Below are 65,797 nucleotides of genomic sequence, written 5' to 3' on the forward strand. Positions count from 1 at the left end.
GAGTTCGACGACATCAACCTTGTTGTGTAAAACCTCACTGACTTTGTTTGTAGAGAGACGTTTTCACATTTGCCTCCGTACACAGAGTTTTCTTGGAGCAGCATCTAGTGGACATAAGAGGAACTGCAGCAGAACGCCCCCCAGCTGAGGCGTGGTTGTCTAACTGAGCACAGGTATCAGCTGAGCTGCTGCAGGGTGAAGCTGACTTTCATACCTCGGTCTGGGTTACTTGCTCTTGGCAGCAGCAGCTGGAGCTGTTGGAGGTGAAACGTAAGCCACGATGCCGGGCTCAGGAATGCTCTCCTCTCTGGCTTTGTGCAGCAGTGGGTTTGCCTTCAGATTGTACCAGCCCCAGTGGATCAGCCCCAGACTCGTGCCCATCACAATCAAGACTTTGTAGCTCTTCCAGAACTCCCGCAGGCCCATGACTGACAGGCACTGAGCTGGGAAACACAAACAAGGATGCAATGTAGATACTAAAATCAATATGATTCAGAACAAAAGTTCAGACACCAAACTGATTAAATATAACTGCATTAAAAAGGCAGATAGTGATGATGATTTATTTACTTCTGTTGTTTAGTTTTGAACTAACTTTCGTGATCTTGATATAATCAACCACTTCACTGTGATCACAGACTGAATGGTTTTAGAGTTGAAACGAGTAGTTACTTAATCAAAACAATATATCAGCGACGATTTTGACATCTTAGAGCTAAATAATCATTTGAAAATGAATCTGAACTTTTTGTTTCCTTGCAGAAACACCAACATGTGTCTGTTTCCAGCTTCTTCAATATGACAATTTAGTGCTTTTCTCAGTTTTATATTCATACAAACTGAATATATCTCAGTTTTTGGACTGTTGGTTGGACAAAATAAGCAACGTGAAAGTGTCACCTTGGGTATTAGGAAAACTTGGACATTTGTCTACCCCATTTATATCAACGAGGATAGACTAAATAACAGAAACACCTCTTTTATTAGGTAATAGAGTTTAAAGAAGGCACACACTACATCGTCTGAAACAGTCTGAACTCAAACTGAACACGATACCCTTCATGAAGAGAAGGTGTATTACTGTTGGACAGACTGCTGGATTTAACTGCACTATGTTAGCTAGCTGTGCCTAATAAACCGGACACTACATGTATTACAACAGTACAAAGCAAAATAAAGGCCTGTGAGCAAGACAAAGAAACCATGGCGGCATAAACTAGTCAGCTGTCATTTGTTAATGCAACAACATGAAGAGGAACTGCTTCAACCAAACAATCATGTGTAATAACCTCAGCAGACTGTTATCTAACCTGCTAACTGTTCCATAAGCTAGCAAAGCTAGCAGTGACATGATACTAGCAGGCTGTTAGCCGCCAACCTTCAGGCTCGTTGGTCGTTTGTTTCCACCGCTGAGCAGCAGAAATCAAACTTTACTAACTATTAAAATCATAAACGAACCTGGTGTGATATGAATGAACCGCTCTCACCTTCAGATATCAGGTGTTTCTCCTGCGCCGACCATGATGTCCTGAACCGGAATTCAGGCGCCCGACCAGGATCCTGAACAACTTTATCAGTAGCGTTGAGGTTGAAATGAATAGTCTTTACAAAAATATATCATAAAATATGAAACATATTTAATAAAATATGAAACATATTTAATCCGATATATCATTTATTATACATTCTCATTTCAATAAAAGATCAATTCAAACTAAGCCTAAAATGCGTCCGTGGTTTTATAACGTTTTGCAGTCAGGCAACCATGTAGGCGCCTATATCAGTCACGTGACTCTCCTGGCAGTGGGTTTTGCCCTAAGTTTTGCCTTCTAGGCTGCGGGTACATTATATATTATATTATATACAGTCTTGCTCAAATATTTTAGATTATAGGCTCCCAGTCAAGCGTGTTAGAGACGGATGACAATAAAATAATTATAATTGTAATTATAAAATAAAGTAATGGTCGCAATCAAAGCAATAGATGTAAAAATGCTGGATCCAACGTTTCCCACAATGCAATTCCTTTTCCTGTGGTCATGTCTTAACGTTGGAGCTACTGTATTTCCCAGGTTCCATAAAATAGTGTTTGTGTCCACACCCAAGACACGATTATGTCTGGGAAAGCTCCGATAAATCCGACTTATGTACATATATGTATATAAATACACACACATACACAGTTATTGCATATATTTTATTTTGTATTTTTATATCTTTATTTGTACATACTGCTAATTTCTAAATTTGTATTACTTTTCTACTCTAGAATGGGAGCACCTGTTACTTCTGTAATTTCACCCCGGGGATCAATAAAGTATTTCTGATTCTGATCTGATTCTGATTGGAACAAAATCATATGGAAGTGTCTGAAAAGGCAAACAAATATGGATCCTTCAGGTAAAGTTAAATGTTCTATAAACACAAATGTGGATGAATTCTGGGAAACTGTAAAAACAACATGGATGTCTAATTAACTCAACAGATTTGTAAAACACTAAAGCAAAAGATATTTCAATAATCAACAACAAAAAATGATTAAAAACAATAACTTGATTTGATCTGGTTAAATATGTATGTGTAAATAAAGAAATGAAATGTCTCATCAACATGTTTCTTATATCGCTGGAACACTGACACTCTCCTTTATCCATTTATATACAGATATTTGCTGAAGATGTTCTGGAAATAATTAACATGAAAGAAATTTAACCTTTAATGATCAACGACATGAGTAAAGTAAAGTCAAATAAAAATAAAAATGTATTTTTACATTCTTGTGTGGAACCTGATTTAATTAAAATAGATACTGTATTTATTTGTGAAAGAAATATAAAGTAAAGAAAACCTTAAACTAACATCGATATACCTTTACCCAACAAATCTGAATGAAAACATATTTAAAAAGGTGTTTGAAGGTATTTCAAATCACAGACGTGCAGCACATTTAACGATAAAGAGAAGATGTTGTCTTATAATCATGAGTTAGTGTTTCTCTACACAGGAGGAGACGCTCCCTCCTCCAGTGAACACAGAGACACTGAGGAACCAGATGTCAATACCCAGAACCCCGGATAAAGAGTTTCAGTGAATGTGGTGTTGAAGGTGTGGAGGTGGATCAGGGTGTCAGAGGAGACTCTGTAGAAGGACAGAGTGCCAGCAGGACAGTCCACATACACTGATACTCTGTGAGAGGAGGAGGAGGAGGAGGAAGAAGGGGGGGGGACTGTTCTTCTGTTATTGTGCCAGACAGAGGAACTTCCATCATCAGAGCACAAAAGACTCCAGGACTGATTATTTCCTCCAAACCTGCAGTCATCACTCTTTCCTCTCCTTCTGATTCCTCTGTAAGTCACTGATATATAAACCAGTCCTCTCCAGTCCACCTCCCAGTAACAGCGACCAGTCAGACCATCTCTACACAGCAGCTGAAACCAGAAGTCAAACCTCTCTGGATGATCAGGATACGGCTGCTTCTCCGTCACTAACGTCACCTTCCTGTTGTTGTCAGACAGGTGGAGGTTTCTGTTGACTGTGTTTGTGTCCAGTGTGAGTTCACAGGCGTCTGATGGAGAGAACGAGACACGATACAGCAGCAGTTTATCCTCCAACACACCTGATGGCTTTATTTGTTGCTTTGTTAATTAGAGCCAAACTTCTCAAGGACTCATCTTTTTGGATCTTCTGTCCAACTGAGAGTTGAATGCAGATCCACGAGCTTTTGACTGAGACTACTTTAACATGTGCTGCCTTGTTTTCATGAATCAAAGTCAACACACACTTACACTTCCTCAGAGCAGGTTTCAGCCTCTGCTCTCCACCATGTTCCACCCTGGAGGAAGAAACAAAGTCAGGATGAACCTTCAGAAGCTTCCTCATCAATGATCTTCATCAACCGTCACTCACATCCACCATTAAGACAAAACAGCTGCGTTTATAAAACACATTTTAACAGAGCAACAGAGGAGGGATCCATCTTCTTCTTCATCTTATGCACATTCCCGAGTGCCTGAGCCTCTCTTCAGCTCCATGTTCAGCTCCTCTACAGCGCCAACAGTGTGTGACACTAGCTAACGTTAGCTTAGAAATGGAGTCCATTAATTCAATTCAATTCAATTCAATTCAATGTTATTTATATAGCGCCAAATCACAGCAAAAGTCATCTCATGACACTTTTCAAATAGAGCAGGTCTAGACCGACTCTTTATAATGTTATTACAGAGACCAACAGGTCCCACCATGAGAAGCACCTTGGAGACAGTGGCAAGGAAAAACTTCCTTTAAGAGGCAGAAACCTCGAGCAGAACCAGACTGTAGGTGGGGGGTCAGGGTCAGAGACAGAGACAGAGACAGAGAGAGAGAGTGAGAGAGACAGATAGGCAGACAGACAGCCAGGCAGAGATGTATAGCAGCACCAGCAGTAGCCATAGCAGCTATAATTATAATAATAATGGAAATATGACTGATATTAGTAGTTGCATCTGTAATAATAACTGAAATATGATCAATAATAGCAATAACAGCTTTAATAGTAACAGAACTACGACTAAACATAATAACTGTAGTGATGAGAGTCAGGCAGGCCCATGGCGGCAGCAGCCAGGCGTACCAGGACCACGATCCACAGGAACCTGCGAGATGACAAAGCACAAAGAAACTCCGGGGAAGAAATAAAGTTAATAACATGCATTGGACTGTGATGAATGTGCAAAGATGAAGAGGGAGAGGAGGAAAGCTCAGTGCATCATGGGAAGTCCCCCAGCAGTGTAGGCCTATAGCAGCATAACTAGGGGGCTGGTCCAGGCAGGCCTGAGCCAGCCCTTAACTATAAGCGTTACCAAAAAGCAAAGTTTTAAGCCTACTCTTAAAAGTAGAGAGTGTGTCTGCCTCCTGGACCCAAACTGGGAGCCGATTCCACAGGAGAGGAGCTTGATAGCTGAAGGCTCTGGCTCCTGTTCTGCTTTTGGAGACTCTAGGAACCACAAGCAACCCTGCATTCTGGGAGTGCAGTGCTCTAGTGGGGTAACAGGGTACTATGAGCTCTTTAAGATATGATGGTGCCTGACCAGTAAGAGCTTTGTAAGTCAGGAGAAGGATTTTAAACTCTATTCTAGATTTTACAGGGAGCCAGTGCAGCGAAGCTAACACAGGAGAAATATGATCTCTTTTCCTGGTTCCTGTCAGTACACGTGCTGCAGCATTCTGGATCAGCTGGAGAGTCCTCAGGGACTTATTGGGACAGCCTGATGATAAGGAACTGCAATAATCCAGCCTAGACGTGACAAATGCATGGACTAATTTTTCTGCATCTGTTTGAGACAGGATCTTCCTGATGTTTCAATGTTACGGAGGTGAAAGAAGGCAGTCCTTGAAGTTTGTTTTACGTGGGAGTTAAAGGACATGTCCTGATCAAAGACAACTCCGAGATTCCTCACGGTGGCGCTGGAGGCCAGGGCAATGCCATCTAGGGTAATAATATCCTTAGATACTGTGTTTCTGAGGAGTTCAGGGCCGAGAACAATAACTTCTGTCTTGTCTGAGTTCAACATCAGATGATTACAGGTCATCCAGGTCTTTATGTCCTTAAGGCATGCTTGAAGCTTGGCTAACTGATGAGGTTCTTCTGGCTTGATCGATAAATATAGCTGGGTATCATCCGCATAGCAATGAAAATGTATGGAGTGTTTTCTAATGATATGTCCTAAAGGAAGCATATATAAGGTGAATAGTATTGGTCCAAGCACAGAACCTTGTGGAACTCCATGACTGACTTTGGCGTACATGGAGGATTCATCGTTAACATGTACAAACTGAGATCGATCTGATAAATACGACTTAAACCAGCTTAGTGCGGTTCCTTTGATGCCAATTAAATGTTCCAGTCTCTGTAATAGGATATGATGGTCAATGGTGTCGAATGCAGCACTAAGATCTAACAAAACAAGTATAGAGACAAGTCCTCTGTCTGATGCAGTCAGAAGGTCATTTGTAACCTTCACCAGTGCTGTCTCTGTGCTATGATGAGCTCTGAAACCTGACTGAAAGTCCTCAAGCAACTTATTGTCATGTAGAAAGTCACACAGCTGGTTGGCGACTGCTTTCTCAAGAATCTTGGAGAGAAAGGGAAGGTTAGATATAGGTCTATAGTTGGCTAAAACCTCCGGATCAAGAGTGGGCTTTTTAAGAAGAGGTTTAATTACAGCTACTTTAAAGGACTGTGGTACGTAGCCTGTTAATAAAGACAGATTGATCATGTCTAGTAAAGAAGTGCTGACTAAAGGTAAAACCTCTTTGAGCAGCCAGGTTGGGATGGGGTCTAAGAGACAAGTTGATGGCTTAGATGAAGAGATGGTTTTAGTAATTTGGTGAAGGTCAATGGGAGAAAAGCAATCTAAACATACATCAGGTTTTACAGCTGTTTCTGAGGTTCCTGTGTTTGAAGGTAAGGTACCACCTGAAGACAGGAGGTGATCAATTCTGTCTCTAATAGTTTAGACTAGAATAGATAGACTTTTATCATTAAAGAAGCTCATGAAGTCATTACTGCTGAGGCTTATAGGAATACATGGCTCCATAGAGCTGTGACTCTCTGTCAGCCTGGCTACAGTGCTGAAGAGAAACCTGGGGTTGTTCTTGTTCTCTTCTATTAATGTTGAGTAATAGGCTGCTCTGGCTTTACAGAGGGCCTTCCTATAAGTTTTAAGACTATCTTGCCAAATTAAACGTGATTCCTCCAGTTTGGTGGAGCGCCATTTCCTTTCAAGCTTCTGTGCTGTTTGCTTTAATTTGCGGGTTTGGGTGTTATACCATGGAGCTGACTTTCTTTGTTTTATTACCTTCTTTTTTAGAGGGGCAATAGAGTCAACAAAAATCTGGCACCCACCAAAACACAGAGTCTAACATAAAGTCCACATACCTTGCTTGCGACGAATTGCTATCTAGCTAGGGTAGCAAAATACTGTCTTGAGTGGATAACGTCAGCTAATTCATCCAGACTCCAGGGCTGATCTGGCTGGTAAAATTACTTTATCAGCTAACATTACGAAGCAACCAACGTCAGATCCAGATGAGTTACAGCTAGCTGGCAATCTTAGCTACCAGAATAATATCTGAGTGGATCTGATGGCTGGCTTGTCAAATGATATCACCAGCTTATGTGAACCATGATACTAACTGATGTATTATGACAAACGTTGATTTTAGCCAACAATAAACGATGTAACAGAACATCAGCAAAAGGTGTATAACTAACGATTGCTTTCTACATGCCAAGAGCGATGCAAGGCAGGGGCGGACAACTAGCGATAACTTCTAGCATTGGCTGCTTCGTAATGTTAGCTGATGATGTAACTTGCAAACAGCAAGCTAGCTTGTATCAAGGAGCCAATGATCCAATTTAAATATAGGAACATTACTGATAGTAACGTTAGTCTAAATATGATTGTCATTTCATTAAATTCCATTATTGTCTGCTGCCACATTTTGTTATGACTTTAGTGGTTACAGGTGTTATACTCAGACTGGCAGACGCTGTACTGATGTGCTGTTTCCAAGCACAAGAATTAACTTTGACTTAATAAGTTTGCATTATGGTTCATAAACACTTGACTATATTTGACAAAAAGAATGTGTGTCGTAGGCGTCAATAAATGATCAGCACCAGATCCTGGTCTGATATAAGAGGTCAGTCTCTGAGGGGACAGGGACTCTCAGCACATCAGTTACTGTCTTCACTGTTATCAGCAGTGCTGCTGGTACAGACTGTGAACCAACAGTCCTCAGCTCGTCAGTGTGACAGAGAAACAGTGTGTGAGCTCTTGCTGTCTGTTCATACCTGAGAGTTTCCAGTCTCCAACGTGGATCCTCCAGTCCAGCAGACAGCAGCTTCACTCCTGTGTCTCCTGGATGATTGTAGCTCAGGTCCAGCTCTCTCAGATGGGAGGGGTTGGACTTCAGAGCTGAGGCCAGAGAACTACAGCCTTCCTCTGTGATCAGACAGCCTGATAGCCTGGAGACACACACACACACACACACACACACACACACACACACACACATTTCATTTTTTTTCATCATTTTTTTTCTTGTCAGTGTGAATTGACAAGAAAGATTCATCTCTGTGAGACCGAATCATAGAGTATCGTACAGAGTGTTGAAATGAAGGGGCTCCACCAACTCTTAAGGAAAATATTATGCTGTTTGCTGCTGGGTAGTATACAAGAGGGTTTATCAGAGTGTATTTAATGAAAACAGCTGCCTGTGGCTGCTGAAGGAGGCACTGATGAGAGCGGTGACTTTTACATCAAGCAACATTTAAATCTGTTCAACAGAAGATGAATCCTGACCTTAGAGTCTCCAGTCTACAGTGTGGACTCTCCAGTCCAGCAGAGAGCAGCTTCACTCCTGAATCCTGCAGGTCGTTGTTACTCAGGTCCAGCTCTCTCAGACTAGAGGACTGGGAGCTGAGAACTGAGGACAGAGCTTCACAGCTTCTCTCTGACAGATCACAGCCCCTCAGCCTGAAGGACAGTTAATGATAGAGACACTTGATACTGTTTTTGTGTTCTCAGAATCAGAATCAGAAATATGTTGATCCCCAGGGGAAAATTACACTCTACAATGTAAAATACATCACATTTATATGGTTGCCCTTATTGAGTTAATGTGTCAAATAACAAAGCATTACAGTCTCAGGTGCCAAGAACATTTTTTTGGAATATTGATAATAAAATTTGTATTGTGTTTGTTATTGGAAACTAACAGCAATTTATCAATCAAATGTCAAAAAAATACAATCCTATCTCTGAGATCAAATAAATTACACTGTAATTTGTTTTTGCATGGCTACTTTCATCTGTGGAGGTATAATAAAACTAAAGAAACAATTTGACCGATTTTTCAATTGATCAACGAATCAATTTATTGCCTAAATCAGTTGACTAAAACTTTCATTAGTTGAGAACCACTCTACACATGTAATGAGTAGTTAGTATTAGTGACTGCAGTTATCTGTGCACTTACAGAGCTTTGCTGGAGGCTTTGACCACTGGCAGCAGCCTCAGGAGAGCCTCCTCTGAAGCAGAGTATTTCTTCAGGTCAAACACGTCCAGATCTTCTTCTGATGACAGTAAGATGAAGACCAGAGCTGACCACTGAGCAGGAGACAGTTTATCTGTGGAGAGACTTCCTGAACTCAGAGACTGTTGGATCTCCTCCACTAGAGAACGATCATTCAGCTCATTCAGACAGTGGAACAGATTGATGTTTCTCTCTGGAGACAGATTCTCACTGATCTTCTTCTTGATGTACTCGACTGTTTTCCCATTAGTCTGTGAGCTTCTATTCTTTTTCAGTAGGTGTTGTAGGAGAGTCTGATTGGTCTGCAGTGAAAGACCCAGGAGGAAGCGGAGGAACAAGTCCAGGTGTCCATTCGGACTCTGTAAGGCCTTGTCAATAGCAAACCTGTGAACCTCTGTAATAGATTTTTTACTGAAAACCATTTGCACATGTTCGCCACAAGTCTGCCCCGGCTCAGACATAACATTCTTGTTTCTGTTCATGAGTGCTTTCTCTACATACAAAGCTGCTAAAAACTCCTGAACACTCAGATGGACAAAGCTAAACATCTTGTCTGCATCATTCCTCCTCCCACGTTCCTCTTTAAAGATCTCTGTGAACACTCCTGAGCACACCGAGGCTCCGCTGACATCAATGCCACTCTCTTTTAGATCTTTCTCGTAGAAGATTAGGTTGCCCTTTTCCAGCTGGTGAAAAGCCAGTTTTGCTAATGACTTAATGTACTGAATGCACTTTTTTAGGTTATTCCTCTGTTTATTCTGATCAATCTGAAACACCAGGAATTCTGTGTACATCTCAGTCAGGGTCTTGGGCAGCTGTCCTCCCTCTCTGGTCTTCAACACGTCCTCCAGAACTGTAGCAGTGATCCAGCAGAAGACCGGGATGTGGCACATGATGTGGAGGCTTCGTGAGGTCTTGATGTGGGAGATGATCCTGCTGGCCTGCTCCTCGTCTCTGAATCTCTTCCTGAAGTAGTCCACCTTCTGTGGGTCAGTGAACCCTCTGACCTCTGTCACCATGTCAACAAAATCAGAATGGATCTGACTGGCAGCTGCAGGTCTAGTGGTTATCCAGAGGCGAGCAGAGGGAAGCAGATTTCTCTTGATGAGGTTCGTCAGCAGCACATCCACTGAGGTGGACTCGGTGACATCAAAGTTTGCGTCCTGGTTTTTATTGGTGAAGCAGTCCAGTTGGAGTCGGCTCTCATCCAGTCCATCCAAAACAAACAGAAGTTTGAATTTACTTCTGTCATAGTTGGTGTTTCCTGATGACTGCAGAGTAGTAAAGATGTGATTAAGAGCTTCTACCTTTATGTCTCTGGTCTCCCGGATACATTCATGAATTAGTTCTGCCAAACAAAACTTTTCTGCCCTCCATAAGTTCAGCTGGCGGAACGTGAAGGGGAATACAAGATGCACATCATGGCTGGCTCTTCCTTCAGCCAAGTCCAACACAAACTTGCGGACAAGAAATGTTTTTCCAATTCCTGCGATTCCATTAGTCAGCACTGTTCTTATGGGTTTATATCTTCCGGAGGGGGGTTTGAACATATCACTGGGTTTAATTAGTTTCTCTGTTTCTGCTGGCTTCAGAACCGCTGCCTCAATCTGCCTGACCTCATGCTGTTTGTTGATATGTACGTCACCCCCAGCTGTGATGTAAAGCGCTGTGAAGATATCATCCAGACGCTGCTCATCCTTCTTCTGCGCCCACCCCTCCTGTGCACACATGAACTTATTCTGGAGGTTTGATTTAAGCAAGTGTTTGTAATATGAGATGTGTCGTGGCTCTGGTACTGGAACGATCTCATCTGAGTGACATCAATGGAAAGAACAACATAGATTAAGGCTGTTTGTCTACAGATGCCTCTTTTCTCGTGAGCATCAGTAAATGCATACTTTATTATATCTATAAAAGGTTTGTTTCTGAAGAGAAACTAAACTGCAGTCAGACAGAACTGTTGTGTTGCAGCAGTTCTGGAAGCCATCACTCATTTTGAATTTCTGAAGTTTTTCAGTAACACCTACTTGGTATTAAAAGTGGTGATCTTACTAAATCTGGTGCATCGCTTAAATGTAAGTAATATGTGTAAATCAATTAGCTTCTTATTAGTCAGCTACATAACAGTGTTATGTAATTGTTGACAATTCATGATTTATATCATTTACATCAAGGTTTTGTTCAGTACTTCCCAGCTGAAAATAACAATAATTCCTAGTAATATAATCAATCAATTAACATGACCTGGACCCAGAGGAACTGCAGAATATTGATGGAAGAATTGTCCAACTCAAAAGTCAATTCATTCATTTACGTTAATTTAAATCTTTTCTAAAATCTTCACTTGAGTGAAACTCCACAAAAAGGATCGAACAGCTTCCTGCAGCAAAATCAGCTCTCACAACAATCCCACTCTAGTTTATAGATGTAGAAAACAGCTCGCAATCACACACAAACAAATCCATAAAACATGTGTTTCTGTCTACAGCAGCTAGGAAAAAAATATTCAAGATCTTTGAAAAAGAAATGTAAGACTGTTTTTGTGAGGGAACTGAATTTAACACTGAAGTAAATTTTTTCAAACTAAAAAACTACACTTTGTCTTTCAGGGCGTCCATACGGACGAGACAACACAGCAGCTTTACCTTCACTCTGGGAGGAGGAAGGTCCTCTGTTCTCTGAAGTCGCTCCAACATCACTGACATCCACTGACACTGAGACAGAGAGATTATGAACTTTTAACCGTATCCACACTTAACCCTTAGATTAGTTAAAAGTCACAACGAACCCCTCAAAGCTGTGATCCTGCCACTGCTTAATGCTGAGACGGGTCCAACTATCTACATACAGATGTGGAAGACATGTGATTCTAAGTGAGGTTCCTGCACCTGGAGTTGGAACAGGATGAATCTCTCTTTAACGTACGTTTGGCAAGAAAACCATCACATGGAAACGGAGGCAAGCAAACCTTCAGCAAAGGATGAGTGGACCACAACTGTCAATGGAATAAACTGTGAAAAAATGTACCTTGACCTTAAGACTACTATATGATCAATATATGAAATACTGAAACATTGACTTATCTCCTAATTATGAGAAAAAGATCTTGTATTGTCACACTTAATTACAAGTATTGTGTTGCGGCTGTCAACCAACTCTTTATACCTGAAAACACGAGTAAAAAGTGCGACTGACCTTCTGGTCCTGAGCTGGAGTCTGACAGACTCTGCACCAGGTCGTTCCTGTTTATCTTCTCTAAAACCTTCTTGGTGACCTTCAGAGCTCCATGAAGTTCATAGGCGTTCACCATCAGATCCACCGTGTCCCGCCTTTCTGCCGTCTCCAACTTGGACACTTTGATGGTTTGGTAGCCTTCCAGGATGTCGGGCTGCTGCAGAAACCATCTGAAGTCCTTGAATTCCTCGTCTCTTAAATCCTTCAGAGTGTTCAGAAGGTCCTCTGCCGTCATCGGGGCTCCCTCCTAAAATCAGGCAGCGTTGTCAACCTGAAGGAAAACTGTAACACAAACGTAACAGGGCAGCAACAGGAGTTCTGATTGGCCGACACAGGAGCTGTTTGTAGTTTGTAGTATTTGTGTGCAGAGTCTGGTCAGTTAGAGCTCCTGCTGCTGCTCTGTGGGCTGGACTTAATGTCATTTCACTTCTTTCGATTAAAGAAAGCCACCTTTGAGTAAAAGCACCTCTAAGTGGAAACTGTAAATGTTAAAGCAGGATTAGCATGCTAACACTTGCTAATAAGCACTAAACAAAAGGACAGCAAAGGCTGATGGGAATGCCATTAGTTTTGCAGGTATTTTGGTCATAAAATTTTGGTCACTTTTTGGTCACTTGAATGAAGTGAAATGTTGACCTGAAGATGGCGCTAGATGAAAACTGAGGTGATGCTCAGTTTCTCTTCAAGTACACTGAATAAACAGCAAGAATCTTGATGGCTTCAGTGTCGAGACGCAGACCTGTTTACAGCGGCGTGACAGGAATTAAAGAAGCTCATGAGCTTCACATCACATTACAACTGTACAACGTTTTCTACATGATGAGCTGAAGCATAAGAAAAGAAAAACACAAGACTCTCACCTCTCTGAGATGGTTTGGAGAATATTATAACGTGCCAACAACATCGAAGTCCAGTTCCCCTGAACTCTGGCTTCTGCTTTTAAGTCAAGTAAGTGTAAAGGAAATGAAGAGTGAGGAAGTTCAGCTGTGTCTGTGCGTAGAAGTGAAGTTCCAACATCTGCTTTTTCAGGTTCCTCTTCTTCATGTTCCTACTACATCAACACAACGCCTATTGTTTTTTTGTGTTTGAACTTTTCTGGCCCAAGAGATGCAACCTGCACTTTTTTTTCTTTTAACAGCAGTTTGTTTGCCATTAACGTGCTTAACTCTGCTGAACCCTCTGGTGACTCCATCTTCATAAACCCATGTTGCTCAGCCAAAAATTGTTCAATCCTACAGAACTTTGTTTTAAATTGTAGTGGAGATCCCACATTTTACAAAGATACCAAATATTTCAGGCTGAATGTTTGCAAAATGTGTCAGAAATGATGCACAAGACATCTAGAATATTTCCATTTGAAGAGAAGATAGATAACATAACATGGCTGTTAAAAACATCTCGAGTCGTGGGATTTCATCTTTCACTCAGTTTAAACATCACAGAGCTTAAATGAAGAATTGGAACAAGATGATACACAATAGGCTTCATGCAAGAACCAAACAGAACGAGCGTTAAGAGAGTTTTGGTGAATCCAACTCGGAACACATGTACGTCAGAAAAACTAAAAAAGGCCCATTGTGTATGATTCGATCAGACAGAGTGTAGAAACATGAAAATAAAGAGTTTAACAGGCTGATTTGTGTTACTGTTTTATTGAAATAATTCATTATTTCATGTGAAAGACAACATAGATTTTAATACAGTAATATTGTAATCATACATTATAGGCGGGCGTGTTAGAGGCTGCCTCCGACACAAGACTCTCCGTCATGACGCGTTGACAGTTTGGATGTTTCAGATATGAATGCAGCAGCTCACATATACTGCAGATACATTCACATTTCACCATGTTTTCCTCCTTTGACATCAACAATGATTCATAAAGTAACCATGTGTTGTTAAAAACCACCGCAGTGCAATAAATACAATTTAAGTGAAATTAAAAATATGCTGTTGTGTGTCAATTCACTTGACTGTTAAAAAAAATATATTATAGTTATATAGTTACACCGTAGTGATCCTGATTTTCATCCACAAATAGAGTCTTATTCTTCCACTATAAAATTCAGCCTCCAAAGTTAAGTCAGCAGCCATGATTCTGTGTTCAGGTAGTCCATATCCAACATGCCCAATAAACATGATGTTTCTGCCTTTTGTTGGTTTCACAACATTTAACAACACACGTGTAATCGCAGCTCGACAGTAACATCATCATTTGACCTCAACCTCAGCTTGGGTCCAGAACGACTGGAGTTGTGTCTCGACACCACAGATTGAATCTACAAAGGACTTTCTGTACAAGCCAAGCACCAGCCTCCTCCACTGGAGCACACTTGTCGGTTGCTTTGGCGATGACTTCGACTCTACCTGCCCTCTGGTACACAAACTACACAGCTCAAGATCACGAGTGATCAGGAAGCTGCTGCTTCTAGATCCTTCATGTTCATGTGAAGGCTCACACAGACCAGTATCACAATTTGAACTGTGACCAACATCTACAACAGAGAAGATCAGTTGTGAGGACCCTCCTACACTCCTGGAGCTCAGCAGGTGATGCAGAAGCCTCCAGGTCACATGAGAACAGATGTAGGAGACATCTTGTGTCCAACACATCTGTATATTCACAGATGTGGAGTTTGCAGTGAAGAGAACAATGTAGAAAAAAACACACCAGACAGAAAATATTCAAAGCAGATTGTTTTTATATGTTGTAAAAATATATGTTGTCTGGAGGAGATCTTGTAGACTCAGTCTGGTCAGACTCCTGTTGGCAGCACCCAAAGCATGATGGGAAGTGTGGTATTAACAACTCTGAACTTGTGTGTGTGTGTTTGTCAGCAGTGTGAGTGTTTCTCTACACAGAAGGAGACTCTCCCTCCTCCAGTGAACACAGAGACACTGAGGAACCAGACCACCCAAACAATAACCCAAAGCCAGGATAAAGAGGTTCAGTGAATGTGGTGTTGAAGGTGTGGAGGTGGATCAGGGTGTCAGAGGAGACTCTATAGAAGGACAGAGTGCCAGCAGGACAGTCCACATACACTGATACTCTGTGAGAGGAGGAGGAGGAGGAGGAAGAAGGGGGGAGGACTGTTCTTCTGTTATTGTGCCAGACAGAGTAACTTCCATCATCAGAGCACCTCAGACTCCAGGACTGATTATTTCCTCCAAACCAGCAGTCATCACTGCCTCCTCTCCCTCCTCTCCTTCTGTAAATCACTGACATATAAACCCCTCCTCTCCAGTCCACCTCCCAGTAACAGCGACCAGTCAGACCATCTCTACACAGCAGCTGAGGCCAGAAGTCAAACCTCTCTGGATGATCAGGATACGGCTGCTTCTCCGTCACTAACGTCACCTTCCTGTTGTTGTCAGACAGGTGGAGGTTTCTGTTGACTGTGTTTGTGTCCAGTGTGAGTTCACAGGCGTCTGATGGAGAGAACGAGACACGATACAGCAGCAGTTTATCCTCCAACACACCTGATGGCTTTATTTGTTGCTTTGTTAATTAGAGCCAAACTTCTCAAGGACTCATCTTTTTGGATCTTCTGTCCAACTGAGAGTTGAATGCAGATCCACGAGCTTTTGACTGAGACTACTTTAACATGTGCTGCCTTGTTTTCATGAATCAAAGTCAACACACACTTACACTTCCTCAGAGCAGGTTTCAGCCTCTGCTCTCCACCATGTTCCACCCTGGAGGAAGAAACAAAGTCAGGATGAACCTTCAGAAGCTTCCTCATCAATGATCTTCATCAACCGTCACTCACATCCACCATCAAGACAAAACAGCTGCATTTATAAAACACATTTCATACACAGACTCAATTCAACATCAAATATTCGGAAGAAAACAACAATAAAATCCACACAATTCAACTTATATCCCTGGAACAGTGACACTCATATATCCATTCTTATACAGATATTTTCTGTGGAAGTATAAATAAATAAATATTTCATTACGTGACGTAACTCGAGTAACAGGTAAAGAATGTGTGTTGTAGGCGTCAAGAAATCAAATCAGCACCAGATCCTGGTCTGATATTAGTCTCAGAGGGGACAGGGACTCTCAGCACATCAGTTACTGTCTTCACTGTTGGTACAGACTGTGAACCAACAGTCCTCAGCTCGTCAGTGTGACAGAGAAACAGTGTGTGAGCTCTTGCTGTCTGTTCATACCTGAGAGTTTCCAGTCTCCAGCGCGGATCCTCCAGTCCAGCAGACAGCAGCTTCACTCCTGTGTCTCCTGGATGATTGTAGCTCAGGTCCAGCTCTCTCAGATGGGAGGGGTTGGACTTCAGAGCTGAGGCCAGAGAACTACAGCCTTCCTCTGTGATCAGACAGCCTGATAGCCTGGAGAGACACACACACACACACACACACACATACACACAAACACACACACACACACACACACACACACACACACACACACACACACACAGAGTGACATTTTCATCTATTCGTTCCCCGTCAGTGTGAATTCCCTGATTAAAATGAGCTAAATGTTAAATTTTATCATCAGTCCACTGCTTTACTGCTTTGAAACTTATTGTTACAGTCAAATGACACCAGAACCCATCGTCAACACCTTATGAAAGTTGATATTACTTGAATGTCTTAGCAAACAGCTGCTTCTGTGGCAAACTGCCATAACTAGCACAGCGGAGAAGAAGAGCAAATTGGGGAGGAAGAAATATTGGATTAAAAAGTTGGCGTCAACCCAGGCAAAAAAAGTCTGCATCCTGACCTTAGAGTCTCCAATGTACAGTGTGGACTCTCCAGTCCAGCAGAGAGCAGCTTCACTCCTGAATCCTGCAGGTCGTTGTTACTCAGGTCCAGCTCTCTCAGACTAGAGGACTGGGAGCTGAGAACTGAGGACAGAGCTTCACAGCTTCTCTCTGTCAGATCACAGCCCCTCAGCCTGAAGGACAGTTAATGATAGAGACACTTGATACTGTTTTTGTGTTCTCAGAATCACAATCAGAATCAGAAATATGTTGATCCCCAGGGGAAAATTACACAACTCTACAATGTAAAATACATCACATTTATATGGTTGCCCTTATTGAGTTGATGTGTCAAATAACAAAGCATTACAATCTCAGGTGCCAAGAACATTTTTTTGGAATATTGATAATAAAATTTGTATTGTGTTTGTTATTGGAAACTAACAGCAATTTATCAATCAAATGTCAAAAAAATACAATCCTATCTCTGAGATCAAATATATTACACTGTAATTTGTTTTTGCATGGCTACTTTCATCTGTGGAGGTATAATAAAACTAAAGAAACAATTTGACCGATTTTTCAATTGATCAACGAATCAATTTATTGCCTAAATCAACTTTCATTAGTTGAGAACAACTCTACACATGTAATGAGTAGTTAGTATTAGTGACTGCAGTTATCTGTGCACTTACAGAGCTTTGTTGGAGGCTTTGACCACTGGCAGCAGCCTCAGGAGAGCCTCCTCTGAAGCAGAGTATTTCTTCAGGTCAAACACGTCCAGATCTTCTTCTGATGACAGTAAGATGAAGACCAGAGCTGACCACTGAGCAGGAGACAGTTTATCTGTGGAGAGACTTCCTGAACTCAGAGACTGTTGGATCTCCTCCACTAGAGAACGATCATTCAGCTCATTCAGACAGTGGAACAGATTGATGTTTCTCTCTGGAGACAGATTCTCACTGATCTTCTTCTTGATGCACTCGATAACTTTCTGATTAGTCTGTGAGATCCTTCCTGTGTGTGTCACCAGACCTCGTAGGAGAGTCTGATTGGTCTGCAGAGAAAGACCCAGGAGGAAGCGGAGGAACAAGTCCAGGTGTCCATTTGGACTCTGTAAGGTCTTGTCCACAGCACTCTGGTAGAAATGTGTTGGTTCAGGTTTGTCTCTAAATAGTTTAGACCACATTGAGGTTGTTTGTTCTTCTGACAGCAGATTGACACCAGAGTTGATGAATGTCAGATGGACATGAAGAGCAGCCAGAAACTCCTGAACGCTCAGATGGACGAAGCTGAACACCTTGTCCTGGTACAGTCCTCTCTCCTCTTTAAAGATCTGTGTGAACACTCCTGAGTACACTGAGGCTGCTCTGATATCGATGCCACACTCTGTCAGGTCGGATTCATAGAAGATCAGGTTGCCTTTCTGCAGCTGCTCAAAAGCCAGTTTTCCCAGAGAGACAATCATCTTCCTGGTCTCTTTATTCCAGTGTGGATCTGTCTCTGCTCCTCCATCATACTTGATGTTCTTCACTTTGGACTGAACCACTAGGAAGTGGATGTACATCTCAGTCAGGGTCTTGGGCAGCTGTCCTCCCTCTCTGGTCTTCAACACGTCCTCCAGAACTGTAGCAGTGATCCAGCAGAAGACCGGGATGTGGCACATGATGTGGAGGCTTCGTGAGGTCTTGATGTGGGACATGATTCTGCTGGCCTGCTCCTCATCTCTGAACCTCTTCCTGAAGTACTCCTCCTTCTGTGGGTCAGTGAACCCTCTGACCTCTGTCACCATGTCAACACACTCAGGAGGGATCTGATTGGCTGCTGCAGGTCTTGTGGTTATCCAGAGGCGAGCAGAGGGAAGCAGTTTCCCCCTGATGAGGTTTGTCAGCAGCACATCCACTGAGGTGGACTCTGTAACATCAGTCAGGACCTCATTGTTGTGGAAGTCCAGAGGAAGTCGACACTCATCCAGACCGTCAAAGATGAACAAAACCTGGAACTCTTCAAACCTGCAGATTCCTGCCTCTTTGGTTTCAGTAAAGAAGAGATGAACAAGTTCCACCAAGCTGTACTTTTTCTCTTTCAGCACATTCAGCTCTCTGAAGGTGAATGGAAATGTGAAGTGTATGTCCTGGTTGGCTTTGTCTTCAGCCCAGTCCAGAGTGAACTTCTGTGTTAAGACTGATTTCCCAATGCCAGCCACTCCCTTTGTCATCACTGTTCTGATTGGTTCCTCTCTTCCAGGTGAAGGTTTAAAGATGTCTTCTTGTCTGATAGTTGTTTCAGGTCTGCCTGGTTTCCTGGATGCAGTTTCAATCTGTCTGACCTCGTGTTCATCATTGACCTCTCCAGTCCCTCCCTCTGTGATGTAGAGCTCTGTGTAGATCTGGTTCAGAAGGGTTGGGTTTCCTGCTTCAGAAATCCCCTCAAACACACACTGAAACTTCTTCTTCAGGTTAGATTTGATTCGATGTCGACAAACTGCAGCAAATGTTCCTGAATGAAAACACAACAAATAAGATCAGTGAGCTAAGTTAAGAGTTTAAAATCCAGCTCCAGCTCCTCCTGCTTCATTCTCCTCAGGAGGTGCAGTGTGATCTTTAGAAATGCTCTTCCTCTGCTCTTCCTCCTCACCATCCACCACCTCCTCATCCTCACTCTGCCTTTCTAAGTATTCTGGGTAATCTGGACTCAAAACCTTCTGGAACTTCTTCAGGTCGTTCTTCACAAAAGTGTTTTCCTCAACATGCTGGAAAAGAATAAAACTTTAATTTTAATTATGTTTTCATCTCATTTGCAGATGCAGTAAAAGTTGTTGTTGGACATTTACACACCATAAATACGGAGTCCAGGTCTGTTGGATGCTGCTGAACCGACTGACCACAGAGGACCTGTTGAACTCTGCAGGGAAAATATGTATGAAATTAAAGTAAAAATGAAAAAAAAAGTATGAAAATATCAACAGATACACACAGTTTTGACCATTAATTACAGCTCCCCCATCAGCACAAATGGGAAATGATTTGTGTCCATTTGTTAATGTGGTGGAGGGCTGTTCATTCCCCCATGACCCTGGGAGCTGTGTTGTTTGAGAAAATAGCTCCTAGTCGGGCCACACAGGAAAACTGGTTGAGATTGAGAGTGGTTCCCAGATTAGGGAGACCGGGACCCTCTCCTGGAGCCAGGTCTGGCTAAAAACAAAGGGATGACATAGGGTCACGGCCTTGTGGGTCCTCCACTAGCAAGGTTGGAGGTGAGGGCCAGTTGCATTGCCAAGTAAACTCTAGACTATGGCAGGGGCCTTGGCCTGCTGACACCTGATAGGAAAACTGGTTCTAAAGACTTGGAAGATCACCTTGAAGGAGCTGGATTTCCCACTGAGTAGCCATACTGAAGCAGCTGGTTGAGAGGGGTTAAGGGTCTTGTCTTAGGGCACCTCAGTGGTGGTACAGTAATGAGGGAGGGGCAAGGGGCTATTTCACTCTCCCCGTCCAGACCTTCCAGTCACAAGCCTGCTTCTCTAACCTTTAGGTCACCAGGCCCTGAAAGGAAAAAAAAAAATACTAATAGAAATATGATGTCTTGAAACTGAAACTAATTGAAACTGAAACTGTATTTTATCAGTTAAAAAATATATTTAACTGATCCTGGGATTTTTTTCTGGGCTTTGTTTGTCTGAATAGCTGCTTGTGTCACAGTTTGCTCCTCAGTTCCCTTCAGCCTCCAACTCAGTCTCACGACTCTCAGGCCGTCTTTCCTCTAGCTGTCCACCAGATGTCCTTGGACTTTCCCTACTTTCTTCATCACCCGACTGCCTCACCCATCCACACACCTGTTCCCATTTCTCATCAGCTATGCAGTCACCTGAGCTGCCTGAGATGCACCGAGCTACTGCGTCCTCTTCCTTGTGCACCTGGTCGTTAGATAAACCATTTCACTTCCTTTGTAACAGGTCAGATCGTTATATCAAGGTTGTGCACTTCGTACCTTGCTCTTTAGCTTTTGTATCCTGTTTTTCTGTTGTTCCTGAGAACTGTTACCTGCCTGTTTTGGACATTTGATTCTTGCCTGCTCCTTGTTGGATTTGTTTGCCTTCTCTGTTTTTTTGTTCTGCCTCTCCATCCCATAAGCCTTTGTGCCATTTATGTTAATAAATTCACTGAACTGCTTCAGCTCAGACTCAGGCGTCTGCATTTGGGTCCTATCCCCTGTGTTCCAGTTACCCTGCCAGACCCAGCTGTGACAGCTTGTTGCATTAGGCAGAATGGGATGCTTGTGGTATTGTTCAGGGACAGGTGAGGGAGGATGTTGCTGAATGTGGGGATGTAATCGCACATTTCGCAGTGAAGACGAAGAGAGGACGCTGCAGACACTGCAATAAAGGATACACCAACACGCTATGCAGCAAGTGTGATGTTCGTCTTTGCTTTTCAGAGGAAAAGAACTGTCTTTGGGCCCATCATTGCAAATGACCCCTTAGTAGTTCTGTATATTTGTTCAAAGATTGAGCACAAATACAGAACGTTACAAAATTTGAAAACCTCGTACGACAACAGTTGAAAGGTAGAAAAATGTTTGCTCATTTTTTTTTTTTCTATATTTGGGCTTTATAGGGTTAAACAGGGCTGTGGAGGCAAGTTGCCACAGTGGATGAGAATTGCCCTGAGATGTTGAGATGCTGAAATCTCTGGACTGTAGACCGGCAGACTTTAAAAAAAGGGACCAGATGATGTGCTCCAACTATCAGGGTATCACATTGCTCACCCTCCCCAGCAAACCTTGGGTGCTGGAAAGGAGACTCGGGTCAAACCTCAGACTCAAGAGGAACAATGTGGAAACCATCCTGGCCGTTGAACAGAGGACCAGCTGTTTACCACTGCAAGGATACTAGAGGGGTTAAGGGAGTTTAAAAACTTTTTCTATTATCAACTTATTTGTTAATGTATTGTCATCTCAAAAGAAAACAGAAAACTGTAGATTGCTCTCTTCATGTTGGGATTGATTCACTGCCCCAATTGAAGGAGTTCAAGTATCTGAGTCTTCTTCACAAGCGAGGGTAAGATGGAGTGTGAGCGATGCAAACACTGTACCAGACTGTTGATTTCTCGGTTGATGTGAATGGATGTATGGAATTAAAGTCTACAGAACATGTACCATCGCATGGTATCTGACAGTGAATCAGGGCCGTCACTTTTTCATTTGAAATTTGAATTACAATGTGAAAGTTGTTAAAAAGTGTTTCATCTGTGATTATCTGATCCAATTAAAAGCTCACACTGTACAAACACAACAGCCTTGGACTCCAGCTTACCTTCCTTCAGCAGGGTGGTGTCCATCTTTAAATTCAATAGGGTCAATCATGGACCTGTGACTCTTCATGGACACACAGCTGGGTCTGGGAGAGTCAGGTCTCTGCTGGTGAACACTGATAGAGAGAGACAGACAAACCAACCTTCAACTGCGCATTTATGATGAAGGCCCCAGAACACTTCGGCTGAAAAATGAAACTCGTCAGTGAAATTTCTTCTTGCTTATTGGCATTTATTTTGTCTTTTGGTTGTTCATTATTTCACAGTCCTTAAGTCTTATTTTTCAATGAATTTTAATATTTTAATTATTGTTTAAATTGTCTTCTCTTTTCTTTTTGTGTCTTGTAAAACACACTGAGAAAGTGTAAAGAGTTGGATTTTCCGCTTTGGGCCAATGAACTATATTCATAGTATTAGTTAGCTGATTATATTGATAGAATAAGACATGATGAGATAAGAGGAGGTGGAGGACATTACAGGAGTGTCCTTTCAAATGATAAACATCAGTAAAACGTGTGAATGTTACAAATGAAACGTTCCTCCAACAACATTGTTAGAACTTGTACAGAACACGAGTTTTGAGTGTGAATAATGATGGTGGAGTGATTTGAGTGGACGAGAGTCAAGGACAGTTAGAGATCTTCGTCTCACCTCTGAGCTCTGGTCTGGCTGTCCTGGTCCCCACACAGAGTGGTTGTAGAGGGAGGGGCTCCCTCCTCCGTCTCCTCACACTGGTTCATAGCAGAGCCCCCACCTTCACACAAACACAACAACATGCTGTCAGAGCTCACACAGTATTTATATCATTCCTCTCAGTCACATGACAAACAGCTGAATGAAGTTAAACCTAAAACAAGCAGAACCTGTTGTTTTTGACCACAGAGTCGACAGAGAAGTCAGATGCTGCTGAATTCACGTCCACATCAAGTTACAGAGACTTTGTACCTTCATCTGTGGAGGAAACACTGGAGCAGAAATCAAACTGTCAGTCCTGTCATTGATTAGTTGATTGACAGAAAATTGCAGGATGGCAGTTTTTACAAACATGAGCTGGTCCAAGTTTCTTCAATGTGAGACGTTGCATCTTGTCTTTTTGAATTGAAACCTTTTGTGTTGTTGGGTGTCAGACTTCTTAAGCAGTCTAGTGTAAACAATAAATCGACTGTCAGAAAAACTGATGAAACTACGTGGATCATGAAGATAATGGTCAGATGAAGAGTCACAGCAGTCTGACCTGAAGCCAGAAAGCCAGTGAGAGTCAGAGAATCACAGAGCAGCTGATGTAGTTCTGCCATCGCTCCACTAGGTGTCGTCACTCGTCTACAGAGCAGCTCAGTACAAAGCTAAATGTCTGGAGGAGGACAAACTCGTATCTCTGTGTTATTCACTGACAGAATGAGAGTGCACATCTGGAGCTGTATACAGAGGTTTCTTATCTAGTTGTGTTGTGCACTGAACCTGGGTGAACAGGGAAGTCCACGCCCGGGTTAAAGCTCGGACTGCTGCCTACAACGCAGGAGATTTGGATGAATACTGGAACATCCGGGTCGAGCTCCAAAAGGCCATCAACAGGGCTAAGAGTCGATACAGGGACAAAGTTGAGTCGTGCTACCATGGCTCCAGCACCAGGAATATGTGGACTGGACTATGAACCAGCACTATAAACTCTGCAGCAATGAGGAAGTGTCTTTTATGCACACTTTGTATAACACCCCTGCTGCAAGTAAAGAAAAGGCCCAGGACCCACTGGAAACATCTGGGGCAGATGTGAGTCAATCCTTCAACATGACTAACCGACACAAGGCTCCAGGTCCTGACGGTATCCAGCTGCTGGATGTCTTCACAGATGTTTTTAACCTCTCACTGCTGAAATCCATAGTCCCCACGTGTTTTAAAAAGACCACCATTGTCCCGGTTTCCAAGAAGTCCAAACCTCTCTGCCTGAACGACTACCGCCCAGCAGCACTTACTCCGGTCACCATGAAGAGCTTTGAGCGGCGAGTCAGAACCCACATCAGCTCTTCTCTGCCAAACTCACTGGACCCACTACAGACCTTGAACCTTTCAACAGAAGTTGATCCTCTGTGACTGAAGGCAGCTGCCTCCACCACGACCCCAGATCAGTTTCATCTCCTTCATCACGCTGTCAGCATTCAAATCAAACATTATCTGAACTCAAACATCTTCTGAAATATAACTTTTACACTCCTCAGCTTTTCTTTTCCTGCTCACACAGACGCCATCTGCATTAAGGAACACCGTCAAACAATCGGAAACAGCTTTTCAAAGCTGAAAGAAGGAACATTTTCAACAACAGAAAAGCTCTGATAGTGAAGAGAATTCAGTTCCACTTACTCAACTTATTTCCATGAATGTTCATCAGTCCAGCAGCTCACTTGTCTCCTCATCAGGTCTGTGTTGAAAAAGAGGGTTAGATTCATCCACCTGCTTCAATAAAAGCTCCAGCCAGCAGTATTAAAACAATATAAACCGGTCTGAAGCTGCTGCAGGACAAAGTTCAGCTTCTACTGTTTTATTATGAGTTAATCACATGACACATTTAACAGCAGCCGACCTGCTTTCATTCAAACATGTTCATCAGTTACTTCTCTTTATACCCACAGAGTTCATCTCAGCTCTCTACCAAAGTCATCATTCAGGTTTCTGGTCTTTTGGACAGAAAGTAAATGTTACAGAACATTTTACAGGAAGTAAAACATGTAAAGACTTCTAGTGGACGACTCCTCCTTCATCAACAATCAAAAGAAAGAAAGACTTTGATTGACAGCTCTCTGCTACACGTTCAGACAAGACTTCAAAATCTTACTTAAGTTAAAGCATCAAAAAATAATGAAAGTACCAAAAGTAAAAGTACTTATTATGCACAATGGCCCATTTCAGAATGATATTATTGGATTATAATTTTTGATGCATTCATGCGTTCATCACTTTAATGTTGCAGCTGGTGAAGGTGGAGCTCATTTAATCACTTTATATACCGCTGGGTAACTTGTGAATGTCCCCCTGAGGATCAATAATGTCTCATCTTATAACCTATAACCTTACATCATAATTTACTTGTTCATTATATTTTGTATAACTAATCTGAATACACAAAGAAAACAGTAACTGCAACAAACAAACAATTCAAACGTATCAGCTGACCTTCAGAACTCAGACCTCAATAAAAACTACTGTGTGTGTGTGTGTGTGTGTGTGTGTGTGACCTCATTAAACTCTTTGACGTCTGAACTTGTTAAAGAAAATGTTCCTTATTTCATTGAATTTTTCACACTGTAGGAGGAAGTCCATCTCCATAAAAGTACAGAAAACCTGAAACTAAAATCTCAATGTTTGACCAAAAACCAAAATGAAAACATATTTTAAAGTATTTCAAGGTATTTAAAACCACAATCTTGCAGTTCATTCACCAAAAACCTTCCTGTTTCTGTGCAGTGGATGAAATAAGAACCAGACCAGGTGTCTGCAGTCACGTTAGCGGCCCTGTGAGGCAGTGCTCACATAGCGGCGCTTTGAGCTGAATGCTAACGTCAGCATGCTCACAATGACGCCAATAATGCTAATATGCTGATGCTAAGCAGGCATAATGTTTACAATGTTCACCATCTTAGTTTAGTGTGGTAGCATGCTAACATTTGCTAATTAGCAATAAATACAAAGTACAGCTGAGGCTGATGGGAGTGGTTACAGCCACTAGATGTCACTGCTTACTCCTCAGCTTAATACTGAGGTAATCAGTTTGGATGTTGTATTAAAAGTCACGTCCAGATGAGGTCAAAGAGACTTTCTACCTCCGTCTTCACATTTACAGTCAAACTGTCTCTTAAAGATATCTGCTCTGTATTCATTCAATAACAACATCAATGATTGGAGGCTGAATTCAAAAGATTAGTTCACATTTCTTCAAGTCTTAATATCTCAAGACAAAACTCTCATGTACGTTGACACAGTGATTGTGGAAGTTCAGCTGAAGATAATATGAAGCTTCCACTGTCTGAGGTGGGGATCTACAAAGTTTCTGTCCCTCCACTGCAGCTCCACAAGTAAACACAAACAGGGAATATCATATTCATTCGTTTTAGGTCATAAATGTTTTACTGTGTTAATAAATGGAGAGAAAGCTTATTCGATGAGTTCACATCTGAAGGTGTAACAGGAACAAAATGTGTTCTTTCTAATCATTCAGTCACATCATGATGACATCATTCTCTTCTCTCGGCAGCTTTGTGAAGAAACTCTTAGTCAGAAACATTTAGGCGGTCTGCTGGTGTTGAGATCCGATCCTCAGTTCACTTCCTGTTGCCTACCAACAGCCAACGTTGGTTCCTTTTAAAGATGACCTCCAGTACTCACCAATATGTGGTTATTATTGTAACCATGACGACAAAGCTCCCCCAACCTTAACGAAGTAGTAATTTGAAACCATAACGATCTCTAAACAAGTCGTTTTCGTGCCTAAACCCAACTAAACCTTCACCACAGATGATCCATGACAGTTTTGGCACAGCAGTCAGATCAGAAAATGCTGTTTTTGTGTTCTGAAGGGTAGTTACTGTACAAATGATGCATTGTGTCGTTTCATTTGGAGGACTTTAACTTGGAGGACTTGTTGCATCCCAAAGGTGTTGGATGGGGTTGAGGTCAGGACTCACCAGTCAAGTTCTTCCACACAAAGCTGGAAACCCATTTCTTTATGGAGGTTTGAGGTCATGATTCAGTTACACAACTCAGGAAAATCTCTTTAACACACAAACCGTCCAACTGCAACTGTCATTGAAATAAACTGTATGAAGAAACTGACCTTTATCTTCAGACTGCAATATGATCAGTATGTCAAACACTGGACGATGCTGCAGCATTAAGATTTCCCTTAATTAGAACTGAGAGGCCCAAACCAGACAGACAGGTTCAGACCAAAGAGTTTGTGATATAAAGTGAATCAGCTGTTTGTGATTGAGGTGAATGTTGTCGTTCAGACGAGCTGCAGCCTCACATGGAGATTCATGGAGATGCTCCGCTATTATCACCTGCTGCCTCCCTCATCAATTATACATCACAGCTACAGTTCAGTGACCCGCCATACTGCCCGATCACAGTGTGTGTGTGTGTGTGGCAGCTTGCCCTGTATTTACTCCCTGCCGTACTCCATTAAACCTGGTTTCATATTCTTGTTGTTGATTTGAGCTCTCAGTTTAAAACACATGGTGAGTGAGTTTTACTCTTTTTACAGACTACATGAGACAATGACATGGCTCTTATTTTGGTAGTTTGGCTTTAATTCTTTAGTTTTGTGTCAATAATAATAACATCATATTCATCAAGTTAACATCTGTGAGCACGGCCACGTCAATAAAAAGAACGCTGACGCTGTTGCCAAGCTTCAGGCGGATACGTTGGTCTCTCGTGATTGGTTAGGGAAAATCGAATTCCCCTCCCCCACAGAAATCGGTCAGAGTGAAGGTAACGTCAGGCCGAAGATGGAAACGGAGTGAAACAAGTCCAGCAGGTAAGGCCGAGCGCACACCTTGACTGACAGACAACCTTACTGTCTGTCCACATTACAGCTGTAGTCGTTTGTACGTCCTTTCGGACGGGTTGAAGTCGCCTTACCTTAAAGGTGTCCCGGAAGACAGGAGGTGAGGCGTTTTAGCTCCACCCACTGAGCGATTCAAGTGCACCGCACTTCAATTCCACAATTAACACTAAGCCTAGTTCACAGTGTCATGTTCAAGATTACAGCTGGCTGAAGTTTAATTGCTCAAGTATAACCACACTCAAAGAAGCCAAGCCAGCACCACGAGCCGTCACAGCAGTACAAGCCAACACAGACTGGAGCCTCATTTTAAAATGTAATATTTACTCTCGTTTGAAAAAGGGGCTCCACCTTGAAGGAAATAAATCAACCAAATCAACTGTTCAATTGATCAGTCTCGTCAGAAGGAACTGGAATTATTTTCGATATATTGACGTCTGTCTTCTGCCTCAAAGAAAACACACAGACAACTTCTTGCTGCTAAATGAGGACATTTATTCATAGCTGAACGTCTAATAACTGAATAAATGAAGGATTAATGAAGAAAATAAACAGATGAATAAAAGATCTTCAATGATAAACCTTACTCAGTGGGCGATAGTGAAGACAGAAGAATTTCATTATCAGAACAAAAAGGCGACGCTAACGTACTGCTAGGGCACCAACTTCTCTAAAGGGGGTTTCTTTTATTCGACGTCAGCTCTCATCTCAGTAGCAGATGGAGGTTTGTCTACTTGCCAACCGGTGGAGGGAGGAGACGGGAGGTCGGTCAAGCGGAGTTTGGGATGGAGGAAGGCGTTTCTTTGTCTGAAACTTTAATATCACTGTTCATGTTTCCTGACTCTTGTGAATTTAATAGTCTCACACCTCACTGTGGAGCATCTAATATTCCTAAGTATTAACTATCAAAACATTATTTCCAATACTGCTAATAGGTGACCAGAAAGTTAATACTTAATTCAATCACACAGGACACAGTTTCGCAGTAGACCATATGCTGAGTCATGCTAGCTACGTCACAGATTTTAATTTTCCTCTTATTTTAATCTTGATTCAGACTTGGGCTGGAAAAAGAATTTAACAGTGTTACCACCAAACTCAGTGTACTCTTAACATCATTTATGATATTGAGTGCAATGATTTGCAGCAGAGACGACTCACACCTCATCAACAGGTGCTTTTAATCACCTGAACACTAACTGGTGCATTATGGGACACTTTCAGCATCAATTCCACCTGGTCAATCCCCCATGAGTCAAAGCTCAACCTGACTGAACTCTACGGGAGGAGAAAGAGGCTTTCAGGTGTGTGTGTGTGTGTGGGGGGGGGGGGCTCCAGGACCTGGGGTGGGTACCACTGTATTAAGCTTTGAACCTACAATGTCCCAGTTGTCCCTGAGTGTGTCCCGCCCACCTGACATCTGTTGATTATCTACCCTCTCAGTGGTGTGAGCACTCTGACCTCGCTGCCCTCCCCGCTTCACCTGATGTCACTGCTGATGAAATATTCAACAGTGTCAACAGCCACCTGCCCCCCCCCCCCCCCCCCCGTTACCACAGAGCGACCACAGAGGCTTCAGGCTGGCTGTCAAACTGCGAGACAGATAGAGACAAATCCATACCACGATGGACAGATAATACCTAAAGAAGGAACTCTTCAGACGATCTTCACTTGTGATGTGTAACTAAACTGAGAGTTTATTTGGACTGATTAGTTGAATGACGTGAACCAAAACTTTTGTTTCAAATGTTTCAAGATTTATTATTATTCATTTTATTCATTTTTCATTTTCAATTAATGCAGAAGTCTCAAAAAATTTACAAAAAGTTAAGCATTCAGTTATAAAGTCTTACATTACAAAAACATCACAATTTACATCCTTTTCCTGCTCTGATCCACATTTAATTAAATTCTTCTATTTAACAACGTTTGGAAACATATAAAAATATAAAAGCGGCCGCATCAGACCCCCCAATCAGCCGAGAGTAAAACAAGAGGAAGCTCAGGATGGATGCTGAGAGGAGGCAGAGATTTCCTCCAGACAGGGTGTGCTCTGTCCTCTCCTGCCCCCTCCATCCCGTCCATGTCAGCGTCTGCAGCTGTCGTCTAGAAGTCGTCTGTTAACAGAACAGATGCAGTGACGCTGCCTCAGACAGCTGCTGTGGTGATCCAGATGTTGCTTCTCCCAGCTGCCTGACAGCCTCCGTCACAGCCAGCCCTCCCTTCATGTCAGCTTCATGTACAAGCTTTAAGAATAGAAATCAGTTCCGTTCTGGTTCAGGAGGCTCTGCGGGGAGGAAACCTCTAGAAAGATTTCCACCGGATGGCGGACAGGATGGCGTGGACGAAGTAGAGGAGAGTGGCTACATACGAGAAGACCTGAAGAGACGAAGACAACATCAGGACAAGTCATAGTAGTCAGTCCAGGAGAATCACAGCACCATACCAGCTTTAAAGCATTCACCCACCATTACACCTCCTCCATGGTGTGTTCAGGTGCTTGTGAAGCGCTCAGATATTTCATTCTTTTTCATGACATCCATGTTTGACTGTGTGCGTTTGTGTCGGAATTCATTTCTTGACAGTAAAGCTCGTGAAATAGCTGCGTGCTGCATTACTGCGCAGCAACAACACCACCGTGACAAAACCGCTGAGGGTTTACTGAGATGATCATGCAGGCTGCCAGCAGGGTTGAAGACTCTCTCTGAGAGTCAGATGTTCAGATTGATGCCACTCTCACGTCTGTACAGTAAATATGAAGCTACAGCTAAGCTAAGCTAACCAGCTGCTGGCTGTAGCCTCGTATTCACACTGCTCCTTTAAGATCATTGTGTTTTGTAGGTGGGACCTTTTCCTACAGATTTCTGTGTATGAAAGAAAAGAAGCAGTGACTGCTGTAGAGATGCTGTCAACAGACCAATGGGAGCATAGAATGGACCAGTTAAGAACCAGTGAGTTCTTCTGGACCCATTCAGGTCTGTGTCCTCCAGGTTCTGGTCTCTGTGTGGTTCTGTTTGGTTGCTTTGGATGAGATAATCCAGCCTGACTCACCACTGCAGAGATGTCCAGCTTGTAGTTTTGGGAGTTGGTCCCGTCCTTCATCTCCTGGGTCACTTTGGCCAAAGCCACCGAAGCGCTGAGGTAGAAGAAGGCAGCGATGCCGTGATACGCGAAGTCCTGACAGACGAGGCAGACAGAACACGAGCAGCTCACAGTTATGTGGTGAACGTGACATTCACTGTCTGCACTGGTCAGAACACACACACACACACTGTTACACAACCTGCTGTATAAAAACACACTGAAGGACACCTGACAGGCTGTTAGCTGTTAGTAACGTGTTCATCAGCTGACCTGAAGAAAAAACCTAATTTGTCTCTTTCACAACATCCATATTTACTGATTGTCAATGTGATGCTGAAGCTAAAAATTACTACATGTCCTGCAACGCACCTCCAGGCTTTGAAAAACGCTCCCATCTCACAACTGCACAGATAGTTAACAGGAGCACACTGAAGACCAGATTCAGACCCAGAAGACAAGCTTTATGATGTCCTCATCAGTTTTGACCATTGATAATTCCAATAAAGTTTATTCAAACAACACAACTGCGTCCTCAACAATGTTGATTAAAAAAGGCAGCATATGGAGACATTCTGCAGCAAAGCTCAATTTTACTTTGTTTTTACAGCAATACTACAATATATTCAACATATACAGTATGTGTACTGCAGTAACATAAACACGCTCACTACAGTTAATGAGGATCTTTTGACAGTTCGTAGTTTTACCACGTGTGGAGGACTTACTGCTGCAGCCCAGCTGCCTTTGTTGTGATGCCCCCCGCAGGCGAACACCACCATCCAGATAAAAGTCATGACGAAGCAGAAGACGGAGACGAACATGACCCAGCCCTGAGGGTTCTCCGGCACCACCAGCGTTACCGCCACCAGGATCCACACCAGACCACCGAAGATCTGCAGGAACACCAGAGACACGAGAGAGGGGGCACGGCTCCCCCCATCAGACTTTACTGCAACTAACGACTGTTGTCATGTGGACTCCATTAATGGATCAATGACAAAGTGTTCATTAAGTTTAGTCCTTGTAGTCACATTCGGCCTGACGTGACCTTTGTGTCACTGTCTTTTCTTTCAGGTTCGTTAGCTGTGAGATGTGTTGTCATTATTTTGTCTACCCTGTATTTCCAGCTTGGTCTGCAGAGCAGGGCGTCGCTGCCTTCGCTCACGCTACACCTCTGATGATTGACAGGCTGCATTATTCATGGAGCTCCACCAGACTCCACCTGTGAGTGTGTGTGTGTGTGTGTGTGTGTGTGTTTGAGTTAATGCACGAGTTCATGTGAAAAGCATTCCTCCTCTGACGCCTGTCAGGGTGTGTCGCCTCTTAACGTTAAATCTGCAGAATAAAAATATCTTTTCACATCAGCTCACGTCTCATGTCTCATGTCTCACGTCTCACGTCTCTCTCCTCCATCACGCAGGTTCAACATCTGTTCTAACATCTGGCTGCTGTGGCCCCCTGACCTCCTCACATACATGCACATAATGTAGGAAGATTGTTCTCTGCTAACTGGCTATAACGTGGACTCTGGACTGGACTCATGTCACTGTTGAGACTTCTGTTGGGTCCTGTTTTTAACAACATGACAAACTTGTGTTCGGCCCACGTAGTGAAGTTTAAACTCAGTACTGTTTCACTGATTTCGCTCTCTGTGTTCCTTATTTGTTTATGTATCATATAAATATACATATGCTTTGTTTACAGACATTACAGATGGAATCAGACATTAGACTGCTCCTTTAATAAAAGTGGACAGAGTCACTTCATGTTGAGGTGAAATGAACCAAGTGCTCTCTGATGCTGCAGAGCTCACATGGATCAACAGCTTTAGTTTGTTGAGTTCACTGTCTGAAGCTTTAAATCAGTAAAACGACATCAATTACAGATTAACTCTGATATTAACCTGCAGAACTCCTCTCGTCTGTTTAGAGCAAGACAAGTTCCCAGAAGCAGCATCTGAGTTTGGAAGATTTAAAATAAGATTTAAACTCAAGGACTCGTTAACATGATGCTTCCGCAGCAGTTCAGCCTCAAACATCAGCTGCTGTCTCCTCATGTCCATCATGTCTGAGAGGAGCCTCGTGTTTCTTACCAGCTCCGGCAGGTAGAGGATGTCGGGGATGGTCGTACATATTCCGATCCCGCTGGGGAGGTTCCCCATGGTGGCGGTGTGGGAGGCCATCCTGCTGCTGCCGCTGCTGCCGCTGAGACTGAAGCGGGACTCAGAGCTGCTGCGGTTTAAACCAGAAGGAGCCGACCGGAAAAACCGGAATCCCCATCAGCCGAGCGGAGACACGCCCGGCGGCCCGAACTCACCGGAGCTGCTCAGAGCGGCTGATGGTCCGCTGGAGGTCTGGAGGTTCAGAGTGAGACAGGCAGACAGGCAGACAGAGAGACAGGGAGGCAGACAGTCAGTCAGTCAGACAGACAGGCAGACAGACAGACAGAGAGACAGACAGACAGGCAGACAGACAGGCAGACAGGCAGAGTGACAGTCAGTCAGACAGACAGACAGGGAGGCAGACAGGGAGACAGACAGTCAGTCAGACAGACAGAGAGACAGACAGACAGTCAGGCAGACAGACAGACAGAGAGAGTGACAGGCAGGCAGACAGACAGACAGGCAGAGAGACAGTCAGTCAGACAGACAGACAAACAGAGAGAGTGACAGGCAGACAGAGAGACAGACAGACAGGCAGAGAGACAGTCAGTCAGACAGACAGTCAGGCAGGCAGACAGACAGACAGTAACGTCTCAGTGATGGTGCTTTTGTTCATGTAGACTCTGTGTCTCATAATAAAAGATTGTATTATTATTGTGTTAATATGTTAATAGTTGGTCCACTCACTGGTGCTCAGCATCATTGCATTATTAGTTAATATTATTTGTTAATGTTAGTAGTTTTCTGGAGAAGCTGGGTGAAATATTTGCCAGTCGGTGACGAACACCAGTTTCCCCGTGAGTCCAGATGAGACAGCAGCCAACAACACCGCTGGATCAGTCACCGAGTCCTGAAGCAGCGTATTTACCTGAAATATAAGAAACCTTGATATTTTCTATGTGCTTACATCTGAGCTCAGTTGTGTTTGTGACCCTGCAGCTTCTCACGCTGTAAACAACAGCGCCATGGAAACAACAGGCCGACTGACACCTCCGATAATCGCAGAGCTGGGTCTGGTTTCAGCCGCCGTCATCCTATCCTCCTGCCTGGGAGACCTGCTCCCTACGGAGACAACACTCGGTGGACATGAGTCAGAGGGGACGAGGACTCCCAGGACAACACCTGGTCCAACACCTGGTTGCAAAACCTCCAAACTGCAAATCCTCTAGAATACCCTGAGACAAACCTTTCAGATGTTCACTGTGCTGTAAAAGTTCTCGTGTATTTACGCATCTCGTTGCCTTTAACAACACAAAACATTTGAAATGACACCACATGAAGACGGAAGCAGAGCGAGCATCTGTGGAGCTCTCTGAGCGTCACGCAAAGAAAAGCAACCTTTTGTGTGAGTGTGTGTTTCTATATATACTGTATATATATATATATATATATATATATAATTGTTATTATTCCACCTCCAGCAGCTACAGATCATCACGGTCCTCCATGTGGAGTCGTGTTTGAGTCTCCTGATGGATGAAGTCCAGTCTTCTCTCTGTTAGCTCTGGTTCTGGTCTCCTCCACCTCCTGAGGGAAACATCTGGCTCTTTAGCTGCTAAATGCTGCACCGTGTCCAGCAGCTGGTCTCTACCTGAGTCTGTCTGCAGCTCGTGTACAGGAAGTGTGCTCTGAGCTACAAGAAGCTAAAAAGCTCAGCAGAGCTGCAGAGACGTCTTTTGACTTAGACTTAGACTTAGACTTAGACTTTATTAATCCCACGGCAGGAAATTTACAAGTCACAGCAGCAAAGACAGAAAGGTGCAGAAACACACAGCAGACAGCACTGTGTCGATAAGAATCAGAAGTATTTAAAAAAGAAAAACAATATACAAATAATAAATACAGATATAAAAAATATGGGGGACAAAAATAAATATAAATATATTTTTGCTTTTGCTCTGATTTTATAATAAAAAAATATCTAAAACATTACAGTTTCTGTTTTTAGCCATGCTAGCAGAAACGTCTCAACAGCTGCTGGATGGACTGTGATGAATGTGGTTCAGACCTTCATGGTCCCCTCAGGTCAACATGTGTCCTATAATGGGCTCTGTGTTTACTGCTAATTGCAAATATTAGCATGCTAACACACGGAACTAAGATGGTGAACATGTTAAACATTATACCTGCTAAACGTCATGTTGTCATTTTATCAAATATAGATAGATACTGAAATGTGTCCAGTAAAAAGGACAAGAGGGAACAAAACGTCACCGCTGCGTCAGCTCATGTTAGTTTTATCTGAGAAATGAAACATGAAGTCAGTCTGACGCAGCTGCCGGATGACGACAATAGGACAAAAATGACATAGCTGTTGCCAAGGTAACAGCTAATAAACTTTTTAAAATATGTATCAGTGGCCGGTGGCTTTACGGGCTCAGCTTCCAGAGGCTTTCAAAGACACATCCCAGCGCTCCAGGATTCAGTTTCCAGAGCGATGCAACCTGAGCTGCAGGCAGAGTCCTCCTTTTCCCTTCTGCTGCGGATCAGCTGGTGGACCGACGCCGTCGTCTAATCTCCAGCTCAGCTGAACACTTCATGGTGAGGTGATAAATGCTACAGTCACGGATCAATACCTAAACCGATCGTTACTCTAAGCTGTTTTACATTTCAGCTTAAAGCTCCATATTCACTGAATAGCGCCCCCTACAGGCTGCAGAGTTCACTACAGCCACAACATGAACAAGCCTGATGACTTCACCAGTAGAGGACCTACACATGTAAAGCCTAGAGGCTCATCCTCTGATGAGCAGGAATGGGATCAGGACATTTCCTGTCTCGACCAAAGTGATGAACAAACTGAAATCTGATGGAAACCAGCATCTAAATGGAAATTAAACTCTTGAGCTTGAGTTTCCTGAGTCGCGTATCGTTAAGAAACACGCAAAATAACTTTAATGGTATCTTAGACATTTGGACACCAAGTTAAACGTTTATGGTGCTCCTGATGACGTTAACCAGAATGTGTGTACGCATTACAGTCTATAACAGTCTATAAGGACTCGTCTGTTAGCGAGCTGCAACCTGGTGTGGTTTAGTGTTCAACAGGCTCAAGTATTGTGACGGTTTAACCCGTTCAGCTCCGCTGGTTCACAGAGAACAGTGAGTATTACTTAAAGATATTAAGTGACGGCGGGCTATTTCACAGTAATGTGTAATGTTGTGTAACATTTTATCAGCGTGCTTGTGTGGAGGGGTGGTCTTTCTCCTCTGTGTACTTCCTGTAACAGTAGACATCTGTGATGTTCAGGTTAGTTACAGAGAGAAGCTGAAGTTTTCCCTCCTTTAGGAGCACACACGCTCACGTGCACGTGAAGAACAGTATTATAGTAATAGTATTTATTTAAAAGGTGAATGTGATGTTTTTACCCTTTAAAAACATCAGTCCATTCAGATGGATGTGGAACAACTATTTAAAAACAGAACGAAATGACAGTTATTGGTGCTGACTGTAAAAGAGGACTTCTTACTATTCATTTTTTAACTTTGCTTACTTTGCAGCTTCAGATTATTAATGCAACATATCATCAACTAATAAACAATCATATATTATTACAGATTAAAATACCCAGCAAAATATAAAGGCATTAAAAGTAGCTCCACCTTCAGCAGCTGCAACATTAAAGTGATGAACACATGAATGCATCAATAATTATAATCAATAATATAATATACATTATTCTGCAGAATTACTTCTTTTACTTTTGGTACTTTAAGTATATTTTGATGCAAATAAGATTTTTGAAGCAGGACTTTTACTTGTAACAGAGTACTTCTACACTGTGGTTACTGTGGTATTACTACAGTATTCTTCTGCTCATAACAAGAACAGGTTGACAGTTTGATGGATGTCAGCTGACGTCAAGACAGATGACCAGATCTGATCTGACCGCGTCGGTGACGTCACTCTGACGTCAGACAGACGTTCACATCAGAGATGAGATTTGTGATGAACTCCTCTGAGCTACTGCGGTGTGTTCACTAACACACGTCCCGGTCTGCGGGTCTGCGGGTCTGCAGGTCTGCGGGTGCAGCCGTCATGTTCTTCTTCACACTGTCAGTCTTCATTCAGCCCACAGTGACGTGGTCTTTCCCTCTCTGAGGTCCCGTACTGCCGCCTGCTGGTCCGGAACAGCTCAGCCCGCTGCGCCTGTGGTCGCAGTACAACGGTAATTGAGCTGCGGGTCTATTACCGTACCTGTGAGGACATGGCAGCGGCAGCAAACAGCAGCAGCTCTTCATCTCTCCGTGAGTCTTCCTCTCTGGTTGTCCTGTTCTGCGTCATGTTTCACCAGACTGTCTGTTAGCCTGTCAGTTAGCCTGTCAGTTAGCCTGCTGCTAACCAGAGTTTAGTTTAACACAGAGTTTATTCAGTGAAAGGAGGGTTTCTGATTCCGGTTCAGCAGTGCGGACTCACTGAACCGGAAGCGGCATAATAAGAAAAAACTGTTACAAAACAAAAGCGAACAGTGACAGCATGGAGGCGTCGGGGGGGGGGAGGTCTGCAGCGAGGCTCAGACCGAGATCCATGAAGAGGTTTTCACTTCAGTCCAGTCCAGTCCGGACTCACATGTGGCTGTGACGTAGGACACACGTTGCATAAGCAGGCTCCCTGTAATGGCACGTGCAGTTTGCTGCTGCTGCACACAGACAGACACATTGTCTTCAGGAGGACGACTGTGGATTTTGTCCTCCGTCAAATCACTGAACTCCTGTGAGCATCGTGTCTCTTCACAGACCAACAACTCTGTGGCTCCGCCTTCACACTCTCACTCTTTTGTCCAGACTTTGTTTTAAATTCTGTGGAGATCCCAACATTTGTCACAGGTCCCAGACCTGTCAGGCTGATGTGTCTGCAGCCATAACAACATGGCGTCTTGTCATTTAAAGATCCACACTGAGCGGTTTGTCTCTTCATTTTAAGAACCATAAGTGGACATTTAGGGGACAAATAACAAACCATGTACTCTGCCATGTTCATCCACTGTTCATTGAACATACGAAGACTTTTTTTACATTTAGGTTAGAGGAACCGAACCTCACCAAAACCATCAGCTTATTTTTAATTCCATAAAATGGAGCCCAAACTCCTAACTAAGTAAATGAGACATAATTTAACTTACTCCAGGCCATGGTCAAGCCCTACACCCCCACACCCCCGCCAGACCACTCCACTCCGCTGCCTCGGGACGGCTGTTTCATTTCGTTGTATATTTGATATTGTTTTTATGAAATATAGCAGACTACATTCACGCGCAGCACTGGGGATGCACTTAGATGAGACGCAGTCATGATTTTGGATGTCTGATAGTTCTTTTTCTTCCTTGTTGAATGCACTAAATGTGTTTCCATGGGATATGATTTGCAAAGATGATAATAATGTTCATCAGTTGATAACGATAACTGATCGTCTCTTTCTACAGACACCAGAGCAGAAACAGACGACCAGAGACACCATAAATGTTGACCTGAACCCTCCTGAGCAGACCCCCTCTTCCTGCGTTCATTTTGTCGCTGTATGGCTCCAGCCGGCCGTTTCACCGATGGCTCGATGGAAAGCGTTCTTCAGTCAGCACTTGCGATGGTCCAGCACCGTCAGCCAAGCCCTCATCCTGTCCATCATCACGTTTTGCGTCGTTCTCCCTCTGTGTTGCCACCGGCTGCTTTACTCTTACTTCTTCATCAGGTCCATGTACCTGGACTCCATGAGTGAGGAGGTCTTGCGGGAAAGCCTCGACCGAGGCCAGGACGCTCTGCACTTCTGGCAGAGCGCATCCACGGCAGCGGCGGTGTCTTCCGGATTCAGTGACATCGGCCGGCATCCTGAGCTGCTGGTTACCGTGGTGACAGCCAGGCGGAACGAGGGGCGGGACTTCCACTACCTGCTCCAGGTAATGCGGCAGCTGAGCGGCATTCTGAGAGGCTGTGGGGAGCAGCGGTGTGCGGAGGTGTTGGTCTGCGACGTGGAAAGCACTCCCCAGGAAAACCAGGACGCCAAGCTGCTCGAAGACCACTTCAAGGTGATCCGGCGTTCCCCTCAGGAGCAGCAGAGGAACAGGGAACGAATAAACACCTTCGAGAGGGAGAAGAGGGATTACGTCTTTTGTCTCCGCAAGGGATGGGAGCTGGTGAAGCCCAAAAACGTGGTTGTCCTGGAGGACGATGCATTGCCAACGCAGGACTTTTTCACAGTCATAAAGGACCTGCTGTCACGTCGGTTTGCCCTCCAGACTCTTTACATAAAGCTGTATCACCCTGAAAGGCTGCAGCGCTACTGGAACCCCGAGCCTTACCGCATCCTGGAGTGGGTGGGACTCGGGCTAGTCGGGGCGACGGCGCTCCTCCTCACCTTTCCTTACTGGAACCCCTGCTCTTTTTCCTTTACGCTGTCGGCCGGCCACCTTCTTTTCTTCACCCTCTACTTGATGGCTACTGCGGAGCTGCTGGGGCGGCACTATTTCCTGGAGGTTCGGAGACTTTCCCCGCAGCTCTACGCCGTCTCCCCGGCCACAGAGTGCTGCACCCCAGCCATGCTCTACCCTGGCAACGCCTCGCTCAGGGTGGCCGAGTATCTAGACGGCTCGGTCTGCGTCAAGGGGAACGCCAAAGACATGGTTCTGTATCAGATGGCGAGGACAATCCCCGGGGAAAGGTCTCACAGCGTCGAACCCAACCTCATCACCCACATCGGGGCCTATTCCTCGGTCAGAGCCAACCCACCCAAGCCCAAACTCCTCTGAGGACAGGACAGGAGGTGGAGGACAGTAACTCTTTAATCAGGTTCCTCCTGACCTGGTTCTACCTGGCACCTTCTGAACTGTTCAGACATTTGAAGACATCGCTCTGCGAGTATTGGTTTGGTGATTTGCAGGTGAAAAGTTGTCAAAGCATCAAGATGAAAAATGAGCTACGTTTGGGTTTTAATCACATAACTACACTGATTGTGTGTTGGGCTCAGAGCGGTACCAAAACACAGGTGACCTACACTCAATACTGTGCCTGAACGCCTCCTTTCAAATACTTCATCTCAATGTTGGTTCACTGGAAGACTTGACTAAATCGAAATGCTGCTGCAACGTTGAGATGACAAAAAGTGTCACTTTTCAACCACTTGAATCTTTTAACCAGCAAATCACACAAACCGCTCTCACTGAGCCAGGTTTTCAGTTTGGGACCAGACGTCGTATCATCGCTGCTGGAAAACGTCTTTAATCAGGTTTGCTGTTCAGCTGAGGGATCATATTCCCTCTGCTGTTGGATTCATTCTACTGCCTGAGATCATGACACTGTAAGAAATCAGATGCTGTCAGTTTCCACCATCATCATCATCCACTTGAAAACAACATAAAGGTTTTTTTGCTCCATGGATTTGATGAGGTGTCCACTGTTTATACACCCAGACCTTATTAAAACCGGGGTAGGAGATCGATAGCACTTTATCAACATGTCAGAGAACACATTAACCAGAGAAAAGCCAAAAGTTTAATTTCAGTTTCAGTTAAAGTGAATTATCTACAGCTGCTATCATCTGTCACCTGTACTGGCTATAAATGAGAAGCTGCACCCTGAGTGTACAAAGATAAGAGATGTGTTAGTCGGAGCTCCACAAATCATGTATAACCACGTATCAGAGTTTCATTTTGAAGAAACGTACCTTTCTGGGTTTAAACATTTTCACAGTGACTTTGAACACCAGCATCAGCGTGCTTTCAGAAAACTGGACATCTTCATGTTCTTGGGTTGCTAAGCAGAACTTGTCAGGTTGTTTTGGAAACAGGAAATTGTAGCAACGTCGTGGTTGAAAAAAGTGAACACATCTTTTACTGGCCATTTGTGAAGCCTCGTCCGTCAAGCTTTCCATTCTCTCACGCCACTTTTTAAAAATGAAAACGGAGGCAGATTTTTCATCAAAACTCATAGCAATGTTTGAAACAGCGGGTTTCAGACAGGAGACAGAAGCAGATTCTCATTTCTAGCTGGCGACAGTTGTGACTTTCACTAGCAGATTCTATCAGATTCTATCATCAAAATAATTTCACTTTCAACGTTAAAAGCGAAACATCTCTGAGGTAGAAAGTGTTTAGCTGGAGTTACTGTAGTGTGAACTTCCCAAAGCAGTTAGCTTAGTGTTAACAGACTCTGAAGAAGACATGTAGAAAAATGTTTATTTAAGGCCAGCATCTCACTGACCACTCTGTATCACTGAATGTGCCTTTAATGTTTCTTTATTGAAGTTTTACATCATAGAACAGAATATTACCCATGATTCAGCTCTGGATGAAATAAAAAAGAAAAAATCAATTGTAATATTTGAGGGCATTTAATTTGTACAAAGTCACATTTAATATTTTGGTCAAAGCAGCTGACCCCCCACCTAGAGTCTGGTTCTGCTCGAGGTTTCTACCTCTTAAAGGAAGTTTTTCCTCTCCTCTGTCTCCATAGTGCTTCTCCTGGTGGGACCTGTTGGTCTCTGTAAGAACATTATAAAGAGTCGGTCTAGACCTGCTCTGTCTGTAAAGTGTCATGAGATGACTTTTGCTGTGATTTGGCGCTATATAAATAAAGGTGAATTGAAATTGAATTGATTTAATCATCAAGTTAATTGAAAGCTGTAACAGGAAGCAGCTGTCCAAGTGAAACTGGTGGCCCTCTGAGTTCTCCAGTCTGCCACTAATGAAATGACACTTAAGATTCAGGAGCTCAAACTGGCTCCTGTTATCAGCTCTAAACCACCAAATTAAGATTCTCAAAGTCAAACGACAACCATATGATAAATATGAGATGCTTACTGTTTAAAACATGGCTGCACAGGATGCAGGTTATGGCACTTTTTAAAGAGAAGTGACATCTTCAGTAAATTTAAGATGATTTAAGAGTCCGAATACAAATTAACGTAAAGAACAAACCTGTGAATGATGATATCCACATGGAAAGTACAAAACACAGTTTTATTTTATCTACACATTTTAAAGGAATAGTTGTATACAAAGTGTAAAAATGACCTACTGGATAGTGAAGTTGTAGTTTTTACTCTTCGTTTTCTGTTCAGATGAAACAAACCAGATGTAACATGTTAATCAGTGAGCTGCTGGGAGGTGGACTGTTACCTCTGGACAGAGCCAGGCTAGCTGTGTCCCTCTGTTTCCAGTCTTTATGCTAAGCTAAGCTAAGTGACAGACAGGTGTGACAGCAGGTGTGTCGGACAGGTGTGTCAGACAGGTGTGACAGCAGGTGTGTCAGACAGGTGTGACAGCAGGTGTGACAGACAGGTGTGACAGTAGGTGTGTCAGACAGGTGTGACAGCAGTTGTGTCAGACAGGTGTGACAGCAGGTGTGTCAGACAGGTGTGACAGCAGGTGTGACAGACAGGTATGTCAGACAGGTGTGACAGCAGGTGTGTCAGACAGGTGTGACAGCAGGTGTGACAGCAAGTGTGACAGACAGGTGTGTCAGACAGGTGTGACAGCAGGTATGACAGACAGGTGTGTCAGACAGGTGTGACAGACAGGTGTGACAGACAGGTGTGTCAGACAGGTGTGTTAGACAGGTGTGACAGCAGGTGTGTTAGACAGGTGTGTTAGACAGGTGTGACAGACAGGTGTGACCTCCATATAGGGAGACATTCAAAGTTAAAAACAACATGATGCATAAAGTCATTTTTATTTATACATCGCAGCTTTACAGCCGGAACTACATAGAACATAAATTGTCTGTTACAGGAAAATATTGTTTTTGTTCAAGTTAGAATTTAACTGATCAATATGTTTAATGAACTATTAACACGATTAATGTTAACTGTTAAAATTATTAAAGTCTAAACTCACATGACATGATTAAAAAATTGATTAATTGAGAAGTTTTACTAAATTATATGAAAACATAAAATAGACTTTCAGAGCTGCTGATTATCAATTAACAATTTATCAACTAATCAAAACACTTGGTCATCTAAATGTGAACATTCAGATTTCATTTGAACAGCTGAAAAAATATAACTTGATTGGTTTCTACTGACCTGATTTCTGACTTCAACATAGCAAATATACAGTATACATATAGAAAATAAGGAAACACATTATTATTATTATTCTATAAATGATTGTTATATTTATTAAATATCACATTTTAAGTTTTTATTTGTGTTAATTTTTATGTGTGAGTTGAGAGTTGACAACATGCATTTCTAAAAGGAAAACGGTTTGATTTCAACTTGGTTGCGGTTTGACTTGGGTTTTATTTCTTACATATTAGATTTGATTTTGCATTTTAATCAGAATCTTGCTGCGTGAGTTCTGTCGTTCACTATAATACAAACATTTAAATTCAGAAGTGTGAAGTTTGAATGTTTTCTCTTTATTTTTCGATGTGTTCGTCGCTGCTGCATCATTTTGTTTTCATATTAAAGCATGTAAAGAGATTCAGTCTTCGGTCTGATTTTATTTCTTTTATATCTGAGCTCTGAATCTCTTAATGCTGCAACTGAACAAAGATTGATGTTCTTCGATTCGAATGAAAAAATATTGTTAAATCTGACATGTCAAAATAAAAGCACTGAAGTAATTTTACTCTGTCCTAGATCCCATTTAGACTTTGAGTTGAATTTAGATCTTGACGTGGTTCTGTTTGTATGAGACTCTCACTGTTCTCTGCATTCAGAACAATAAATCTGCAGGTTTGAAGTCACTTGGTTGTCGGGACGTTTTTATTCCAGCAGTGACGTCGTCTTGTCGACCAACCAGGAAGTTGGAGTGAAAAAAGGTGAATGAAGCTGTTTTGTGTTTGGTTCAACATGTTTGGATCTACAGGCGACACGTTGTCGCCCACTGAGCGTGCAATGGGCTCATATCACATGTCACATCAAGTTCAAAGTTCAAAGTTCTTTATTGTCATTGTCATAAAAACGAGACAGCACAGCATCCCCAGAGCCATAGTCAATAAATAGATAATATAAAAGTAATAAAAAACATAGCAATAAATAGTAATAAGTTAATTAGGTTAATTATTACATTAATAAGTAATAATTTCCAATTTCGAGGCAGTCAGATGGGTGCAACAATGCAAAAGTGGCTTTAGTGCTAAATCAGTTCATTCATTTCACTTGGGGTGGGTGGGGGGCTTCTTAACATAATGGTTGTTAAGAAGTCTTATGGCATGTGGGATAAACCTGAACCTGCCTGCGCACCTGTATGCCTGTTACTTGTAAACTATTTCACCATTAAACCACAGCTTCTGTGTCCACTGAAAATGATGTCAACGGGACAGATATGTCCGTCACTGCTGATTGGTCAGAGCAAAATAACCTCCCTCCCAAACAGAAAACAGCTGACATGAACACGATGTCACACTGAAGAATGAAGAGGAACAATGTGGACATTCATGGTCTGATTATCAGGCTGAGAAGATCTGAGACTTTATGATTTTAGACCTACACTATAAATGATAATTATTTCTTATCTTTATTGTCTGCAGTTTTTTTATTATTTTATTGTTTTCTTCTTCTTAACAAAGCAACAAATAAAGCCATCAGGTGTGTTGGAGGATAAACTGCTGCTGTATCGTGTCTCGTTCTCTCCATCAGACGCCTGTGAACTCACACTGGACACAAACACAGTCAACAGAAACCTCCACCTGTCTGACAACAACAGGAAGGTGACGTTAGTGACGGAGAAGCAGCCGTATCCTGATCATCCAGAGAGGTTTGACTTCTGGTTTCAGCTGCTGTGTAGAGATGGTCTGACTGGTCGCTGTTACTGGGAGGTGGACTGGAGAGGAGGGGTTTATATATCAGTGACTTACAGAGGAATCAGAAGGAGAGGAAAGAGTGATGACTGCAGGTTTGGAGGAAATAATCAGTCCTGGAGTCTGAGGTGCTCTGATGATGGAAGTTCCTCTGTCTGGCACAATAACAGAAGATCAGTCCCCTCCCCCTTCTTCCTCCTCCTCCCCCCGACTGTCCTGCTGGCACTCTGTCCTTCTACAGAGTCTCCTCTGACACACTGATCCACGTCCACACCTTCAACACCACATTCACTGAACCTCTTTATCCTGGGTTCTGGTTCTGGTTCTGGTTCTGGTCTGGTTCCTCAGTGTCTCTGTGTTCACTGGAGGAGGTAGAGTCTCCTCCTGTGTAGAGAAACACTCACACTGCTGACAAACTAACTCAAAGTTATGAGACAACCTTTTTTTGGTGAATGAACTGCAAGATTGTGGTTTTAAATACCTTGAAATACTTTAAAATATGTTTTCATTTCGTTTTTTGGGTCAAACATAAGTATTTACAAAACTCATTCAGTACATGAGGCACAATAAGCTGTGTGTAGGTTGTTAGAGTCATTTCTTGAATTCAGCATAAGTTAAGAGAGTTTTATGTAGCTTTCCTGCGTGTTTATTTGTATTAATGTGAAGAATAGGACTCTGAGACTGGACATGTTGTTTGAGCTTCAGCACTGAAATGATTTTATGAGCCTGTTTATAGTTTTTATTGAGGTCTGAGTTCTGAAGGTCAGTTGATACGTTTGAATTGTTTGTTTGTTGCAGTTAATGTTTTCTTTGTGTATTCAGATTAGTTATACAAAATATGATGAACAAGTAAATTATGATGTAAGGTTATAGGTTATAGGATGAGACATTATTGATCCTCAGGGGGACATTCACAAGTTACCCAGCGGTATATAAAGTAGTTCAAATGAGCTCCACCTTCACCAGCTGCAACATTAAAGTGATGAACGCATGAATGCATCAAAAATTATAATCCAATAATATCATTCTGAAATGGGCCATTGTGCATAATAAGTACTTTTACTTTTGGTACTTTCATTATTTTTTGATGCTTGTACTTAAGTAAGATTTTGAAGTCTTGTCTGAACGTGTAGCAGAGAGCTGTCAATCAAAGTCTTTCTTTCTTTTGATTGTTGATGAAGGAGGAGTCTTTACATGTTTTACTTCCTGTAAAATGTTCTGTAACATTTACTTTCTGTCCAAAAGACCAGAAACCTGAATGATGACTTTGGTAGAGAGCTGAGATGAACTCTGTGGGTATAAAGAGAAGTAACTGATCAACATGTTTGAATGAAAGCAGGTCGGCTGCTGTTAAATGTGTCATGTGATGAACTCATAATAAAACAGTAGAAGCTGAACTTTGTCCTGCAGCAGCTTCAGACCTGTTTATATTGTTTTAATACTGCTGGCTGGAGCTTTTATTGAAGCAGGTGGACGAATCTAACCCTCTTTTTCAACACAGACCTGATGAGGACACAAGTGAGCTGCTGGACTGACGAACATTCATGGAAATAAGTTGAGTAAGTGGAACTGAATTCTCTTCACTATCAGAGCTTTTCTGTTGTTGAAAATGTTCCTTCTTTCAGCTTTGAAAAGCTGTTTCCGATTGTTTGACGGTGTTCCTTAATGCAGATGGCGTCTGTGTGAGCAGGAAAAGAAAAGCTGAGGAGTGTAAAAGTTATATTTCAGAAGATGTTTGAGTTCAGATGATGTTTGATTTGAATGCTGACAGCGTGATGAAGGAGATGAAACTGATCTGGGGTCGTCGTGGAGGCAGCTGCCTTCTGTCACAGAGGATCAACTTCTGTTGAAAGGTTCAAGGTCTGTAGTGGGTCCAGTGAGTTTGGCAGAGAAGAGCTGATGTGGGTTCTGACTCGCCGCTCAAAGCTCTTCATGGTGACCGGAGTAAGTGCTGCTGGGCGGTAGTCGTTCAGGCAGAGAGGTTTGGACTTCTTGGAAACCGGGACAATGGTGGTCTTTTTAAAACACGTGGGGACTATGGATTTCAGCAGTGAGAGGTTAAAAACATCTGTGAAGACATCCAGCAGCTGGATACCGTCAGGACCTGGAGCCTTGTGTCAGTTAGTCATGTTGAAGGATTGACTCACATCTGCCCCAGATGTTTCCAGTGGGTCCTGGGCCTTTTCTTTACTTGCAGCAGGGGTGTTATACAAAGTGTGCGTAAAAGACACTTCCTCGTTGCTGCAGAGTTTATAGTGTTGGTTCATAGTCCAGTCCACATATTCCTGGTGCTGGAGCCATGGTAGCATGACTCAACTTTGTCCCTGTATCGACTCTTAGCCCTGTTGATGGTCTTTTGGAGCTCGACCCGGATTTTCCAGTATTCATCCAAATCTCCTGCGTTGTAGGCAGCAGTCCGAGCTTTAACCCGGGCGTGGACTTCCCTGTTCACCCAGGTTCAGGAGTGTTTGTACACAACGTCATCGATACGCTGCACTCATAGAGGTGATGAAGACACTTGGGGAAGGGAGGCTCACAGTTTCAGACTTTCAAAACATCTAAGAGTAATTCACAAAGCATTTTACCACTAAAAGCAGCTCCTCAGTCTGAGAGAAGTTGGAGGTCCGGAGGACTCAATAAATACAACGATAATGAACTTTTCAAAGCACGATTAGATGACCGGCGAGTTCATTAGGATCCAATCAGCTCATCGACCAATCAAAGCAGTCCAGACATGGTTGTCTGCGCAACACAACTAGATAAGAAACCTCTGTATGCAGCTCCAGATGTGCACTCTCATTCTTTCAGTGAATAACACAGAGATACGAGTTTGTCCTCCTCCAGACATTTAGCTTTGTACTGAGCTGCTCTGTAGACGAGTGACCACACCTAGTGGAGCGATGGCAGAACTACATCAGCTGCTCTGTGATTCTCTGACTCTCACTGGCTTTCTGGCTTCAGGTCAGACTGCTTTGATCCTGCTTTGCCCCTGTCTGTCTGTCTGTCTGCCTGTCTGCCTGTCTGTCTGCCAGAGTACTTTATTGTACTGACAATACAATCAGGAAAAAGTCCGATTTGGATAAATAACAGCTTCTTTTGCTGTTATCCTGACTGTCCACTGTTACGACTGGGGCTCACTTCCTTATTCTAAACAGGGATTCACGTCACTCACGTACCAAAGTCGCTACCGCCATCTACTGTCCACAGTGAATATCGCCCTGCAGGTGAAGGAGGTGAGTTTTCCACTGTTTGAGAGTTACACAAGGCGTTTTAAATGATACTAACAAGAAGTGTGACTCTTGAACAGACGTGTTTCTTGATTCTTGTGTTCGGAGCTCACAGTCAGTGTCACTGTTTTACCTCTCAGAGTGAAGATGAGTGTTTGTGTGGAGGAAGAGGAGGACAGAGCAGAGTCTGCAGGATCCAGCTGTCTGTCCATGAAGAGTGACCGGTCCAAAGATCATCCTCCATTCTTCAGTAATAGACCTGGACCCTCAGACACAAAGTAAGAGGACTGCTTCAACCTCCAAACTGTCGGCTAGAACCATATTTAGTGTGTTGAGGTTCTGCCTTTGACATTCCGGCCTGTTCCAAGCTGCCGTGGTTCTTCCAACGTTAAGTTCTTCCCGTTTCTTCTGGCATTTCAGTGTATTGATGCTTAACAATGAACATTTTGACTGTTTTATTTTTACATATTTTAACTTCTGCTGACGAACATAACAGAGATTTAAAGAGATCAGCAATTAAAATTAAATTAAAGTGCCGTGGAGGAGAAAAACCGCCGCAGAAGAAACAAGCAATGTATCAGGGTTTGCTAACAGGTTGGGATCCAGATGTTGACACAGTCGAGCTGAGGTCGAGGATACAGGTTGCTATTGTTAGGCAACTGAGCACTGGCAGTGTAGGGGTCACAGGGAGACTATTAGTGATTTATAGTGATTACTATTAATAAAAACGTTTTGCTGTTTGCAGAGGTCAGTACCACAGACAGAGAGCAGAGTCTCCAGGATCCAGCTGTCTGTCCATGAAGAGTGACCAGTCCAGAGAATATCCTCCATTCTTCAGTAATGAACCTGGTTCCTCAGACACAAAGTAAGAGAGAGTTTCTGCTGTAAACTGACCTGAAGATGATTAGTTTATTAGACGTATTTGAAGGAAACAGATTCATTCAACTTTAAAGCAGTGCATGCTCATCTTATTTCCCTTTCAATCTCAATCACTGAGAATGTTGAAGAACGTTCACAAGCTTGATTTCCACAGTTGGCCACAGGCGGATTCAGGCATGTCAACACCAGACCCCCATGTTGGAGATGACACTTTAATGATTTACAGAAGGATTTATCTGCACCTTCAAGTCGAAGTCACAGTAAAGATGTTTATCGAAGAATGCAGAGAAAGCAGCAGAGACGGAGAGAAATACGTTTTTAGAAAACTGACAGGCGCTGAAATATGTTTCTGACAGCAAGTCAGCTGAAAGAGTGACATTTTAGTGACAAAGAAATGTCTTTACAGAGAGAAGAAGAAACGTGGTGTTTCTGTGGAGGAGCAGCCGTCCTGCTGTGCCTTATTTCAGGACGTCCTGAAGGATCCGGTGTCTACCAGCTGTGGACACCGGTTCTGCCGACAGTGCGTCATCTCATACTGGGACCAGTCTGGTTCATCAGGAGACTCCTCCTGTCCCCAGTGTGGAGAAAGATCCAAAACAAAAGCAGGACTGCAGACAACCAGTCAGAGCAGCACTGTACAAAGTAAGACTGGACATCTGTCTGCTGATGTCATCGTGTCTGAAAACAGGATTCAGATTTGCTGTGTTGTACAGCAGAGACATGAAAGATCTTTATACAAATCACAGAATTTAAAACCCTTTCTTTATTTCTTTGCATTGTTTTAATGTTGGTCATGAATATAATCACCAGATTCTCAAAATCTTTTTCTTTAGCCTCACATTTTTCTTCTCTTCCAGGAGATCGTGGTCTGCAGGAGGTTTTAGGTGAATATAAGATCAGTCTGAGGAGCAGATGTGAACGTGTGACTGAAGGAAGTGATGAAACAGGAAGTGGAACCCTCCTCAACAGGATCTACACTGAGCTCTACATCACAGAGGGACAGAGTGAAGAGGTTAATACCCAACATGAGGTGAGGCAGCTTGAGATGGCTTCCAAGATGGAGACCCTCCACGACGCTCCGATCAAGTGCCACGACATCTTTAAAGCCTTACCTGGCCAACAGAGACGCATCAGAGTGGTTCTGACCAACGGCGTCGCTGGCGTCGGAAAAACCTTCTCAGTGCAGAAGTTCACTCTGGACTGGGCAGAGGGCTCGGAAAACCAAGACATCAGTCTGGTGGTTCTGCTTTCTTTCAGGGAGCTGAACTTGATCAAAGACCAGCGGTACAGTCTTCTCACGCTGCTCCATGTTTTCCATCCAACATTACAGAAGGTCACAGCAGAGAAGCTCGCTGTCTGTCAACTCTTGTTCATCTTTGACGGCCTGGATGAAAGCAGACTGTCATTGGATTTCCACAACAACGAGGTTGTGTCTGATGTCACACAGAAGTCATCAGTCAACGTGCTGCTGACAAACCTCATCGAGGGGAATCTGCTTCCCTCGGCTCTCGTCTGGATAACTTCCAGACCTGCGGCAGCCAATCAGATCCCTCCTACATGTGTCGACAGGGTAACAGAAGTACGAGGCTTCACTGACGCCCAGAAGGAGGAGTACTTCAGGAGGAGATCCAGTGATGAAGAGCGGTCCAGCAGAATCATCTCACACGTCAAGACATCCAGGAGCCTCCACATCATGTGTCAGATCCCAGTCTTCTGCTGGATCACTGCTACAGTTCTGGACCACATGTTGACTACAGACCAGAGAGGAGAGCTGCCCAAGACCCTGACTGACCTGTACTCACACTTTCTGCTGGTTCAGACAAAGAGGAAGAAGCAGAAGTATGATGAGGGACATGAGACGAGTCCACAGGAGCTGACGAAGGCTGACAGGGAGGTTCTCCTGAAGCTGGGGAGGCTGGCGTTTGAACATCTGGAGAAAGGAAACATCATGTTCTACCAAGAAGACCTGGAGCAGTGTGGTGTTGATGTCACAGAGGCCTCGGTGTACTCAGGAGTTTGTACAGAGATCTTCAAAAGAGAGTGTGTGATCTTCCAGAAAACAGTCTACTGCTTTGTTCATCTGAGCATTCAGGAGTTTCTGGCTGCCGTCTACATGTTCCACTGTTACACCAACAGGAACACAGAGGTACTGGAGGCTTTTCTAAAAGACTACAAATACAGGGACTCAAGATTAAAGTCTCCTTTCGAGAAGATTTCTAACTTTTTTGGAAACGATGATAGCCTGGATGTCTTCCTGAGGAGCGTCATGGAGAAATCCCTTCAAAGTAAAAATGGCCACCTGGACCTGTTTGTCCGCTTCCTTCATGGCCTCACTCTGGAGTCCAACCGGAGACTCTTAGGAGGCCTGCTGGGTCGGACAAAGAGCAGTTCAAGACGCATCCAGAGAGCCATCAACAACCTGAAGGAGATGAACAGTGATGATATCTCTCCTGACAGAAGCATCAACGTCTTCCACTGTCTGATGGAGATGAACGACCACTCAGTCCATCAGGAGATCCAAGAGTTCCTGAAGTCAGAGAACAGATCAGAGAAGAAACTCTCTGAGATCCACTGCTCAGCTCTGGCCTACATGCTGCAGATGTCAGAGGAGGTTCTGGATGAGTTGGACCTTAAGAAGTACAACACATCAGTGAAGGGACGACGGAGACTGATTCCAGCTGTGAGGAACTGCAGAAAGGCTCTGTAAGTCCAGATGTGATTAACATTATAAATCAGTGTAGATTAGTAGGTTAGTTCTTCAGATATACACACATTATAAAATTCTAATTATTCTTAAAATAACGTTCTGCATGTTCATTGCAAAAAATATTCATCATTGTATTTTGTCACAGATGATCCTGTTTCAAATCATTATCCAGTTTTTTGTTGTATCTATCTTCCTTTGGGTGATGGAGACAACATGCAAACCTGGTAAAACAAATGAAGGACTTTAGAGGTTGTGGTTGAGGTTTTATCACAACAGCATTTGATCACAACCAGTGCCGTCTCTTGCTATGTGCGGATTATGCGGTTGCATAGGGCCCCCAAAGCCACAAGGGGACCCCTAAGCTGCCATTTGAGCCTTTAGTAATTCATTTTATTTTTTTAGAAATTAAAATGGCCGGTCGCTCTTGGTAGAAAAGTGCCCATGTGTGTTGAGTGAAACTGTAAAAATGGTTTTCTAATCAAGGTGGCCTCATGCTAACTCTGTGGAGACATGGGATCAGGTCACACTGACAGACTGTGGATGTTATGGAAGCCTAAATGTATGACATTTTCTCTCCCTTCATCTGCAAGATTAAAGCAAAACAAAGATTGAAAGTCTGCAGGTATGAGAGAGAGTGATGAGAATTCTTGTTTCAGTCAAACACAGTGAGATAAGATTAGCTGAACCACTGATATGACGAGCAGATGTTAATCAAAACAGGATATGTCAAACTGTTTTGACAATTAATCCATGAAGTAAATATAAAGTGTCCTCTTCCATAATAACATATTTTGTAATATATCTGTCATGACAGACTTTCTGACTGTGGAGTCTCAGAGACTCACTGTGAAGTCGTGGCCTCAGCCCTGAAGTCCAACCCCTCCCATCTGAGAGAGCTGGACCTGAGTCTCAACAACCTGCAGGAGTCAGGAGAGAAGCTGCTGTCTGCTGGACTGGAGAGCCAAAACTGTAGACTGGAGACTTTGAGGTCAATAGAGGGAGGGGTCAATCTGTATCAAAGCAAAGATCCAGTATTTCCTGGTAGTGCATGTAGTTTTTCTGTATATAGTCAAGTAAGTATTTTGTGTTTGACACTGTTTCAGTGGAGGAATAGTAACTCAAAGAGGGATTTTGGTTCTGAATAGTCTGTAACACCCACTTGTTTTGGTTAACTCAGACTGCTGAAGCTTCATATTAGTTTCAGCTGAACTTATGAAGTCATTTCTTACAGTGTAGTTGTGTTAGTAAGGGACCACTTCACACTCGGTACAGACAGATAGAATGATTACTAAGATGTATGATAACTCTTTTATGTACATATGGCATGTGGCCGTTGTTTCAAGAAAGACTTGGACCTCTCCTCTGAATGACATTTACCCACTAAGCTACCAAATACAGTAAGAAGAAGATCATGTAATGAATGAAATAATTAACAGTTTTTTATTCCAACATGTCTGAGTTGATAATGATCCTCTAATTGCAGACTTAACTGAGATCAGCACCATGTTATTATTGAGTGTCTGTGTGTCATCATGGCAAAATGTGTTCCTGGAGACACCTTCTGCAGCGGGAACTATCACAGAAGCAGTTTTGAGTACGTTGCCAGGTGTTGGTATATGTGGACAGGATTTGTCAACGTGATAGCGTCACAACAGTGAAAGATGGATGTGGTCCGAGCAAGAGGCCAGGGCGTCTGACATTCTAAAGCTTCTTCAGCTCTGAACAGATTATTAAACACTGAATGATTTCAAGCAGGAACATTGTCTTTTAAAGTGACATCATTTATTCTTTATTCAGATTGACAGACTGCAGTTTGTCAGAGATCAGCTGTGCTTCTCTGGCCTCAGCTCTGAAGTCCAACCCCTCCCATCTGAGAGAGCTGGACCTGAGTGACAACTACAAGCTGCAGGATTCAGGAGTGAAGCTGCTGTCTGATGGACTGGAGAGTCCACACTGTAGACTGGAGACTCTGAGGTCAGTTCACTGACTCTCTGTTACTATTGTAGATCTGATATGTTTCATTAACAGTTGAACCTAATTCATGTTCATACACAACTTACCTCCATAAAGTTCTACATTTCCTTTTGTTCATGTTTTCATGTTTCTGCAGTCACAACAGACGTCTGTATCTTAAAGAAACTGTGGAACATGTTTCCTCTGTTAGTTGTTAAAGTCAATGAATGTTTATGATTTTTGGTAAATGGTCACATCTGTATACAGAAGATCCTCTGAACTAATATTTGTTTTCAATTGATAAAGTTTACTTTCTGAAGTAGAACTATTTCTTTGATGATGTTAACTTCAATATATTTTCACAAATAATATCTGATCAGTGATATTGATCCTTCAGAACACACACACACACACACACACACACACACACACACGAGAACACAGAGATCCATGCATATTTCCAAATGCAGCTGTTTAAAGGATCAATATAGTTTGTAGTTCCAGACTTGACTGAGATCAGCAGCATGTTATTAATCTGTGTTGACATGAATAGGTGTCTGAATGTTGTGCTGACATTTGGATGATGTCTGTAGAAGGCTGACATCATGATGATCCACAATAACACAATGACAAAGTCACTCATTTGAGGGAAAAGCTCATTGATTAGGACATAGTAATGTTGAGCTGCACATTTAAAACCTGAACACATCTGATTGGATTGTAAATAGATTTTTATCTTCATCATGTATTCTTTATTCAGATTGAGGGGCTGCAGGTTGTCAGAGATCAGCTGTGCTTCTCTGGCCTCAGCTCTGAAGTCCAACCCCTCCCATCTGAGAAAGCTGGACCTGAGTCTCAACAAGTTGCAGGATTCAGGAGTGAAGCTGCTGTCTGCTGGACTGGAGAGTCCACACTGTAGACTGGAGACTCTGAGGTCAGACACCATGTTTAACTTCTGTGCTGAGATTAATATGATGTGAAAGTTGTGGTGACACTAAACTGCAGACATAAGGCTGATATACTGATCCACACTGAGTATCTTCATGCTGAAGTGGATTTTCTTCTTCTGTGGTTTAGTCCATTGACTGTGGCAGAGCAACATTGAGCTGCACATTTAAAACCTTAATATAACAAGAAACATCTACACTGGATAATTCACTCTGGGCCTCTGAAACTCTTGATTTTCACCTTAAATTCTGGTGTCATATTGTTTTCTTTTTGAAATTAATCATAATATAACATAAATAAATAATCTCTATTTCAGCTTTCAGACAATAACAAATATATTCAGTGTTTTCTATTTCCAACATCTTTATGAAGCTATATGATGCTCATACTGACTGAAGAGTTTAAACGGAAGAAGCTTTGAATTTATGACTCCACTTTTCCTCAAAGAAATATTGTGGATGTCTTTTGTTGACATTTCCCCAAAATTCATCCTGACACATTTGTCCTCTTTGTAAACTTTGGGATCTCGAGTGGAATCTTAAATCAGTTTCTGTGGGTTTTTATTTGTGTTTGGCTGCACAACATGAGTTTGTATAGATGGAGCCACTGGTGGAGCTGACAGCGTTTAAGAGGTGAAGTCACTGCGTCTTTATTGAAGCAGCAGCACGTTGTCATTAATATTAATGAGAGCTCTTTTTCACTTTTTGTATTTGACAGTTTTGAACCTGCATCCTGTTGGGTTCAGGTGTTTGGAGTTTCCATTTTCTAAACTTCTACATTCTAAAGCTTCTTCAGCTCTGAACAGATTATTAAACACTGAATGATTTCAAGCAGGAACATTGTCTTCTAAAGTGACATCATTTATTCTTTATTCAGATTGAGGGGCTGCAGTTTGTCAGAGATCAGCTGTGCTTCTCTGGCCTCAGCTCTGAAGTCCAACCCCTCCCATCTGAGAGAGCTGGACCTGAGTGACAACAACCTGCAGGATTCAGGAGTGAAGCTGCTGTCTGATGGACTGGAGAGTCCACACTGTAGACTGGAGACTCTGAGGTCAGTTCACTGACTCTCTGCTTCTATTGTAGATCTGATATGTTTCATTAACAGTTGAACCTAATTCATGTTCATACACAACTTACCTCCATAAAGTTGTACATTTCCTTTTGTTCATGTTTTCATGTTTCTGCAGTCACAACAGACGTCTGTATCTTAAAGAAACTGTGGAACATGTTTCCTCTGTTAGTTGTTAAAGTCAATGAATGTTTATGATTTTTGGTAAATGGTCACATCTGTATACAGAAGATCCTCTGAACTAATATTTGTTTTCAATTGATAAAGTTTACTTTCTGGAGTAGAACTATTTCTTTGATGATGTTAACTTCAATATATTTTGACAAATAATATCTGATCAGTGATATTGATCCTTCAGAACACACACACACACACACACACACACACACACAAGAACAAAGAGATCCATGCATATTTCCAGATGCAGCTGTTAAAAGGATCAATATAGTGTTTGTAGTTCCAGACTTGACTGAGATCAGCAGCATGTTATTAATCTGTGTTGACATGAATAGGTGTCTGAATGTTGTGCTGACATTTGGATGATGTCTGTAGAAGGCTGACATCATGATGATCCACAATAACACAATGACAAAGTCACTCATTTGAGGGAAAAGCTCATTGATTAGGACATAGTAATGTTGAGCTGCACAATTCAAACCTGAACACATCTGATTGGATTGTAAATAGATTTTTATCTTCATCATTTATTCTTTATTCAGATTGAGTCTCTGCAGTTTGTCAGAGATCAGCTGTGCTTCTCTGGCCTCAGCTCTGAAGTCCAACCCCTCCCATCTGAGAAAGCTGGACCTGAGTAACAACAAGCTGCAGGATTCAGGAGTGAAGCTGCTGTCTGCTGGACTGGAGAGTCCACACTGTAGACTGGAGACTCTGAGGTCAGACACCATGTTTTACTTCTGTGCTGAGATTAATATGATGTGAAAGTTGTGGTGACACTAAACTGCAGACATAAGGCTGATATTATACTGATCCACACTGAGTATCTTCATGCTGAAGTCCATTTTCTTCTTCTGTGGTTTAGTCCATTGACTGTGGCAGAGCAACATTGAGCTGCACATTTAAAACCTCAATATAACAAGAAAAACATACACTGGATAATTCACTCTTGGCCTCTGAAACTCTTGATTTTCACCTTAAACTTTTGTGTCATGTTGTTTTCTTTTTGAAATTAATCATAATATAACATAAATAAATAATCTCTATTTCAGCTTTCGGACAATAACAAATATATTCAGTGTTTTCTATTTCCAACATCTTTATGAAGCTATATGATGCTCATACTGACTGAAGAGTTTAAACTGAAGAAGCTTTGAATTTATGACTCCACCTTTCCTAAAAGAAATATTGTGGATGTCTTTTGTTCATATTTCCCCAAAATTCATCCTGACATATTTGTCCTCTTTGTAAACTTTGGGATCTTGAGTGGAATCTTAAATCAGTTTCTGTGGGTTTTTATTGGTGTTTGGCTGCACAACATGAGTTTGTATAGATGGAGCCACTGGTGGAGCTGGCAGAGTTTAAGAGGTGAAGTCACTGCGTCTTTATTGAAGCAGCAGCACGTTGTCATTAATATTAATGGAGTTGGTTCCCAAAGCGCTTTACAGCTAAGTCTCATTCACCCGTTCACTCACACATTCACACACCAATGGCGACCGAGCTGCCATGCAAGGTGCTGGTCTCCATCGGGAAACAACTTAGGGTTCAGTGTCTTGCTCAAGGACACTTCAACATTGAATGAATGATTTCAAGCAGGAACATTGTCTTCTAAAGTGACATCATTTATTCTTTATTCAGATTGAGGGGCTGCTGGTTGTCAGAGATCAGCTGTGCTTCTCTGGCCTCAGCTCTGAAGTCCAACCCCTCCCATCTGAGAGAGCTGGAGCTGAGTCTCAACAAGCTGCAGGATTCAGGAGTGAAGCTGCTGTGTGGTTTTCTGGAGAGTCCACACTGTAGACTGGAGACTCTGAGGTCAGTTCACTGACTCTCTGCTTCTATTGTAGATCTGATATGTTTCATTAACAGTTGAACCTAATTCATATTCATACACAACTTACCTCCATAAAGTTGTACATTTCCTTTTGTTCATGTTTTCATGTTTCTGCAGTCACAACAGACGTCTGTATCTTAAAGAAACTGTGGAACATGTTTCCTCTGTTAGTTGTTAAAGTCAATGAATGTTTATGATTTTTGGTAAATGGTCACATCTGTATACAGAAGATCCTCTGAACTAATATTTGTTTTAAATAATATCTGATCAGTGATATTGATCCTTCAGAACACACACACACACACACACACACGAGAACACAGAGATCCATGCATATTTCCAAATGCAGCTGTTTAAAGGATCAATATAGTTTGTAGTTCCAGACTTGACTGAGATCAGCAGCATGTTATTAATCTCTGTTGACATGAATAGGTGTCTGAATGTTGTGCTGACATTTGGATGATGTCTGTAGAAGGCTGACATCATGATGATCCACAATAACACAAAGTCACTCATTTGAGGGAAAAGCTCATTGATTAGGACATAGTAATGTTGAGCTGCACATTTAAAACCTGAACACATCTGATTGGATTGTAAATAGATTTTTATCTTCATCATGTATTCTTTATTCAGATTGTGGGGCTGCAGTTTGTCAGAGATCAGCTGTGCTTCTCTGGCCTCAGCTCTGAAGTCCAACCCCTCCCATCTGAGAGAGCTGGAGCTGAGAGGAAACAAGCTGCAGGATTCAGGAGTGAAGCTGCTGTCTGATCTGAAGAAGAGTCCACACTGTAGACTGGAGACTCTGAGGTCAGTAGAGTGTTGGACTTTACAGGTTTTTCCTGTAAACCTCCGACCTCCTCAGTGAAGCTGTGAGAGCAGAATGGTGACCGGCTTCAGGATTGGACAGAAAGACACAGAGAGAGAGACACCAGCCAGCCAATCAGATCAGCCAGAATCTTGTTGTGATCACATGTGAAGACGACTGTTGTGTTCATGTCTGACAGAATTAGAGCTGGATTACAGCTGACAGCATTACAAGATGTGTAGAGACACCGGTCCTCATTCATCAAACTGTCCTACCATCAAATCTGATCTCAGAGTGTTTGTTCTCTCACTTCAACGCTAAACAATTGATCAGTTCATCTTCGTCACTGCTCTGAGATCAGTCTTTGTCTGAACATGTTGGACCTTTAACATCATATAGTTGTCTGTCCACTTGTCTTTGGTTTTGTCCAAATATGTTTTTTTAACAGACTCCATATTTACATATTTGTCATGTAACATTTCAAAAGTAGATGAAATGGTTTTCACAGCTTTGAACATTGACAGTAAATCCGTCCTTACAGTGAGCAGTGAATATCTCTCTGTTTCTGCAGTAATGATGCGTTCAGGGACTCTCAGCACTTTATCTCCCGTGTGTACTTCAGGGAAATCTGCAGAGTAAACAGACTCGATGTCTAAAGTCTCTGCAGGTCTGTGAGCTTCCTGCTCAGTGTGTTCACTCCAATACGTTAACATGAGAGCTGAGAGGAAGCTGGCTACGCTGCACAGCCGCTCCACTTCTGGTCTGAGCAGGACTGAGGTCCCTGCTGGTCTTCATACTGGATGTGCTGCATCACTGACTGACAGCTGATGCAGGGAGTCTCTGTAAACACTGATTCATGACTTCTGCTGTCTGTCTTCTGTCTCTCATCAGCTGGTGATCTCTGTCGGAGTGGGAGTGATCAGGAAGGTGGTGGTGTTGAGAGGCTCAGCTGTGTCCTGATGGTCCACAGAGGTTGAAGCAGCAGCAGCAGCTTGTGTGAGGAGAGACTCTGACTGGGCCATGTTACTGGGAGGCAGAGTGGAGAGGAGAGCTTCATCCAGCAGCGACTGACAGAGGAATCACAACAAGTGGAGATGACTCTCAGTGCTGCAGTCTGAACTGCTCTGAGATCAGCTCCACTGTCAGACACAATGTCAAGTCCACCATCATCCCTGTGTATGTATCATCAGGGTATCTGGACTGTCTCTGCAGACACACTGAGACTCCTCCACTCCTTCTGCTCCACACGCAGCCACTTCCTCCACCTGGACCTGGACCTGGAAGCTGAACCTGGACCTGGAGCTGGACCTGGACCTGGAACCATAACCTGGACCTGAACCTGGACTTTATTCTTTGATTCATCCAGATAATCGGAACTCAAACTCCTGTTCGTGACAACATAAACTGCAGACGAAGACATTCAAAATGGATATTTCTGTTTTGAGTTCTGTTACAGCTCCACCCTGTGGAACGATGGAGTATTGCAGTTGATTTCCAAATCTTTTTAAAAATATAAATTGATGCTGCATGTGTAAAGTTATCTCTCTGAAGTTTGGGTATCACCATCAATACCAGCCTTCTCTCATATTATAACAGATTTGCTTGTAACAAACAGAAAGAAGAAGATAAAACCTGAACAAAGTCTGGATTCAATCAAGGCTTCACTTCAGTTTCTCATCCGACTACAAACACATCATGTCTGGATTTTGGTGGAAAGTCAGAACCCAATGTTTTATTTTGTATATTGTTAATGTACAAAAATTATGTTTGATGATTATTAATGTGTAAAAAAATAGATAGATAGATAGATAGATAGATACATGGGAGATGTTATAGTCATCAATTATTTATGTAAAACGATTGGAAGTACACAGGAAAATAATCCTGACTCTCTTGTTTTTGTTGGAAAACAAATAAATCATGTTTTTTGAGGCCAAATGAAGAAATAAAGGCAGTTTGCAAAATCAGTGTCTGACTCCGTAGTTTTCTCTGGGCCCCCAGCTAATCTGACCAGTGATGATATGTTCAGCCGCTGGCTGTCGAGGTGGTGTCCATCAAACGATGTGGGCTTTGTAGACAACTGGTCTAATTAGGAGACACGGCATTCATCCATTCAAGATGATTCGTTTATTAGACGTATTTGAAGGAAACAGATTCATTCAACTTTAAAGCAGTGCATGCTCATCTTATTTCCCTTTCAATCTCAATCATTGGGAATCGGGGCTGGACTGGGACAAAAAAATTGGCCCTGGCATTTTTGCCTCTGTTCTTAATAATCAGGAAGAACAACTGCATAGAACCGACAGCAGGCACGCCAAAGGTAGTTACAAGAAATGACCAGCAGGTGTCGCTCTGCGTGAACCTCCTCACCAAAAGCTCTGTACACTCAATGTCTCAAAACGTTTATATAAATGTGGATGTGTTGACAGCTAGACAAAACAGAAAGGTGTGTATAGATAGGCGTTCATGCAGTGGATGATCTACAGAGGCAGTGAGCATCAAGTGAAGCTTCAACTGCTGTGCATTAAATGTGAACGTCTCATCCAGGCAGGATCAGTTAGAGTGGAGCAGCTCTCACTGGACTGTAGCCCCCATCAGCTGTGATCACATGGAGCCCCTTGATAACTGGCGAAACACTGGTTAGAGATTCATCTTATCTGGTACGGTCTCGTAAAAAGAGCCTCATGGTTGTCGTGTCGACTCAAGCAGACTGACTACATTTGTACTTTTGCCAAATCGCTGAGTAAGAAGAAACGGGGCATTGGAGCTTTGCAGCCCATATATTATCATTTAGCACAACTACGTCTGTAGCTGCTGTCCATGCATACCTTACCTGATAGAATCTGTATGTCTGCCTGTGTTCAAACACTTGTTTAAATATACAATTGACACATATTCAAAAAGTATTTTAATTCATTCAAAAGTGAACATCAACACTGAACACTGAGCACCAAACAGGGTTTTAAAATAAAGACGTGTAAATGGAAAACCTGTTGAAAATGACTGTTTGAGTCCAGACCAAACAGACCAAAGAGTGAAGCCCATGTAGAACTCTGAATGCATCACGCACGCTCATCTGGAGCCTGACAAATGGTGAGGGTACATCAACAAGATCCAACACATATACATCATTTAGTAGAAAACAAGAGTTCTTTCAGGAGTGGTACATCTGCAGCCAGGGCCAGAACCAGTTTTCTTATCAGGTGTCAGCAGGCCAAGGCCCCTGCCATCGTCTAGCATTTACTTGGCAATGCATCTGGCCCTCATGTCCAACCTTGCAAGTGGAGGACCCACAAGGCCGTGGCCCCATGTCATCCCTTTGTTTTTAGCCAGACCTGGCTCCAGGAGAGGGTCCCGGTCTCCCTAATCTGGGCGAGGTATCTTGAATCCAAAGATGCCCCTCCGTATAGGTTCAGGAAACCACTCTCAATCTGGACCAATTTTCCTGTGTGGCCCGACTAGGAGCTATTTTCTCAAACAACACAGCTCCCAGGGTCATGGGGGAATGAACAGCCCTCCACCGGACTGGAGGATCCGCGCTGGAGACTGGAAACTCTCAGGTATGAACAGACAGCAAGAGCTCACACACTGTTTCTCTGTCACACTGTCGAGCTGAGGACTGTTGGTTCACAGTCTGTACCAACAGTGAAGACAGTAACTGATGTGCTGAGAGTCCCTGTCCCCTCTGAGACTAAAATCAGACCAGGATCTGGTGCTGATTTGATTTCTTGACGCCTACGACACACATTCTTTACCTGTTACTCGAGTTACGTCACGTAATGCTGAAATTCAACTGTGGCAACAGACAATAATGGAGTTTCAGTGTTTCCTGAAACATAAATGAAAATGATGTGATTGGTCATTATTGAAGTTTGTCCCGCCTCCACCTACTGATTCTGCATACCTCCTACTAATAATTAATATTAGTAAAATGATTATTACTTCAATGATTATTCGATTATCAGAACTGTAACCAATTTTCTGTCGATCGTTTAATGAATGAATTGTTTTGTTGCAGCTCTATTTGAAGTAGTAAATCTCTGTACATGACTGGATGCAGGAGAGAGAACTGAACCACCTTGATGGACCATCAACATATCAGTTGATTTTTTTTCACTCTATTGTTTTTTTTACTTTATTACAGATAGGATGAATATGTGTAGAGTTTTTAGGACAACAGTTCCCATCATGCTTTGGGTGATGTAAACAGGAAATGCAATGTTCCCATGGAGTCAGTGGACTGTCTATATTTCTTTACATTTTGGTGAATCTGCACCATGAAAAGTCACGCTGCATTAACTACTGGCAGTTCCTGTTTGCACTGTAACCGTGGAAACGGATTACTCTGATACTGAAGTCTGAATTGTATGATTATGAGGCATTGTGAGAAGTTTTAATAAGTGTCTCTATGATTTCCAGCAGATTCATGGACGTTTAAATCCACATCAGATGAACCGTGTTGGAACTGTGCCCTTTTTATTCAGAGGGACCAACTGAAGGTTGGTTGAAGGTGACTGAACGATATTGGACTCGTTCCACTTCCTGCTTGTTTCTGCGCGTTTTGCCTTCAGTCTGGTCTTCAGCAGTGAAACACACGATCATGCCATTATCACACCATTCTTCCCCGTTTGGATCTGAAGTGGAGGAAAGGGCCAATTTGTTGTGTCCAGTTCGGGCATTACAGCTGTACATTGAGGCCACGCCAAGCTTTAGGTGCTCAGAGCAGTTTGTCTGCTACAAAGGGAAAAACAAGGCATGGGCCCTGTGTAAGCAAAGGCTCTCCCACTGGGTTGGTAGGTAGCAGGTAGACCTGCCCCTTCAGATCTATCTGTCATTCTACCAGGTGGGTGCCACTATCAGAGATCTGTGCGGCACCTTGGGCAGCACCTTGCACCTTCTCAGGGTTTTATCGTCTTTTATGTTCTGGATCTCGACCAGTAGGCGGGTGTCTGTTTCCTTGAGACTCTGCTGGTACGAATCATCCACTTTGTTTAGTGCGTCTGGCAGTCAGGAAGGAATGAAACGGAAGGGAGGTTACGTAGGTAACTACGGTTCTGTGAATTCCTGGATCAGAATCGAGAAGATTCGGAGAGGCTGAGTGTCGACGACCACGTGGTATTTCTACTTGGCACAAGCAGGTAGCCTCCATGTCACGCACGTGACTTTGTTCACGGCGAGCGCGAGGAGATTATCCACTTCCTGCAGTCAGGGAGGAATGAAACAGAACCATAGTTACCTTCGTAACTTCAGTGATTCGGAGTTTGGAGAGATTGGAGTTGCTGAGAATCACTGGACTGGGGGCAGTAAGCAACCAAGTACATCTACCTGTAGTACTGTACTTATGTACAATTTTGAGGTACTTGTACTTCACTGACTCAAATGTATACATATATTTTAACGTCAGTTTTACATCTGGAAGTTGAATAAATAAAGACATTACCACCCTGAACACAGTCAGAGTGAAGCTGCAGATCAGATCTGAGCGTCCGACGGCAGAGTGACCAGCAGGAGGCAGCAGATCCACACAAACACTGGCACAAATATTCAAAATGGAGACAAACATTGAAGACTTCAGATCAAACGTGTTTCATTAAAACTTCAGTCAAGAAAAGTGTCTGAATCCTCTGCAGCTGTTCAAACCCATAAATACATGAGAGAATGATGTGACTGGTGGCTTTAAACACAACTGACAGACGGGTTAAAAACACTGTGCAGCAGCTGTTATTTTAAATAACTCCTATTTAAATTACAATTCATGTCATAATAAGTTCACACTATAAAAATGTCAGAACTTGCTCAGCTGAAGGTTTTTGAAATTCCACCCTAAAATAAATTTCACAGAATATTGAGTGTGAGAATCAAACATGTACTACAAAAAGTGATGGTTTTGCTTTTCATGAAAATACTACAAACCTTTAATTTCAGTGTTTCAGGAACTTCCGGTTTGACTCAGCTGACTTTGTTTTGGTTGAACTTTGTAGTTTTTGACTTTAATGATTTTTTAATGATTTTATTTTTATTCTTATTTTACCTTTTATATTCTACATATTTGTTGTCACAACAATAGCACCTTCAAACCACGGCAAATTCCTTGTAATGTTTGTTACTTGGCAATAAACTTTTATTTTCACATAAATAAGAATGTATTTCCTGTTCGTTTCATGAAGAAACTGAGAGAACAAATGTAAATGTTAAATCATCAGATTCATCAGATCAGCATCCGACTTCAGACTTCAGTCACAACAGAGAAGCTAAAGCTTTGAACGGAAACACTTTTTACAGTGTTGAGCCCTGGTGACGTCATCGGCTCGGTGACGTCACTGTGAAATCTGTTTTAAGGTGGATTTTTCCTTTAACGTGTCTCCTGCAGATGAACAGGAACGACGTCGTTAATCTGAAAACAATAACTTCCGTTTATATTTCCAGTCTTTAAATGTCTCTCTGTTTCCTTTGTCCCGCGGCTGTGAGTCACATGACGCCTCGTGTTGCCTCCACTGCCCCCGATTAAAGTCGGAAAAACTGCAACAAAAAGCTTCATTCAGTCAAACAGAAACAACTTGACACGAGGGACCCCCGGGGGGGGTCACGAGGTACATCTGGGGGGTCGTGAGATGAATACAAATAAATAAAATCAACAAGTGTGATGTCACTTTTGTTTTATTTATCTGCCTTTTTTAAACATGTTCCCACGTCACTGCCTGTGATCGTCCCTATTTCCTCCGGCCCCTGAAGGCAGCACGGGTCCTGGTTTATGAGAGCAGGACAAACAGCAGCTCGGATCAGTTCGGGGTCGGACCGGAGCCTGACGGAGGTGAACTGTCGGTGTGCAGCGGAGAGGAAGACATGTGATGCGGATCCTCACAGATGGTGACGTTTACAACAGAAGCTGAGACGTTTGGACTTTTGTCCCGCAGAGACACAGAGTCTGGAAACCCTCCGAGTGGCGGTCAAACAACTTTTTGGAAGTAGTTTTGGGAAGAGTTGAGTCGGAAGTTGGAGAGATGAAGAGCGAGGACATTCCTGATGAGGCTGCAGGAAAAGGAAAAGGAATTCCGAACGGAGGGAATCCTGCAAAGAGCAAAGAGGTGAGAGACAGACTGCAGTCAGCTGATGGACACGTCCGTGTCTCTCACATGACGGCAGTAAACTGATGGACTTCTGTCCCTCCTGCACCATAAAGCAGTGAAACAGCGGAGACACTGATCAGTCATGTGTCCTGCTTCATTAGCTGCACCTCTGCACTCACTTCATCCAGCATTAAGTCTTTTCAAAACACGACTGAAATGATTAATCGATTATCTGAATAGTTG

The 65,797-nt window shown here is 42.8% G+C and overlaps 7 protein-coding genes and 2 pseudogenes across 9 annotated transcripts in view; 5 read left to right on the forward strand and 4 right to left on the reverse strand.

Moving 5' to 3' along the window:
* Positions 1-225: 225 nt before the first annotated feature.
* Positions 226-1,555, reverse strand: LOC139299886 (uncharacterized). Its single transcript, XM_070922836.1, has 2 exons — positions 1,488-1,555; positions 226-443 (listed from the first exon to the last, which is right to left on the reverse strand). Exon 2 carries the CDS (start codon positions 424-426, stop codon positions 226-228), a length of 201 nt encoding a protein of 66 aa, XP_070778937.1. The 5' UTR covers positions 427-443; positions 1,488-1,555.
* A 1,330-nt stretch (positions 1,556-2,885) lies between these two features.
* On the reverse strand, positions 2,886-12,547 carry LOC139299487 (protein NLRC3-like). Its single transcript, XM_070922399.1, has 7 exons — positions 12,274-12,547; positions 11,724-11,786; positions 9,022-10,888; positions 8,346-8,519; positions 7,835-8,008; positions 3,786-3,832; positions 2,886-3,565 (listed from the first exon to the last, which is right to left on the reverse strand). The coding sequence occupies exons 1-7, from the start codon at positions 12,545-12,547 to the stop codon at positions 2,997-2,999; spliced, it is 3,168 nt and encodes a 1,055-aa protein (XP_070778500.1). The 3' UTR covers positions 2,886-2,996.
* Positions 12,548-15,166: 2,619 nt separating this feature from the next.
* On the reverse strand, positions 15,167-23,136 carry LOC139299548 (NLR family CARD domain-containing protein 3-like; annotated as a pseudogene).
* A 6,551-nt stretch (positions 23,137-29,687) lies between these two features.
* LOC139299850 (myelin and lymphocyte protein-like) lies at positions 29,688-33,191 on the reverse strand. Of its 3 annotated transcripts, XM_070922788.1 has the most exons (4): positions 33,088-33,191; positions 31,721-31,888; positions 30,963-31,088; positions 29,688-30,290 (listed from the first exon to the last, which is right to left on the reverse strand). In XM_070922788.1, exons 1-4 carry the CDS (start codon positions 33,175-33,177, stop codon positions 30,216-30,218), a joined length of 459 nt encoding a protein of 152 aa, XP_070778889.1. In that variant the 5' UTR covers positions 33,178-33,191; the 3' UTR covers positions 29,688-30,215. The 3 variants fall into 3 exon arrangements, with proteins under 3 accessions (XP_070778889.1, XP_070778896.1, XP_070778904.1); XM_070922795.1 differs by lacking the exon at positions 31,721-31,888 and having other exon boundaries at positions 33,088-33,188; XM_070922803.1 differs by lacking the exons at positions 30,963-31,088; positions 31,721-31,888 and having other exon boundaries at positions 33,088-33,189.
* Positions 33,192-37,093: 3,902 nt separating this feature from the next.
* Positions 37,094-45,287, forward strand: LOC139293196 (neoverrucotoxin subunit alpha-like; annotated as a pseudogene).
* pgap4 (post-GPI attachment to proteins GalNAc transferase 4) lies at positions 38,669-40,235 on the forward strand. Its single transcript, XM_070922720.1, has one exon. It carries the CDS (start codon positions 38,700-38,702, stop codon positions 39,894-39,896), a length of 1,197 nt encoding a protein of 398 aa, XP_070778821.1. The 5' UTR covers positions 38,669-38,699; the 3' UTR covers positions 39,897-40,235.
* Positions 45,288-48,269: 2,982 nt separating the features above from the next.
* On the forward strand, positions 48,270-51,708 carry LOC139299613 (protein NLRC3-like). Its single transcript, XM_070922432.1, has 4 exons — positions 48,270-48,400; positions 48,868-48,987; positions 49,408-49,643; positions 49,859-51,708. Exons 1-4 carry the CDS (start codon positions 48,270-48,272, stop codon positions 51,706-51,708), a joined length of 2,337 nt encoding a protein of 778 aa, XP_070778533.1.
* A 510-nt stretch (positions 51,709-52,218) lies between these two features.
* LOC139293212 (ribonuclease inhibitor-like) lies at positions 52,219-59,824 on the forward strand. The gene is made up of 9 exons (XM_070915382.1): positions 52,219-52,228; positions 52,546-52,696; positions 53,052-53,105; positions 55,486-55,659; positions 57,490-57,663; positions 58,316-58,489; positions 59,059-59,122; positions 59,379-59,430; positions 59,700-59,824. The coding sequence occupies exons 1-9, from the start codon at positions 52,219-52,221 to the stop codon at positions 59,822-59,824; spliced, it is 978 nt and encodes a 325-aa protein (XP_070771483.1).
* Positions 59,825-65,387: 5,563 nt separating this feature from the next.
* tpcn3 (two pore segment channel 3) overlaps positions 65,388-65,797 on the forward strand; it is an 18,824-nt gene continuing 18,414 nt past the window's right edge. The window contains exon 1 of the mRNA XM_070922445.1: positions 65,388-65,572. Coding sequence (XP_070778546.1) covers positions 65,489-65,572 — 84 coding nt within the window. The 5' untranslated portion in view covers positions 65,388-65,488. The remainder of the gene's footprint in view (positions 65,573-65,797) is intronic.

This window comes from Enoplosus armatus, chromosome 2 (genome assembly GCF_043641665.1).
Source record: "Enoplosus armatus isolate fEnoArm2 chromosome 2, fEnoArm2.hap1, whole genome shotgun sequence".
Taxonomy (NCBI): domain Eukaryota; kingdom Metazoa; phylum Chordata; class Actinopteri; order Centrarchiformes; family Enoplosidae; genus Enoplosus; species Enoplosus armatus.

What these genes read in the sequence shown, in the direction of transcription:
- LOC139299850 (XM_070922788.1), bottom strand. Translation starts at nt 33,177, where the DNA reads ATGGCCTCCCACACCGCCACCATGGGGAACCTCCCCAGCGGGATCGGA. An exon ending in TCCTCTACCTGCCGGAGCTG is followed by an intron (nt 31,889 to 33,087) that starts GTAAGAAACACG and finishes GTGTTCCTGCAG; the next exon opens with ATCTTCGGTGGTCTGGTGTG. An exon ending in AGCTGGACATCTCTGCAGTG is followed by an intron (nt 30,291 to 30,962) that starts GTGAGTCAGGCT and finishes TCGTCTCTTCAG; the next exon opens with GTCTTCTCGTATGTAGCCAC.
- LOC139299487 (XM_070922399.1), bottom strand. Translation starts at nt 12,547, where the DNA reads ATGACGGCAGAGGACCTTCTGAACACTCTGAAGGATTTAAGAGACGAG. An exon ending in TTCCTCCTCCCAGAGTGAAG is followed by an intron (nt 10,889 to 11,723) that starts GTAAAGCTGCTG and finishes GATGTCACTCAG; the next exon opens with ATGAGATCGTTCCAGTACCA. An exon ending in GAAACCTGCTCTGAGGAAGT is followed by an intron (nt 3,566 to 3,785) that starts GTAAGTGTGTGT and finishes TCTCTCCATCAG; the next exon opens with ACGCCTGTGAACTCACACTG.
- LOC139293212 (XM_070915382.1), top strand. An exon ending in TGTAGACTGGAGACTCTGAG is followed by an intron (nt 55,660 to 57,489) that starts GTCAGTTCACTG and finishes TTCTTTATTCAG; the next exon opens with ATTGAGGGGCTGCTGGTTGT. An exon ending in TGTAGACTGGAGACTCTGAG is followed by an intron (nt 57,664 to 58,315) that starts GTCAGTTCACTG and finishes TTCTTTATTCAG; the next exon opens with ATTGTGGGGCTGCAGTTTGT.
- pgap4 (XM_070922720.1), top strand. Translation starts at nt 38,700, where the DNA reads ATGGCTCGATGGAAAGCGTTCTTCAGTCAGCACTTGCGATGGTCCAGC.
- LOC139299886 (XM_070922836.1), bottom strand. Translation starts at nt 426, where the DNA reads ATGGGCCTGCGGGAGTTCTGGAAGAGCTACAAAGTCTTGATTGTGATG.
- LOC139299613 (XM_070922432.1), top strand. Translation starts at nt 48,270, where the DNA reads ATGAGTGTTTGTGTGGAGGAAGAGGAGGACAGAGCAGAGTCTGCAGGA. An exon ending in CCTGGTTCCTCAGACACAAA is followed by an intron (nt 48,988 to 49,407) that starts GTAAGAGAGAGT and finishes ATGTCTTTACAG; the next exon opens with AGAGAAGAAGAAACGTGGTG. An exon ending in TCAGAGCAGCACTGTACAAA is followed by an intron (nt 49,644 to 49,858) that starts GTAAGACTGGAC and finishes CTTCTCTTCCAG; the next exon opens with GAGATCGTGGTCTGCAGGAG.